At 40.2% G+C, this 72089-nt stretch overlaps 1 long non-coding RNA gene and 1 other non-coding gene across 2 annotated transcripts; both read right to left on the bottom strand.

Annotated features, from left to right (window-relative positions):
• Positions 1 to 12432: 12432 nt before the first annotated feature.
• Gm22418 lies at positions 12433 to 12539 on the bottom strand. Its single transcript, XR_003956651.1, has one exon. It is a non-coding gene; the product is annotated as a U6 spliceosomal RNA (small nuclear RNA).
• Positions 12540 to 19324: 6785 nt separating this feature from the next.
• Positions 19325 to 41725, bottom strand: Gm34873. Its single transcript, XR_377948.1, has 3 exons — positions 41668 to 41725; positions 29713 to 29798; positions 19325 to 19361 (listed from the first exon to the last, which is right to left on the bottom strand). It is a non-coding gene; the product is annotated as a predicted gene, 34873 (long non-coding RNA).
• Positions 41726 to 72089: the final 30364 nt, after the last annotated feature.

Raw genomic sequence — 72089 nt, 5'->3', positions numbered from 1 at the left:
AATTATATGTGCTGGCTCCCAAGGGTCCTGTATTTACAACCTTACCATTATGAGCTCAATCCACAAATATCAAAAAAATCCTAGAAATTCTAATAATATCCTGTTGAGCCATTGAGCCTTTATGGATCAGTCTTTACGGTGTAAAGAATGAGATTCTGGGTTGCCCAAATGACAGCATCATTAATTGTCCTCTAGATGAAGATGGACCCCCAACCAGAAGCACAAGCTCTGGAAGTTACACTGGACTTGTTTGCTTCCAAACAACAATGACAGCACCTTCCCCCGACCCCCAACCCCGAAGCTCTTCTGGGTAGAAGGGGAGTAGATTCTCTGTAAAAGAAAACAAATGTCCACTACACCAGCCAAATAGAAACGGATGCAGTAGCTTTCCTCTGAGACACGCCTGTCTTGCTGTAGCTCTAACAGCGAACTTTGTTTTGTTTTCTTAATTTATCATGTTACCACCCATGCGCAAAAGTCTCTCTTCACACGTCCTTGTGCCCGATGCCAATCTGTTTTGCCTATTAGCACTGAAAGGTCCTTAAGACTGTTGTGCACTCAGGCAGTGGAAAAGAGCAGTGGTCTGCCCCAAGTTGATTTCTAGGGAAGTGGCTTAATCTAAACACAATATGCCATCGTGATGAGGCTCCTGCGGGCTTTAAACGCCTGGAATGGAAAGCAAGGGAAGATGGTTAGTTTAGGATCATGTTTCTGAAAAAGGCCTGGTGTTATCCATCCTGAAACTCAATGAAAATGAATTGATGAGCAGACAATAGCCAGTGTGCACAGCTGATTGATCTGTGCAGCGGGGACATCCCCAAGCTGTTTGGCAGCAAGCCGTCTTTCTTCTGTTCTTTCCTTATTAATGCAGGCGATGATAAATGGCCATGCTGACAGCCCACTACAATGAAAATAAAATCCTTGTCAGGGAGTCTTCCATCTTCTTAGGAGCAAAGAAAAACTTGCCCTGTAACCCTCCTGCAGGATTTTCTCACACAGTCTTGGCAGCGACATGTGTGTGACTGTGTGTGTGTGTGTGTGTGTGTGTGTGTGTGTGTGTGTGTGTGTGTGTGTGTGAGTGTGTGTGACCCTGTGTGTGTGTTCTCCTGAACACTGTGAGGTCACTTCAAAGAAAAGAAACTAAAAAGAGTATTAAGAAATAACCTTTGTGAACAGAAAACACCAGGCTACTTTGAGTGAGTTTATAAGGAAGCCTGAGAAAATTTAACTCTCAGAAACACGTTCAGTTTAGATAACTCAGGGAGGAGAAGGAGACTTGTATATTTTCCAAATTTTGCTTTATAAAAGATGCAGGTTGTAGAAATGGATTTAATTGTTTATGATCTAATAAAATTATATTGTGACTTATCATTCCGTCATGTCTCAAAACCCTTTCCCCATCTAAACAGTACTGTGTTTCTTCACTCAGTGCAGTCAGAAAGCAGGTATATATCTGATGATGCCCGTTATCAGCAAAGGCATGCATGTTCTAATGTTGTTGAAAACATGATGGCCTATGAGGAAAGCTAAGCTGAGAAGCTTCAGAGGGTCCCCGCAAGTTGTTAGGTCTGGATAGTAAGGCAAACTCTATGGCAGGTGCTGTTTGCTGACAATCACCACACAGACATATTAACCCACATTTCCAAGAGAAAGAATGTTTCTGCTGAATAGCTTCGGATAGCAAAAACCCAGAAGCAAGTGGCTAGCAGTGGGTAGCGTAAATAAGATATCTCTATTCAGTAAAATGACTGTTAGAACAAGGAACAGCAACATTTGTCAAAAGTAACAACAACTTCAGGGGCTGGAGAGACAGCTCAATCCTTAGACCAATTACTGTTCTTGCAGAGGCCCTGAATTCGGTTCCCTGTACTTATCTTTAACTCCAGTGCTGGGACATGATGAAATTTCAGGTTAGGCTGCCTGTCTATAAACTGCATGTTTATATGAAAAGAAAAGAAAAAGAAAAAGAAAAAAAAATGAACATAGTATGTGTACTGATTCCAGATGGTTGTACTGATGATAGAAAACCTTGCTTGGTATTGAAAACCTCCTTCTTTGTTTATACTCAACTTTCACAAAGGTTAGCTATTCATTTTTTATTTGTTTGTTAAATTTGTTTTTTTAACATCAATGTCTGTTAACTCCATTATGTGTGAAATGATGACTGTGATCCTTTATATATGCTTGGCCCAAGGAGTGACACTATTAGGACATGTGGCCTTGTTGGGGACACTGCCATGCTCCCCTTCATGATAATAGACTGATCCTGTAAACCAACCCCAGTTAAATGTTTTCCTTATAAGAGTTGCCTTGGTCATGATGTCAGTTCACAGCAGTAAAACCCTAAGACTCTTGGGCTGGCAAGATTGCTCATAAGGTACAGATGTTTGCTTACCAATCTGCTGAGTCAAGTTCAAAGGTTGGAATGGAATGTCCATAAAGATAGAAGAAGGATAGGGTTGGCTCCAGAATGTTGTCCTCTGGCCTCCATGTACATACTTTACAGTCGCACACACACATACATCACATGAAAATAATAATAATAATAATAATAATAATAATAATAATAATAATAATAAATAAAAAACTTAGAAGCACTCTCCTATGTTAAGTGACTCACAAAGGTCAAGTAGGATAGTGACTCAAAACCTAAGTATTGAGATCAAAGTCAGTTATATCTCACCAAAATGCTGCTGATCCGTTTGGATGACCCTCTCAAAGCCTCAGGTCCATCCCTCTGATATGAGAACTGCGCAGAGTTATCTCAGTAGGTTGCTATGAGGATCAAAGTTGAACTTATTTCAAACATGTAGCATTACAGCTAAAATAGAGTAATTGCAAACAAAAACAAAACAAGAAAGGAGCAAGCCAACAAAAACTAGTGGTTTGCATTGTCTGACTTGAAACTGATGCAAAGAGACAGAACCAGAGCTGAAGGGCAGATACATGGGGTACTGAAAGGGCTTCCGGGTCCTGAGTAATAGACCCACTGGGATTCAGACAGGGCTGGTTGTAGTTAATGTGGCCCATCTGCTCGGCTGCAGTAAGCCCCTAAATTGTTTCCCGTGAGTATTCATTTGAGCTGATTAAAGCTTTTTTTAATGTGCCACTAGCATCTGGTACATCCTGTACTATTTATATTGGTTCGCTATTATGCTGTTTACCTTAAACAGCTTTGTTCTTTTCAAAAGAAAACATGTAACTCTCCCATGGAGGTCTAGGACACATTTGAATGATTACTGCTCTGTGTTCTCAGCCACAGTGTGACAAGACAAATGTAGACAGGTGAGTGGAAAGAACAGGGAACCAGGAGTATGCTCCTTAATATGTGAATTTCTGATACCTCGAGTGCCTCTATGATAATTGTGTTCCTTTTAGAGTATTTCTCTGTATGTACATATGTGTGCATGTGTGTGTGCATGTATGAGAGACAGAGAGAAACAGAGAGACTGAACTTAAAAGCCAGAAAAGGGAATGCCTGGCTTATTTTGTGAGTGTTGGGATTCCTAACTCTGGTCCTTCTTATTATATTGCAAGTGTTCTTAACTGCTGAGCCATCTCTCCTGCCCTAGTTGCCTATTAAGTTTTTAAAAGGACAGGGTCTAGATAGGACCACTGTTTTGCTCCCATATACCACTACAATGCTAAAATGTGTTTGGCACACACAACATGTTGACTGAAAGTGTGTGAATGAATATATATAGTGGGCATACCATGCCTATCCACTTTTAGACTGTATTGTATTGACAGCTATTTTGAATAATGGCATACAGTCCTTGTCTTAGTTAGGGTTTGCCTACTGTGAACAGACACCATGACCAAGGCAACATTTAATTGGGACTGGCTTACAGGATCAGAGACTCAGCCCATTATCACCAAGGAGGAAGCAACTTCTGTTTTAGGGTTTTACTGCTGTGAATAGACACCATGACCAAGGCAACTCTTATAAGGATAACATTTTAATTGGGGCTGGCTTACAGGTTCAGGGGTTCAGTCCATTATCATCAAGGTGGAAGCAGTCATGGTGCAAGAAGGAGCTGAGAATTCTACATCTTCATCTGCAGGCCTCTAGGAGAAGACTGGCTTCCAGGCAGCTAGGATGAGTGTATTAAAACCCATGCCCACAGAAACACACTTACTGCAACAAGGCTACATCTCCTAATAGTGCCACTCCCTGGGCCAATCATAAAAAAAAATCATACCAAGGATTATTAAAAACATAGATTTTAATCTGGTAAATCTGGACACAAACATATAATTAATTTACTTTTAAAGAAATATAGTTGTGCTTTTCAAGCCAGTGATCTAAAAGAGTACAATGCATACCTAACATTCATGTACAAGAACAGCAAAATGACCCACAGATAAAATTAAGAGCTGATTTTCAGTGCAAAATTTCCCAACTGATCAGTTGGGCCACTTCTTATTGAACGCATATAGGATTTATTAAGCATGTGCTATGTGATAAGTATAGTATTAAGTCTTCATATGTATTGTCTTGTGTAGTTGTTAGGTTTGCAGCAGCTTTTTTCTTCCAGCTACTGTAGAGGAAATGGCAAGCTCTCTAACTAAAGCCTGTCTATGAATGTCTAACCTCCTAACATACTCATCGGGCTTCCCAGATTCCAAGAGTGGTCTGGACCAGCAGGATCAGTGACAGGATCCTTAGTGGGACAGCTAGGATATAAGAAGGTAAAGAAGAGAGGAAGGTGGAGTCAGGAGGTCTTATACAAACTAGGCAGTATGCTAAGCAAATCTATGAGGCAATATAGCAACTTATATACAGGGTTTCCTGAAAGAGAGTGAAGTTAGTGGGAAGATAATCTAACAATGGTACCCAGTGCTTCTTAAGAAGATCACAGAGTAAGTACATAGAAGCCTTGGGATGATAACCATAGTCCTGTACAATGGGAAGAGTTGGGCTCTCAGAATCTGAAGCCAGTGCTGCCCCATGGGCCTGACCCCAGGCCATTAATGGCTCTGCCATACATCAGGGCCTCAGATAAATTTCTGCATCATCCCAGCCCTCAACACAATAGAATGCCTGTCTCACTTCCCCAAGAAGTTTCTAGACCTCAAGCTTCCAAACTATAGGACATTAGAAGGATACAGAGGCATGGCCACACATCCCTGCACATATACTGGGCATACTTTAATTAAAAAAGAAGCTTGTCTTTTACATCCTCATAGTGGTGCCCTCCTTCTCTATAATTCCCTTACCTCTCATTGCTATCCAGGAATAAGACAGAAACCTTCTCAATTCTCTAAGACCTTTAAGAAGAGCCCCTACTCTACCTCCTGGGCATGAACTATCCTCAGGGCTGCTGTCTGTCTCTATGACAGTAACATCTCTTCTAATGAATCTCTTACCCAAGAGAACAGTATGTCTCAGTGTACCCTGTGAACTCTGAACCCATAAAATTTTAATTTCATCACAGAAACTCTTCCAGAAATCTCTCTTTTAATACCATCTCAAAGATGAGAAAACAGAAGCTCAGCACATTGTATTTTCATACATTAAAGTTTATAGATAATAATGACTCTGTCTGAATTCAAACCTATTGATTTTGTAGCTATTGGCTTGATGAGTTACTACCTGCTTTCCCTCAGTCTATCAAATATAAATACTAGCCCCTTTAAGAGAATTACTCTTAATGTACATTAGACCGATAGACCTTTCAGATCGATTGTATCTAGGCCACGTCAATAATCTACTTTTCATTTTCATTTTTAAAGTAATATTCCTCAGAATTTGGAATTTGTTTCTAGAGGAAAAAATTGATTTTTCTTTTGTATTCTTCAAAGTTAACTGAAAAAAAAAGTCATAAAAGCAGGCATTTTGGGTTTGATCTCAGGATTATCCAAGAAGGCCCACAGAATCACACTAACAAGTGTGCAAAAGCACTTGGTGTAACAGGGGGATGCTGAGGATGCAGAGACAGCTTAGGATAACAAGTTCATTCTGTTATGTGCCCAGTCTCGCAGCTCAGCTGTTAGGATGGTTTTATTCTCCCCTCTGTAGGGCAGGCTAGGAACTGAAGGTCTTGGGATGGCTGACTTCCTATACCCAATTGCATACTAATCACACATCTTTGCTTGGTGTATATTTAGCAGTGAAATCCAAGTGTCCTAATTCACACCTCCACACTTGAAAGGCAAGGGATTGCTCTGTGAGGAAGGAGATAGTCCTTTAGCTTGCAGGAAATGGTTGCCTGCTCCTGAGTGGTTTGGTCTCATTACAAAGAAAGGTGAGAAATTCCATGTTGTTTACCTTGAGGCTTTGGGGGACAGTGTTTGCAGAGTTTGAGAGTGGAAAGTGAAGTATTCAGCTTGCAGTGACATAAGCAGAATTTGGCCCTTCCACTTTTCACATAGGACACATTGCCTCTTTCAATAAGACTACATTTTTTACATGCTGCCTTTCTCTCCATCCCAGTCAATTAATTTGTTCTTACTAATGCCAATTTCTAGCCCTGCAGAAAGAGTACTGAAGGTGCTTGTTGTCTAGCTAGCAAAGAGAAACAGAGACTTGTAACCAAGGAAAAGGCACACTATTAAAATGCTTCAGAGGAGCTGATCTTCCAAAGGTTATTAATGCCTGGGAATCTGCACAGCATTTATCATTGCTTTACCTCTTTGAGTTACAGAATCAACTTCTGGTTACTGCTACATCCGGGACATAGGAATTGCTATGTGAAAAGTGGCCTTGTGGAACTGAATCTGTGGCTTGTGTCTGAATAATGGTCCTTGCAAAAATGAAGGAATTCTAAAGAGATGCTTAGGTCTCTCAGTCTGTCAGATGAAGGAAACAATGAACTCTAGAGATAAAGGGTATTTTGCCAGGAAGCTCTTGATGGGAGAAGAAAAATGCCTAACTGGCAGGGAACCTTGTTTCCGCTGAAAGAGATTTCACACAATTTTAACAACTTATCAGATCACCTTACCCTATGAGACTAAGATAGGGTAAAGATAAAGATAGATCTATAGTAGGGAGAACCACACCTAGACTGTGACAGCTAAAATGGACAGTGCAAATTCTTGGCCCTCTATTTAAATTTTAATCTCACTTCAGAACTCACAAACAGACTTGGGAGATTCAGTGGATCTCTTTGGCCGTGTTACTAACGTGGCCCTTTTGAATAAGTCTGTTCCCTGCTTTCCATTTTTAATGTGGCGTCTTTAATTGGAATATTGATGATAGATGTCTAGGCCTAGCTTGGGTAAAGATTGGTATCCTTAAATTCCATGACAGTCACAGAGGCCTTTCCCAACCACTCTCTAACTGATCCCTGACAGGGCACGTATGACAGATACTATGTGTGGCAGACACTAGAATCTGTGTACAATTCGTGTGTGTGTGTGTGTGTGTGTGTGTGTGTGTGTGTGTGTAGTGGTCAGATGTCAGCCTCAAGTGTTATTTCCCAGGCCTCTGTCAGCTCATATGTGTAGCTCTTCCCAGACAGCAAAACAATCCCAAAGCTGTGGCTTATGATGTCAGCTCTCTGTTTCTTCTAGAATTCGTCCTCCTCCACTTCCTGCTTTCTTTTGCTCTGCACAGGGATTACATGGATTCTCTTTTGAGCCTTCAAAACACAAAGCCTCCAGCCTACATCTGTTTTTGTTGTTGTTGTTGTTTGTTTGTTTGTTTTCTGGTAAAGAACATCAGCTCTTTTCTATTTGAAATTCAGAACATATCTGCTTGTGTAAGTCACTTTTGACTTTCTGAGAGAAGTTGTCATTGACTCAAGAGTGAGATTGATATTAGTGTTGTCCATGATTCCTGTTCTTTCCTAATAATGTGACAAGGGAAAACAGAAAACCAAAGAGTGTCCTCTGGAAGCCAGGTTCTAGGCAGGCTCCTGGAAACAGAGAAGAAAAAGGAAGGGAGGGGAGAGGGCTAGTCTCAGTCATGATCCACACCTCATTGTCTCAGAAACGAATACAAGGTAGCCCATTATCCTGAGACTCAGTTTCCTGATCTAAGAAACAAGGCTAAAATAGCAATCCCCATCTGCTAAAGCAATAATACAGGAGTGGAATGCCATTAATTATTGTGCATCTTCCCCAACTCCATTTTCTATTTTAAGACTTGGAATACAGGTGGGAAAGAGAGGATGGGGGGAGATTACTTCTTAATTCAGTTAAGGAAGGCATTGATGTAAGGGCAGAATTAAGGATCTCTGTTGCTATGGATGAGCAGAATGCTCAAGTATCCCTAGATATCTGTCTGTCCTCCTAAACTGAGGTTCACTTGTTTTTCCAGGCGAGTATCAGCCTCCTACAAGGAAGCACTGTCTGCTAGGAGCAACCGTTTCTAGGGTGCTAAAGCATTTCATGAACTGACAGGAGCAATGATAATGTTGGCACTGGCAATACTAACAGTAAAGGCTTCAATAATTAATAATGATAAAGCAAGAACTTCTCACTACCAGCCACTCTCTAACTGATCCCTGACATGGCATGTGTGACAGATACTATATGTGGCAGACACTAGAATCTGTGTACAATTCGTGTGTGTGTGTGTGTGTGTGTGTGTGTGTGTGTGTGTGTGTGTGTGTGTATGTGTGTGTGTGTGTGTGTAGTGGTCAGATGTCAGCCTCAAGTGTTATTTCTTAGCTTCTTTTCACCTATCTCTGCCTCTTCTCCCACCACCACTGCTATTTAAAGTGTGCACTGTAAGACGGAAGAGCCTATGTCCAGGATGTCCCACTCACAGAAATACAGAGACGGAGATGGATGCAACAAGGAAGAGGTTTATTGATCCAGTGCACATGGATCATCCTGCAAACAGGGCAGAGGCGACCCAGAGTCTCCTAAACACACACTTTTTATACAGTTTAAGGGTAGGCCTTGATAACAACATAAAGTGATTTAAGCCCATTGTTGGCCTGATCTGACCTTTTCACACACCCCCCCTGCCCCCTTTTAGAAATGATAATTAGTCTCTCTCTTCAAGAGACCTACCTATGCAGCATTGATGGCCTGGGGTGAGGTGAGGTCTTAGTCTCCAGAAGAGGGAACTGAAACATTCCTGGTCATTATCTGCACCTGCCTTGCAGCCTGGGCTTTCTTGTAAAGCTTGGTTTGCTAGGTCATTCCAGGAAGGGAGTGTTCAGCACAACCTTCTAGCGGAAGACCCCAGCATGCTAATTCTAGCACTGTCTTTCAACTGCCAGTCTTATGTTCTCTAAGGTCACACATTCCCACATGCACCTCCACACTTAGCAGTTTTATATGGGTTATAGGTATCTGATCTCAGATCCTCCTGCATTCAGGACAAATGCTGTATTACTGAGGGATATCTGAGAAGACTAGGCTGACTCCGTGACAGGCTTCAAATTGGCAGTTCAAGACTGGGCAGGTCCAGGCAAGTCCTCCCTTCAGAAGTTGTCCCAACACCTGGCCTGTGGCCAGGACAATGGGTCAGCAGCAGTTTCCAGACTTCTTCAGCTACTTCCTCATTAACAATTCCCAGACCTTCCCAGCAAAAGTTTCAAGCCCCCACAACCAGGTAATGGAATGTCTCTAGAGAGAGAGAACGATAAAGGTCATCTACCCCGGAATCCCTGGATGTGCTTTTTTCTCTATTTTGGTAATGGGAGACACTAGCATGCTAGACTTCTACAGAATAAAACATCTTTTGCATTTGCATACTAATGAGTCTGGGGTATCATTCTTCCATGAATCATGGACCCTTACATATCAACAACCCCTGTGTGCAATATTCTACTTACTTGGAACCACTACAAGATAAATATTACCACAGCATATTTCTTAAGACACACTTTAATAATTCCTTCTCTTTCTCTTCCTCTTCCTCTGCCTCTTCCTCTTCCTCTTCCTCCTCCTTCTCTTCCTTCTCTCCTCCTTCTACTCCTTCATATTCCAGTATTACCACAATACTCCCCAAGGCATATTCTAGTAATTCTACATTCATGTCCATTGATGGTCATCTTTTATGGTACATCAGAGTTGCCATCTGTAATCCCTAGAAAATGAAAGAAATGATGCTGTATGATGCTGAAGATTATAAAAGACTGCTATGGCAGGAGGATATGCAACAGATCCCTTGAGAAGTTCACATGCTGAGGAACTGAGGCAGTGTGAGACAGCCACCAGGAGAAAAAACTCCCCCAAAGTCACCCCAACCATGGCTGCTAACCCAGTCTGCAGAGCCTGGAACTGGAAATATCTAGCTGAGCTGACACAGGCTCCTTGCTCTCTGCTTCTGTGTGGGATAATGGATGGTGCTTATTTAAGCTAAGTTGGGGATCATTTGTTATTCAGCAACAAATACCCACAATGGAAATACAGCAGAGAATTGAAGTGCATTGCTTAAAACTACTGTTTCAGGGACTGACAAGTCAAAACACAAACTCGGAATCTGACTCAGAGACCAGTCTCACAGTCCATATACTGTGACCAGTGACTTCATCTGTTTTATGTAGCAACAACAGAATATCATATCCTAGGTAAATTAGAAACAACAGAGGCTGGTTTAGGTCAGAATTCTAGAAGCTGGGATGTCCAAGATTAAGGGGCTGCATTTGATGAAGGATTTAGGGTTTTTGGTTTTGTTTTGTTTTGTTTTTTGTTTGTTTGTTTGTTTGTTTGTTTTTATTATATCCTAACATGACTGAAGATACCACGAAGAGAAAGAGGAAGATGAGGGGAAGAGGAAGGAACAGTAACAAGTAACTATTTTCAACCCAACAGGATCCAGGATCACCTAGGAGACAATTGCCGGATACTCCTCTAAAGAATTATTGAGATTAGATTAATCTATGGGCATGCCCATGAGAGATTATCTTTATTAGTTTAATTGAGATAGGAAGACATATCCTGAAAGGAGTGACCCCAGTTTCTAGACATGGCTTCCAGATTTTCTAAAGAGATGGAGCTAGCTGATCACCAGCATCTATTTCCCCCCGTGCATCCGATCATCCATGCAATGTGGCCAGCAGCCTCAAGCTGTGAGACACTTTATGGGTCCCTTAATCCACAACAGTGGTACGTTCTGACTTGAGTTGTGGAGATTATATTTAAAACAAAGAACCATTTAATTCCTAGAGTATCCTTGACCAATTTCACCATATTGAGTGATTGGACCTGGAAAAAGCAATTAACTCTATAGTCATTAATATGATGGCAATAGTAACATCCCTGTCCTTCATAGTCAGCCAGAGCACAAATCATGGACATGCACATAACTATATGGAGACTCTATGGCCCATGGACATCCACACGGTCTCAGGAATCAGCTCATGCCCTGACCATGACCATGGTCTCAAGTGGCAGTACAGATAATGGACATCAACAAGGTATTCTGCTTCAGTAGGATCACAGACCCAGATATGACCTCTGGCAACAGTGTGACATAGACGTCACCATGGCCTCAGGTAGTAGTGCAGGTCACACATATCAATATAGACCCCAGCAGCATCATGGTCCACTAATATCAACATAGCGTCAGGCTGTCACACGGACCACAGACATCTGTGCAGCCTTCAGTGGTAACATGTAGAGGGAGGAGCTGATAAGTCGGGCTCCCTAATTGTTTCTTGATTATGTCAATAAAGATTGCAGAAGCTAATCACTGGAGGAAGGTAAAGAGGTTGGAGTTCCAGGTCCCAGGAGGAAGAGGTGGGAAAGAGATAGAGCATGAAGGAACGCCTACCTTGTCATGTAGGTGAATTATAACCATCGGGGTTCAGACCTCAGCTCGACTGGAGACCAGCCTGCAATTCTCCACAGATATCCCCATGACCTTAGGTGCCAGTGCAGACCATCACATCAGTATGACCCTTAGCAGCAGCACACACCAGGACATCAGCATGGCCTCGGGTGGCAGCTTAGACCAAGGATATCAATATGGCTTTCTGTGGTACCTTGGGCCAGGGTCATCAGCACAGCTCCCATATACAACCACCTGAACCAGTGAGTTGTTGACTGGTTCAAATTTCATAGTTTCTGAAGCACCATAAATACTGAACCATCTCAGAAACTCATTTCAGTAATCTTGCTCTTTCCAGTCATGGTTATCCTGCAGCTCTGGTTCTGCAGGCCTGGCTCCTTAACATGCTTCAGCAACTTATACATGGGGTAGATGTTGAGATGAACTGGCTCAAGGTGTTGTATCTTAGCCCAGATAGTAGCTGAGTTGGTTAGTCAGCATCAGCGCTCCTGCCCAGCTTCCACAATGTACCCTGCCCCCAACTCCCTCACCATGCCCTATCTCAGTCTTTTTTTTTTTTTTTAGATAACATATTTTATTTTATTTATTTATTTTTAATTAGGTATTTTCCTCGTTTACATTTCAATGCTATCCCAAAAGTCCCCCATACCCACCCCCCCCCATCCCCTACCCACCCACTCCCACTCTTTGGCCCTGGGGTTCCCCTGTACTGGGGCATATAAAGTTTGCAAGTCCAAAAAAATATGGAACGTTTCACGAGTTTGCGTGTCATCCTTGCGCAGGGGCCATGCTAATCTTCTCTGTATCGTTCCAATTTTAGTATATGTGCTGCCGAAGCGAGCACCCTATCTCAGTCTTAAAGTGAGGTGTAGATGGATAAATTTGATTGAAAAAAAAGAGAGAGAGAGAGAGATAGGGCCATTTAGAGACAAAGGCCATTTCTTGAGCACAGTGGAAATCCCAGTTCTAAAAAAACCACTTGAGAATCTGGGACGTAGGTCAAGAAAGAAGTGACTAGGAGAACCCACATGACACATGTCAGGCCATCTGGGAGAAGACAGCATACTTTGCATGTGCTTCTTTTGAGTTCTTTTCAAGTGGATATAATTTACCTTTATACGAAGGAGGGATGAGGGTTTCAGTAAACTTACACTATTTGTTTTTGCTCAAGTTGGTAGTTATTAAAGGGTAAGGCCAGGATTTGAATTGGGGTCTCTGAGTCTATAACTCATGTTCCAACTACCATACCCTTGGGGTGAGAGGAAAGCCAGGCAGGACACTGCTTTCTCAGTCTTGCCACCTCTGGCCCTGAGGTAGAAATAGTCACCTGTTTATTACTAATACTTATTACTATTATCTTATATGTATGAGTGTTTTGTTGAACTTACATTTACACACCTGAGTGCCTGATGCCCTGCCACGGTACTCCGGTCTAGTTAGCCTGTCAGGCAGGGATGCCTAAAAGCTGCTCATGAGGCAAAAAGAGTTTCAAGGAAGCTCTCCTCCTGGAGTCTGGCGTTCTCTTAATTCTCCATTCCCGCGTTAGTCTAGTGTATGGATCCACGTGCTCTCTTTCAGTATCATCCTATTATAAGTGCCTTTTGAGATTGAATTCTGACATAGCTAAAGCCTCAGTGTTCCAACAGTCCTAGATCATCCTTGAGCAAGACCTTGGGCTTGGAATTCAGTACTGCCCCTGGTATTACACTATCTCTTTGAGTAAAAGTTAGGTCACTGCCCTTCACAGGAATCTACCATCACCAAGGAAGAAAGAAGTTTCTGACGGTAGGAGAAACCAGAATAGATACTTAGAATTATAGCTGAGTTACACCTATATACAGGAATTTACAATGGTTTAGGAAGTAGATTGGGCTGTGGTTTTAGAGTATTGCATTATTCATGAGATGGTTAGCTAGAACGGAACTCCCTAGTTAGAACCATGACTTGGGTGTGAAAGCCCTTGCCCTAGGAGTGAAAAGTTCTCACACCTGGCTTCTAAGACTATAGCTGACCTTAGATAGGGCTGACTCTGTCTCAGTTATTTTATTGCCCAGTTCCTGCCAGTCTTTGCGGTTTCATTCCTCTGTTCTGTGTAAGAGTCATTAAGTATCCGGTTACCTCATTTTGTACCTTGCAGGTATGTCACCCAACTACCTTGTTGTCTTCCGTATAAAAAGTCTGATGCTCGAGTTGTAAAAATACATGCAGATTCCACACGACTTCTCCTGTGTGCGTCTGTCTGTCAAATTCATCCGACGCTTTGCCCACCCACAACTAGAGACCTGTTCCACGCAGACAAAGGGGCCCAGAGGGTCTGTGGCAATGTCCAACAGATGGCATCGGATCCCCTGGCACTACAGTTATACACAGTCATTGTTTTACAGTTGCAAGTCATTGTGTGGGTGCCTGGAGCTGAACCCTTTATAAGAGTAGATAGTTCTCTTAAACACTTAGCCCTCTCTCCAACCCAGACTTTACCTCTTCTTGGAATCACAATGTCAAAGCAAGTTTTCACTCTGACATTCTCACCATCCTTTCAGAAAGTCTAGTTTGAAAGGTGAGGAAGAAAGAGAGATTGCTGCATTTTGTCTCAGCAGAACAGTACTCCAACAGAATAATCCCAGGTCTTTCACAGAACACTGGGTGTTTTGCCCACAATATTTGACTTTTTCCCATCAGAAGTCCTTGACTCTGTTTAGAGGATGAACATTTTTGTTTGCTTGTTTGTTTGTTTGTTTGTTTTTCTATTTGCAGTTATAGGAACCAAGTCTGGATCACAAATCTTTTCAGGGCTTTAGTTCATGCTTTCAGATCCAGACACAGATTCTCAAATTCTGAAAACATTGAAGAGATTTCCACTGACCCCATAGAATAGAGTAGCTGCAAAGCTGTAGATTTTTCTTTTATTAATCAAACTACTAAAATTAGGAACCAGAACAGGGCTTCTTGCTGAGCAACTGAATCTACTTGAGTAACAGTGACTCTTCTCATCTCTCAAGTTTACTGCTTGTGTCCTAGTGTAGAGCTTAGCATTCATCAGAACCTGCTTAGAACTCCATGGTGACTGCTAATATAATGTATATGGTCGTGTATCAATGTCACATGTCTTAATTGCAGCATAAACTTGTCTCTCTTCTGTACTATTATGGCAGCGGGAAGATTTAACCAGCTTGATACTCTGCAATTAGAAAGGGTTGGGTGTTTTTTAATAGTTTCATTAATATTGTCAATTTTAAGCCCCTACATGTGATATATAAATTGGTTGATGCATGACAGGACCAGGGGAGTTTTCTTGAGCTCAAACATTCTTTGTAGCATTTTTTAAAAACTGGTGTGTTATTCAGAACTATATTCTGTATCTAACAGGTAAGTTTGTATTTGAGATATATACCTAAACTCCCCCTTCCCGTAGAATATGAAGAAGGGGGAATATTTGCCATTGGCAGGTGTCAAGACTCCTAATGTCATCCTACAGCTCTGTGGGAGGCAACTTACTGGATGCTTATTATAACCTATACTTTCTTAACTCTAGCATTCACTGCTATAAATAGTTACATATGTGTAGTATGTATGTGTGTATGTACATGTATGTGTATTTACTACCTATGTGTGTATGCATATGCAAGTTTCTGTATATATCTGTATTGTGTATGTAGTATGTATAAAATTGTACATATATATGTGTATATATGTGTGTTTGCCTGTGAGTTTATGTGTGTGTATATATATGTGTGTGTGTGTTTGTGTGTGTGTAAAGATGTGTGTATGTCTCTGTATGTATGTGAATAGATGTGTGTTTATATATGTATTTGTGCTTATGTATATTAATGTTAAATGAACAGTGGCTTTAGCACACTTAGAATAAAAATGACCACATTTGTGGGATTTTTTTCAAGTCAGTTGATGGTGACAAAGTCATGTTGAAAGCTTGGCAGCTCTATCAAGTATAGTCTGAGGAGAATGATTGCCAGTTATAGTTATGGCTGCTGTTACTAATTTATAAATAACAGCAGCCATAATGGATGTTATTATTGATTGTAAACTTAATGTATTCTAAATAATGTGGTTTCACATTTATTACTTTACATTATAAAGAAACAAAACTTATGTCTAATAGATTAGGTGGTTGTCTGAAATTATATATATATATATATATATATATATATATATATATATATGACAGTGAGGAAGCAAAGAATGGTCTCAACTTCTGTATCTTTGTCTTGAGCTTTGGAGTCAAGGATCTTTTCATTGAAGACAGTTGAAACTATAATTCAAGCTGGTTTGTGCAAAACTAAGGACTTATTGATCTCTGTAGTTAAAAAGCACAGGTAATTAGACCTTTATATATGGCTGCACCAGGTCAGCTGATCTCCCCCTGGCTTCTGGGTCCTACTCTCTTGTCCCTACTTACTCTGTCTCTCTGCAAAAGGAAAGTCATCCCAGGAATCAACAAACTCCTAGCAGAGTCAAAGAATTGAATGTCAGAAGACAAAAGACAAAACCCACACAGACAATGACAATAACAGCTTTATCCTTTTGGGATGCAGGTGACCCTAAGGCTGGGAGTCTGTTAAACAGACAGTGCCTTCGGTATTTTGTAAGGTCCTTCACCTTTTCCCCATTGGTCCAGTTTAGATACCTACCCCTGTGCCTTCCCAAACTTCTACAGTGTTTTCACAGGTAGCATGCTTTCTCTTTTCTCATCTACCAGCTGTCCAGGCATAGATAGCTGTGGTACTGGGCTAGTCCTTCTAGCTTGGGAACAAGGCTTCTATGGACTTGGAGCCATTTGAGCTCAGAGCAAGGCCACTGCTGTCATTAAGCTAGATCATTATCTCATCAGAAGGTTACACTGCTGTGAAAAGTATACTTTAATAAAAGTATATTTAATATACTTCCTTCATCTCTAGCTTTCCTTCTGGCCCTATTTACTTCTCTGTCATCTTCAGTACCCAACAGCAGAAATAATCACCAGCAACTCTTTGAGTATATGTCAGTGGTACAAAACAGTGCAAACAGAACTGCATATGTTAACCTGCCTTATGTCACAGGTTCATCATTCAGCCAATCAGACTGGAGACGGAATGTTCTGATTGTCTAGACTGGGGACATTCAGTAGTGGTCCAAGAATAGAAAAAGAAACAACGTTGGCTTTATGAAACCGGGATGGGTACTAACAAAGAATTGGTGCCTATTATACAAGTTTAACATTTAGAACTATTTCTCTTAGACTCTAGGGATCAGGAATCAGCCCATTTATGAAATTTTGTGGCTCAGTCACAGGGGCCTGGAGTCTTCCCATTCAGTGAACTGGTTTACTCTTTGCAAAGGGTAGTGGACAGCTTCTTAAAAACACCTCTGTGGGAGCTGTCCAGGCATAGATAGCTGTGGTACTGGGCTAGTCTTTCTAGCTTGGGAACAAGGCTTCTATGGACTTGGAGCCATTTGAGCTCAGAGCAAGGCCACTGCTGTCATTAAGCTAGATCATTATCTCATCAGAAGGTTACACTGCTGTAAAAAATATAGTTTAATAGAAAGACAATAAACCATCTGGACTCAGATCCCTTGCAACTCATGACCTCTAACTGAGACAACCAATCCCTAAGAGAAACAAACACACAGATAAGACCTAAGCAACCATAGCATTGTGACATTAAGACACCCCCTAACTGCCACAGAGGATTTCCACCCATAAAAGCAAGCCTTCTCCATACGGTTTCTTTCTTCTGTTTGGTTCACTGTGGCTGAACCACAGTGAGTCTAATATACTCTTTACTTCAGATTATCTCTGTTTTGATGATCCTCATGTCACTGGCTTCTTGTGCTACTCTGGCCTAGCAGGAACAGCCAGAATGCATGCTAACTCAATAAACTGACCCCTTTCAGCAACTCTCAAAACCTCCAGAGTCAAGAAAAGCCAGGAGTGAGGACTGAAGACAAAGTTGTTCCTGAGGGTCAGTAAATCGGATTAGCATTGCAAGACATCTTTAGCCAGTCCTGAAACTGGATGGCCAAGATGCAAGTCATTCTAGTCTAACCCAGTTTAAAAGCAAGATTTATTTAAAGAGGTAGATTAGTCGTGGTGGTGATAAAATAACGTGAAAACGTTAAACAAAAGCTAATCTATTTGAACTCCATTTGGTTTTGGTATATTTATTCCTTCCACTCTCAAACTAGATCACTCCTGAAGCAGCTGCTTCTGGAGTTTGTAGCAGGGCATGCTTAAGAAGGGATTATAGCTGTAGCTAGCAAATGACAGAATAATGACTAAGTGGAAAAATAGGAGAGTGCTGTAATTTACAGATGATGTGACCACATCAAACCCAGGGAAATGAGTTGGTTCTCTCTCTCTCTCTCTCTCTCTCTCTCTCTCTCTCTCTCTCTCTCTCTCTCTCCCTCCCTCCCTCCCTCTCTCCCTCTTTCTCTTTTTCTTTATAGTCTCCAGTCAGCCATCTCTGTAGTCCATGCTCCTGACTTTGAAAGCCTACTTTGTTGTGTTTCACTCTACCTACCAAAAAATAAAAAAATAAAAAATAAAAATAAAAAATAAATGAGGAGAGGGGTAAGGCCCCTGTACTTTTTCATAAATAGTACAGGGTACTCTCAAGCTTCTCACCTGGAGAGCTAACTGGATGTTAATATGTCTACAGGGAGAATGGCTTTTCTGCCAACACTTTACAGCCAAAAGAACTATGAACAATTAATTGTCAATGATGTAATTGCTGGAGGAGTAAACATTAATATCCAAAGACTGGTGCCCTTTGGAAAACAGAGACATGGGATACGCCTTGTATATATGCAGGTGTAGTGAGTGTCACCCTGTGAGATGTACTTTGCTTCTCTCCATCACTTGCACAGTTGCTTCTGGCCACAGCACAGTTTTGGTATTTAATAGTGGGGAATGATTTGCTAGTTAGTACTTTGTTAAAGCTAACAAGCTTCCCCAAATTATACTTCCACTCACTCTCATTTGAGGAGTACTTTCTCTTTGTACTTGATAATAAGTTGCTAGTCAAGGGTAATTATGTCAGTTCCTGGTCATGTCAATATGAGAATAGCGATCCTAGAGGATGTTCTTTGGTGAGGCATGTATGTTGAGGGAGTTGTAGTTTGTGTTTGTCTTAAAGGACACGGCAGGTTTTCTTTACAAGTTTGGAAACATCATGGTAAAACCACAAATTTGTAATTTTGATTAAATTATTCCATTGTAGCCTCCCCTTAGCAGGTAAGCTCAATCTCAAAATTCTTGGGTGTTTTTGATGTACTTGTTATTTGGCAGTGTGTGTGTGTGTGTGTGTGTGTGTGTGTGTGTGTGTGTGTGTGTGTGTGTGTGTGAGACAAGGTCTCTGTAGCCTTGGTTGCTTGAGAATTTTCCATGTATAAGAGTGCCTTAGTTAGGGGTTTTACTGCTGTGAAGAGACACCAAGATGAAGGCAACTCTTATAAGGACAACATTTAATTGGTGCTGGCTTACAGGTTCAGAGGTTCAGTCCATTATCATCAAGGTAGAATCATGGCAGTATCCAGGCAGGCACGGTGCAGGAGGAGCTCAGAATTCTACATCTTCATCTGAAGGCTGCTAGCAGAATACTGATTTCTAGGCAGCTAAGATGAGGGTCTTAAAGCCCATATCCACAGTGACACACCCATTTCAAGGCCACACCTGCAAATAGTGACAATCACTGAGCAAAACGTTTTCAAACCACTACAACCAGGCTGGCCTCAAAATTGCATCCATCTCTCTGCATTGGCCTCCTGAGTGTTGGAATTACTGACTAGAACCACCTTGCCCAAGTCCCACCTGTTTTATTCAAATGACTGGGAGTGGGGGTGGGGAGTAAGGTTTCTGGGGGTTCAACAACCTCTGCTGCTGTTGTTGACAAATGAGTGAGGGTCAGTAGCTACAGTAGAGCTGGTTCATAGTTTGTTCCACTGGTGACAAAGCCTAGATCACTTCCTCTCTGCCTCTATTTTTACCCATTAATTCCCTGAATCCTCTCAAATTATTTCCATCTGTTCCTAAGTCAAACTTGTTCCCCACTGTGTCATACACATCAGGATGGCAATTACTACATAGTCCTTCAGTGGATACATTCCTTTCTAGATATATATTTTCATATTCCAGTATAGCAGATGTCTCTGCCAAGGGATCCCAGCACATTAGCATCACAGTTACTGGAGAGAGATCCCTGGGCTTCATTTTGGTAGAAGAGGTATGTCTCATCTTCATCAGTCTCCTGACTCAGAGAGCTAGAAGCAGCTCAGTTTTTAAAAGTCCAAAATTGATTCTGACCTCTAGCCAGGGTGAAGAATCAATCAGTGAAAAGTGACCAGCTTTCAGCAGTAGCATTCAAACCACAAAGAGTTTATTTCTTATAGTTCTGGAAGCCAGACAGTCAAAGATGAAGACTTGGCATCTGGTGAGGGTCCCGTCTCTCAGCTCATCAGTAGTACATTCTCCTTGTTATGTTTCACATGGTAGAAAAGGCAAACATCTATCTTAAGCCTCGTTTTGGAAGTTTTGAGGGGAACACATTGAGTTCCATTAGGATTGCTCAAAGGAACAAGTGCTCCCCTCTTCTCACATTAAGTATTTGTGTGTCTTCCCTTCTATGACACAGTGTTGATGGACCCATCTTTTAGAGCTCTTGTGCAGGTAATTGAAGCAAGCTGCATGTTCAGGAGTACAGTGGCTGTGTGGTACCCAGCATCCAGCTTTCCATGCCGCTTCTGGCACTTGCTCCAGTTCCTATATTCCCCTGTCTCTTCTTCCTCCATGCTCGGTGAGCCTCAGAGGGAGGGATATAGTTGCCTCATTGAGGGCTAGTCATTCTCTAGAGTCTCTGCTGACGACTGTAAACAGAGACTTTTCTGACCAAAGCTGCAGCAGCACTAGTTTATGGGCACCAAAGTAGTCATTTGGAAGGCAATTTGGCAGAAACACCATGCAAGTTTAGAAACACAACAGCAAGCCCTTAACCACTGGAGCTCATAGGCTCCCTGGCTACAGGCTTCTGACCAGGTTGCCTAAACCAGGCATGAATTCTCTCCTGTGGAAAAGACATTTTTAGATCTACCCAGAAAGCAGTTGGTTATCCATTAGACCTCTTTTGGAAAGAGTCTAAGTCTATTCCAAAGGGATTAATTTCTCCTTTTTTTTTTTTTTTTAAATCACAAAGGGGGAAATCATCTAAGTTTATTCAATAGATGAGTTTTCAGGAACTAATTGCTTTTGTTTTTTTACAGAGATGGGAGCAAAACCAGACCCTAGCACATGCTCAGCAAGCACTCCCACCACTGAGATGCATCCCCACCTTTTAGAAGATAATTTAAAGCAGCCAGAGCACACTGGTAGTATGAACACTAATATAGGACACACTGGGATAATCCAGGTTAACTATAAATTTAACTTTAGTTATTTATAACCTTAATCTCTTTAATTTCTTTTTGTCTTAAAAGGTCAGATCTATGTACGTTTCAATGATTGGGATAGAGATATTCTGGAGAAGGCTAGTCTTCTCCTTCCCACATCAGCATACAAACAAAGATAGACTCAAATCTCATGGGATGCAACTGTGGAGATGAAAGAAAAGCATAAGGCGAGGGCTAGGTGGGAGAGAGGGAACAAAGTTTACTGGGGAAGAACAGTTGCAGGAGAAACTGGAAACACAGGAGAGAGTGGATTTAGCAGCATGCTTATCACAGGCTACCCTGCCCAGGGCCACTTGGGTGGAGAATTTTGTTCACAGGGTTCTATGTGTCCAGCTCTGCTCACTTGTTAAGCTTCCCAAGCGCTCAAATGTTGTAAAGGTGTCTCTTCCCTATTACTAGGACTGTCTGTCTTTAAAACTGCTTTCTTCTTCATTCTGGTTTTTCTGTTTACTACTCAGTGAGACCTTCAGAGTATCATAACTGCCTTGTCTTCCTATCCTCTCTTGAAGCCTTTTCTATCAAACCTTTATTTTAGATGTTAATTTTTAGTTACGTGTGTGTGTGTGTGGGGGGGGGGGTGCACGTGTGTGTACCCTCCAGTAGAGAGTATCAGATCCTCTGAAGCTGGAGTTATAGATATTTGTGAGCTGCCAACTTTGGGTGCTGGGAACCGAACTGAGGTCCCTGTAAAAGAAGACCAAGCACACTTAACTGCCATAGCATCTGTCCGGTGCCTCCATGAAGCCTCTGTCTGCATTTCTACACCAAAACAAATGTGGGAAAGTGCAGTATTGTCAAGTGTTTCTGGGTGTCGTAAAACACTCTGCTGCACAGGAGAGAGTGCCTGTGTCCAAAGCAGAAGAGCCAAGGTGTAAGGCAAAGAAAGTGCTGCATCTTGGATGTGTCAGAGTGTAAACTTTATCCTGATATAGAGACTGAGAAGACAGTAATAATGAATCAGGCAGTGTTGGGATTTCTTAATGAGTTCCCTGCACTGTAGCCCATGTGACTTTTGTCTTGTTAAAGCTGAGAAAAGGGAAGGAAGCAGATATTCTGAGGACAGAAATATTCAAGAGGCACAAGCAGGGCTTCTGTGTGACTCAGGATTTTCTTACTGGAGTGTCTTAAGTTAGGGACTGCTAAGACAAAAGTAAGTGGAGGAGGGGGAGTGAGGGCTTTGATGCCAAGAGCTGAAGTCCTGATCCACTATAAACTGCAGGGAGTTTGCCATGTAGTGTGACACATGGTTTGCTTGGCTGCGCCTATTGATATTCAAAAATAGGTTTGAAATGCTCAGAGGGAAACAACAAAGTTCTTCAGTGGCCTTTCTTCTTCAAATGATATTTAAATTAGATGCTTGAGAGTATACCAAGAAATTTTCCATGAAAAAGAATTAGTTACTTAACTTTTAACCCCTGTGTTTCTAAGTTACTATAGGCAATACCTGGAATGAGCACGTTATACAACTGAAAGGTTGCTGGGTGTAGTGGTGTATGCTTATAATCCCAGCACTTAGGAGCAGAGGCAGGCAGATTTCTGAGTTCAAGGCCAGCCTGGTCCACAGAGCAAGTTCCAGAATAACCAAGGCTACATACATGTACAAACACACACACACACACACACACACACACACACACACACACACACACACACACACACACTTGTCTCAAAAAAGCAAAATAGAAAAAAATAAAATAAAACAAAACTGAAAGGTTTATGTTAGCCTATTGTTTTGAAAGATCTGGTCAATGATTAATTGGTTCTGTTGCTGTGGTCCTGAGGCATATTGGAGGAAATTATCTATCTATCCCATGGTCAAAGGAATGGGGAAGGAACGTGTACCCTTTAATACCAAGCTCCAATGACTTAAGGATGTCCTGTATGTCCAGGCTTCCAACACTTCCCAATAGGACCATCACAAAGAATAACAGTTTAACACTTGGGCCTTTGAGAACATATATGTTCTAAACTATAGTAACCCCTATTTAGAAGCAAGGAGATAAAGGCCTCAAATATTGTCACTGCTCAGTGACTGTCCTGAAGAGGTATACACTGCTGCCCTTGAAACTAAAAGTGAGAAGAGAGATGATGGTGGTCCCATTTTCTCTGTCAGCATTTGAAAGAAGATAACCAAAAAGAACTGGAGGCCTGCACGGGGACACATGCCTGGAATCCATAAGGCTGATTCTAGAGAAGGATCTGGAGGTTTCAGGCTACACTGAAAGACACTAGAGAGAGGAAAAGAGAGACAAGAGGAAGAAAAGAGTAAAATGATTAGATGTCACTCATTAATATCATTCCATCTAAGGCTCCTGGGGCATTCAGACGGTGGGAAAGAAGTAATAACCTGGATGAAAGGAAATGCGCCATTACACACTTGTCCTTCTGGGCCTGACACCGCCAATACAACCATGATCTCAGGCAGCTACAGATGTCTACAGTGGGCCTGCACAAGATCAGACGTCATCAGCACTCAGTCATGTATCTGGGCAGCTCATTCCACTCTACCCTCCCTGGGATACTGTCGGCTATTGATGGATATTTCAGGAAGGGGAGACCTTGTCTTCAGTTTGGTAGTGGGGATGGGGAGTGTACCAGGCTCCAATGGCACCAGGCACCACATCCATGGCCATGCAGATAGCCCTGCTTTATAAAAGCTCAGTGCATAACAGACAAGCAAAAGAAAGGCAAGTGGGAAATGGGCTTGGAGAGGTGAGGGTGAGTTGGCAGGGGTGAGAGGGAGGGAAAGTCAGTTCAGATTGCTGACCTCCAGGCAAACTGGAAAGTTGTAGATTTGGGAGAATTTTTGGTTATTGTTAAGTTTTTTCTTTGTTTGTTTGTTTTGCTTCTCTGTTGAGATAATGCTACAAAAATAAACTAAAATAAAATTTCCTAACTAAATAAAAATACATGCTGAGAGAATATATTTGTAATACACACACACACACACACACACACACACACACACACACACAGTGATGAACTTGAATCTAGGCTATCTGATGGACTGGTAATCTAAATAAGAAAGAAAACTGAAAACTAAAAAGTATTAGAAATTGTAGCGGCAATTCCTGGTTGTCAACTTGACTATATCTGGAATGAACAACAATCCAGAATTGGAAGGATCACCAGTGATCCTAATCTGGAGGCTGGAAGATAGAAGCTTCTGACCTGGATCTTGGCATGGAGATCTTGAGGCATAGTGGCTATAAATTCCAGAAGATTAAGACAAGAAGATCTCTTAGTTCAAGATCATCTGGGATTAAAGGAGTGGTGACACACATCTTTAATCTGGGCTACGCCTTCTGCTGGAGACCAAATAAGGACATTGGAAGAAGGAAGTTTTACTCTCTCTCTCCTTAGCCTGCTTGGCTTGTGGGACCGAGCAACTGCTAGATCCTTGGACTTCCATTCACAGCTGCTGCTGACCATTGTTGGGAGTTGGACTACAGACTGTAAGTCATCAACAAATTCCCTTACTATATAGAGACTACCCATAAATTCCATGACTTTAGAGAACCTTGTCTAATACAGAAGTATTTGAATCACTGTTCAAAGGAGATGAAGGGATTCTAGACAAAACCATGTCAAGGAATACATCCTCAGTCAGAGCCACACTGAAAAGACACCATGTGAAGTATGAAGTGAATGACAGATAGGGTGAGAAAGACTTTTTCCATACACATATACATCACATAAAAATTATACGTATACATTAAGTTATACCTAGCTTCAGAAAAACACCTTGGCCGTTTCTGATGAAGAACAACATATATGTCACATGAAGAGTACTTCCACTCCTGGGCATTTACAGACTTGAAATGAAAATATATGTTGAAGAGATAACCTCTAGAAATATATTTAGAAGCTATAATTCCTTGTGCTAGCTAACATTTGTGAAAAAACTGTACTCTAAGTTTGGGGTACATCTACACAAAGAGAATATGACCCAACAAAGAAAAAGAAGAAGCTGCTAATGTGAGCAACAATATTTGCAACAGTCAAATGTTTAGCAACAAAATAAAAGTTATAAGCATACCCAAAAACTGAAGGCATTGTAGGGGTGGAAGCAAATAACTATAAAGAGACCAGGGAGTATATGGGAGTGAAAGACATACATAATCTATATCTCAATCATAGTGGTAGTTATATAACTATGCTAAAAGTCACCTAGCTATATACATTATATTACACTGAATTTCACTCCAACACAAATTATATTTGAATATACTTGACTCATAGCAGAAGGAAGACTAATTTAAAGTAAAGAAACATTAGGCCTAGGAGACAAAAATAGAGTTCTAATTAAGAGAAATTAAAGGGAGTGAGTCATTTATTAAGACAACTCCCAAATGTCCTTTCATGCATCAGGAATTTGTCTTTTTTTAAAGCTCAGAACAATATTGTCTCAGATACTATATGAGTGAATGTTTTTTAATTATTTGAAAACATCCAGGAAACAGGAGCCCTTTCACAAAGTGATGCTGGCATTTGCTTTGTATAGAAGTGTTGGAATGATCTTGTCACCCTGGAATAGCTTCCCAGGATGGAACAGCATGGATGACTTGAGGATCTCGGGACCTGATCTTTCTCTGTCTCTTTCCAGAAGGCCTCTCTCTGTTTTTCTCTTTAATTTGCCACCCTACCCAAAATATAATAGCTTCAGCAGTTATGGCTAAAATACTGAGCCTTTTCACATCCAGGGCCTTCTATTTGTGTGTGTGTGTGTCTGAGTGTCTGTCTGTCTGTCTGCACGTGGTGTACATTTATTTGGGATGGTGGTGGTATACATGCACATTTTAAACCTGGAGGTTGACATCAGTTCATCCGCTATTGTTCCCACCTCTTTTCTGAGACAAGGTCTTTCAGTAAACTTGAGGCTAGACTGGAGGGCCAATGAGACCCAGAGATTCTCCTATCTCGGTCCTTCTAGTACTAGGGTTACAGTGCATGTAAGTTCTCAGGTTTACACAGTAAGCTCTTTCCTGCTGGGTTGTTTCCCCAGGTCTCCTTTTAAGTTTCTGGCGTTTACTTCATTTAAACACTTTTCAGTGGTGTTTAGGTAGTCCTTATTTGAAACATATTTTTTCAATGGTGTCTTTGGGCCAATGAAGACCACTCAATGTCAATGCTGGTATTTTAAGAATTACATTTTCAAATATCACTTATCACTGTCAAAAGTAATTCTAGTAGGAAGTAAGGACTCATCCATTAATCCACTTACCACAGTAACTCTAAGCCAGTGGTCAAAGATTCTCAGTCTGGGCACAACATTTAGTGAAACACTTTAACTGTAATTGCAGAGGTAAAGGGCTCTAGCTGCAGATCACTGGCAATCCCTCGGATAGTAGGCCCTCATCACCATTAATAGTAGCAGCAACAACAGCTGAAAAAAACGTGATTTAATACTACAGCACTGTGTGCCAATTTTTCTTGTGTTACCTCTATAGCCGCTATAGTAAAAACAATCTCCTTTGTGGCTGGAACATCACTTTACAGCCTGGGTGTTTGCATAAGAACTGATGTAAATGGCAGTAGTGGTAGCTAGCCCAGACTGGTGAACCTGAGGTGCCCTATAGAAATTACTAGTCTCTGGTTTTATGTGGAGTTCCGGGATCCACTTAGATTTGACCTTAGTACAAGGAGATAGGAATGGATCAATTCGCATTCTTCTACATGATAACCGCCAGTTGTGCCAGCATGATTTGTTGAAAATGCTGTCTTATGCCCCTCTACAGAGGAATGGATACAGAAAATGACACAATGGAATACTACTCAGCTATTAAAAAGAATGAATTTATGAAATTCCTAGGCAAATGGATGGACCTGGAGGGCATCATCCTGAGAGAGGTAACCCAATCACAAAAGAACTCACATGATAAGTACTCACTGATAAGTAGATATTAGCCCAAGATACAAGATACAATTTGCAAAACACATGAAACTCAAGAAGAACAAAGACCAAGAAGACCAAAGTGTGGACAGTTTGCCCCTTCTTAGAATTGGGCACAAAACACCCATGGAAGGAGTTACAGAGACAAAGTTAGGAGCTGAGACAAAAGGATGGACCATCTAGCGACTGCCATACCCGGGGATCCATCCCATAATCAGCCTCCAAGCGCTGACAACATTGCACACACTAGCAAGATTTTGCTGAAAGGACCCTGATATAGCTGTCTCTTGTGAGGCTATTCCGGGGCCTAGCAAACACAGAAGTGGATGCTCACAGTCAGCTATTGGATGGATCACAGGGTCCGCAATGGAGGAGCTAGAGAAAGTACCCAAGGAGCTAAAGGGGTCTGCAACCCTATAGGTGGAACAACAATATGAACTAACCAGTACCCCCTGGAGCTCGTATCTCTAGCTGCATATGTATCAGAAGTTGGCCTAGTTGGCCATCACTGCAAAGAGAGGCCCATTGGTCATGCAAACTTTATATGCTTCAGTACAGGGGAATGCCAGGGCCAAGAAGTGGGAGTGGGGCATAGGGGAGTTGGGGGGGAGGGTATGGGGGATGTTTGGGGTAGCATTAGAAATGTAAATGAAGAAAATACCTAATTAAAATAAAATTTAAAAAAAAAACTGAAAAAAAAAGAAAAGAAAAGAAAAAGAAATTGCCAGTCATGGGTGTAGTTTCTCTTGAAGATAAGTAAGGAGCAAACACCCCTTTCTCTGATCTTGTGTCTTCTTCATAGAATCTCCCTGAAGGCATAAAGTGTCAGCTGGGCACCTGTACTTTGCTTTGAGTCCAAGCTTGGTGTAGTAACAATTCTATCTCATAGTTCTATATCCTAGAGTGAGAGGACAGTGTCTCTACATAGAATGGACTCATAGTTCTATATCCCATAGTGAGAAGACAGTGTCTCTACATAGAACGGACAAATGTTTGGTGGTGAATAGATATTCATACCCTTTGTTATATCTGATTTTGAGTCCAGAGATTAATGTTAAGACTGATTTTATGGGGTTCAAGAGATTATTTCAGTTTGTAAACCCAACCTCATGTCTCTTAGCTTGAGCTGAATCATCAGATAAGCACAGGAGAGGTTTCCTGTCAGGAAATGCCTTCTGACAATGTAAATTATGCTTTCTCCTTTAAACCCCCAGCTCATCCCACAGAGCCTACACTCCCTGCGAGTAGCACTAAGTAGTGTTATTTTCAATAACTGAGTTATTTTCAATAGACAGACTCAGATGCTCATAATTCAGACTATCTGTTTTTTATTATCTCTATGACACAGCACCGAGTCTCCAGGCTTCACACAAAGATAAATGCTTATATGAGTCTTGCAATTATTCCTCCATCTACCAGCCCTATATTTATGCTGGTATACAGAGTGCAGTATAATTTAGCTCTGTCAAATGTTGCCAAGAGTCATTGTAAACCTATGAGGTAGATGGGAAGAGGAGGATTCTGAGATTTGTTGCTAAGCCTCCATCTGGTTCACAGAAGTCACTGGCCTTCTGAAGTGAGTGGCTAGAGAACCACCAACGCTAAGAGTGATGACTCATTTAAAAAGGTCAAATGACAAAGCTGTCCCCATGGAACCTGTTTGAGCAGTTTAATAAACGACTCAAAATGAGAGTTCAAGGGACTTCCTTCCAGAAGGAGAAAGGCTTAGGGATTGAAATGTCATTTAAAAGACAGAAAATCCCAGCAAATTAGTACCATGTCCCCAGAGAACATGTGTTTTGTGAGGGTCTGTTTCTGCTTTATTCACAGATGCACTTTGAATTCTGCAGGTAAAGAATTCAGACTAAGATGGTCATTCATTATGGCCTGTGATAAGAGATGGGGTAGAGCAATAACTCCCAATAGCCAGACTGTGAACTTAGTAGCCAGGAGACTATAGGTTTCTTTTAGTCTCTACATCAGCTGAGTCTTCCTCTTCTCTTTTTGTGTCACCTTGTTTGCCTTCTATGCTTTGACAGAGGACGTTGATTCCTTTGAAATACCTCACTCATTTTCTATAATCTAGAAGTTTCTATAGAGCTATTATGGTTATTTTGATGGCATTAATTATGTAGACATGTAGGTGCTGTTTCTGGTACTTCTGGGGAGGTTTACCTGGGAATAGAAGAGCTATCCTGCCTGTGGGTGGTATCATCCCGTGGGCTGGGTCACATTCTAAATAGAAAAATATAATGAAAAGCATAGGATTTTTAGAATTAGGTTTTCTACACTGGCCGAAAACAACTTGGGGTAGAAGGAGCTTATCAGCTTTCAACTCCCAGATTACCATCCATCACAGAGAGACTTCAGGGAAGGAGCATCAGGCAGGAGCCTGGAGGTTGAAACTGATACAGAGGCGATGCAGAGACACTACTTACTTTTACTTACTGCTGTGGTCCCCATGGCTTGCTCATCCTGCTCTCTGATAGCTCCTAGGGCTATCTCCCCAAAGGAGGCCCCACCCACATCAATCACCAACCAAGAAAATTCCCCACAGATGTCTAAAGCCCGTATAATGGAGATAATTTCCCACATAAGCCTTCCTCCTCCAGATGACTCCAACTGGGGTTGACAAAAGAGACAAAAAACAAAATTGAAAAATCAGAACCGAAAGTCCAAGCATACTCACTGAGCACTTGCAATCCCCTTTCTCTGCTTCCTGTGGTGTACCAGGCACCACCAGGTCTCGCTGACATCACCCCTGGGCTGGTAGTCCTTGGAGCGATGAGAAAACAGGCTTAGCAAGCAAACCATAAAAAGTAAAAAGTAAGTAAAAGCAATCCTTCCCAGTGCCTTGTGTGTACTGTCAAGCCTTCTCTGCCATGATGGACTGAATCTCCCTGAACTGTGAGCCAAAGTATGTACCAGTTAGGTTGTCTTTTGCCCAGGATTTGATCACAGTGGAAGGAAAAGTAACACACAATCTTGTTTAGGTCCCTGAGTCTGCCTGACAGCTTTTGTTCTGAACTTCAATGGCACCTTATTCCTTTATTTTTAATCAAGCTATATCACAATTGTGAGTTAATCTGGTTAGCTGCCTCTACTGTAATACTACAACTTCCTCAAAACAGGGACCCAGGCTGTGCTGGATAGTTATAGCAACTTGACCCAAGCTAAAGTCATCTGAGAGGAGGGAACCTCAATTGTGAAAATGCCTTCATTAATTCAGGCTGTAGACAAGCAGGTTGGGGCATTTTCTCAATTAGTGATTGATGGGGAAGGACCTAGCCCATTGTAGGTGGAGCCATCTGTGAGCCAGTGGCCCTGGGCTTTTTAAGAAAGTAGACTGAGCAAGCCATGAGTAGCAAGCCAGTAAGCAGCACTCCTCCATGGCCTCTGCATCAGCTCCTGCCCCCAGGTTCCTGCCCTGTTTGGATACCTACCTGATTTTCTTCAATTATGATCAGCAATGTGGAAGTGTAAGCCAAATAATTCCTTTCCTCCCTGAGTTGCTTTGGTTACGTGTGGTGCAGCAATAGAAACACAGATTAAGATGTAGATCAATTGACCTTGTAACTAGACCATGGTACAACACACCAAGTAGATGGCCTAGGGAACACAAGAACAAAGCACAGACAACAGAACAAAAGCTGCATTATTTCTGTTTCAGTCCTACACACAAAGATCTACCAAATGATACTAAATGGTCCCTTTTCTTTTAGCAACATCATTACGACTCAGCCACTTCCACATTGAGAACCTGATGCTACACTTACGTAAGAACAATTTGCCTAGCTTCATGTTCCCAATGGCAAAATTTAAATTCAAACACAAATGGGAACACCTCACAGGAGCTAGGTAGCTGCAGAGTGTATGTTTTGATGTTTGGAAAACATGGCGTGTAACTGCTCTGAAACTGTCATTTCCCACTACGCTGGGAACATAATTATATTCCTGAACAGTAGATCAATAGTGGTAGGATAAAAGCAAAGATGAAATTGTTTTTTCTGTCTTTATGCTCTTGGCATCCAGTCTAACAAGCCTGAGTACTACTAAGAAACACAAAGAGAAGCACGGACTCTGGAGCCTTTTAAGCTCATTGCCACCCAATTATCTAGGAGAAGGGATATGGAGGAAAGGGTCTTCTGATAGTCTTGTTCTTAGTCTGCTCCTAAGATGAAAGAGTCATTCACAATGGCCTGGAACACTATTAAATGTTAAACATGACTATACACTAGTGTGCTCTTAAATGAGTCATATACAAGTTTCAATTGGTCCACCAACAGTCAGGTGACCAATAATGAGAGATTGGTAGGTAAGATCGCATACAGTGGTGGTGTCAGCCACATGAATGATGAGAGATGAAGGACCTGAATTAATAAGTAGGGGAGATTTCCCAGCTCTAAAGTAAAGTCAAATGTCTTACATAAGTTTTATTTAGTTGCAAAACTATATAATACGGTTTCAAATCATCCATTTTGCTCAGTGAGAAGTGACAGTCATCTTGTATCTTTTGTTTTGTTTTGTTTGTTTTCAAGACAGGGTTTCTCTGTAACAGAGCCATGGCTGTCCTGGAACTTACTTTATAAACCAGGATCTCTCAGAAAGATCCACTTGCCTCTGCATCCAGAGTGCCTGGGTTAAAGGCATGCACCACCACTTGCCATCATGTTTAATTTATAAGGTTAGGGAAGATGTTCATATCCTTGCTGAAGGGAATGTGGATTTACTTCCTGAATAACATTTAAATGCAACCTCGTCATTCAGCCATCCATTCATTCCTTTCAGACTGGCTCATTGGTTTCTGTATCATTCAGTCATGTATCTATTCATTCCAAGAATGATTCAATGGTTTCTGTACCAGTTATGCATTTTTTCTTATTATTTAATACCAAAGTAGTCTGATGTTTTCTATTATGCACTATCCAATGGTACTAAGTGAACATGAAGTAGTCGCTGTTTATGAGGAATCTAGTCTAACAACAGGAGCTGATATGAAATAGGATATATTTATGGAGATCCATATTTCTGATAATCAACTTTCATACATATTTATGTTAGTCTCTGTGGCAAAATACCTGGGAAGATAAGCTTACTCCTAAACAACCTCTCCTTTTGCAGTGTGTTAAAAATAAGATGTGGCATAGAAATATTTGTGCCTTGCATGGAATCTACAGAGAATTTCCTCTCATAATCCTTTGTCACTTCATGTGGTAGCCATGGATATTTTGTTTCCCTTTAGTATTATGGTAAAATACATGTAAATTAGACTGACTTAATAGTTTTTAAAATGTGTGTTCTAGTGGCATTAAATACATTCCTACTGTTCTGCAACCATTACCACCATCCATCCCCAGAAATCTCCACATTGTGAAACTGAAGCTAACTCCCTGCTTCCCCCTACTCCAGCACCTGGTAAACACCATTCTATTCTTCGCCTTTGTGACTTTGACCAAGTACCTCATAGATGAGGGAGTGTATTTTCATGACTGCATTGTGCTCATGTTTCATCTATGTTGTAGAATATGTCACAATTTCCTTCCTCTATGGTGCTAGGAATAATCCATACAGTTTGATACCACACTTTGCTTATCAGTTCAGTTGGTCTGTGGTCAAAGTTGCTTCTATGGTTAATGTCATTTCCTTTTTAGCTGACTTTTAACTACACACCCCCATTCATCTGCCAATAGATACTTTCTAAACAGTCACTATGTGAAAGTCTATAATACAAATAAACTATCAACTGTTCTTGTTTGTTTGTTTGTTTGTTCAAGGCATGGTTTCTCTGAGTAGCCCTAGCTGTCCTGGCACTCACTCTGTAGACCAGGCAGGCTCAACTGATTTTAAAGTTAGTGACTTTTTTTTTTTTACCGGGCATGGTGGCGCACGCCTTTAATCCCAGCACTTGGGAGGCAGAGGCAGGCGGATTTCTGAGTTCGAGGCCAGCCTGGTCTACAGAGTGAGTTCCAGGACAGCCAGGGCTACACAGAGAAACCCTGTCTCGAAAAATCAAAAAAAAAAAAAAAACAACCAAAAACAAAAACAAAAAACAAACAAACAAACAAATAAAGTTAGTGACTTTTTAACATTGTGTTATACTATTCTATAGCAAGTCAAAACTCCCAAGTTGTGCATTGTCTGAGCTGGTTTTATTTTGCATTTTATTTGAGTTGTTCAGAAACACTACAATGTTTGTGGAATTGAATTAGATAACACTACTTATCAAGCAATTTCTCAGCATGAAAGTCAAATTCTGCTTCCCTTGGCGTGCTTTTATAAAACGGCCGAGGCAATGCAAATATAATTTTAAAAACATACACATGTATAGTGCATTTCACATTTGCGTGACTCACTTATGTTTTTCCTTCCTTTTTATGGAAAGAGGAGGTGGAAAGAATGTGTTTAATAAGCAAGTTTTCTCCCACTGAAATAATTCCATTACCCAACAAATAAAATTTACGGCAAAATTATACATGAGAAATTGTCAGGCAAGTGTTCACAATGGAAGCTTCACTGTGGGCATCTATCAGGAAGAAACGCTAGCTGCAAGCCCAATTTGCTTATACAATAACCACAAAAGCAGCATGCATTTCTAATAAGCAATGTCACAGGGCTGCCACAAGTCGTATTTTGGTTCATGAATGCAAATGCAGCCTATGTTTTCAAATGCAACAGCTACTCCAAGACAGAAAGAACACTGTTTTAAACAATGTACTGCATGAGAAGAGATTTTATTTTTGAGAGGAGAATATGAGTCTTGAAATAAGCAACCGTGAAAAGATAGTAAATCACTGTGGTGACTCCAGGGAATTTTATTTACTATGCAATTTTTCTTCTTTCTTGAAAATTCATATTTAAGGTATCTTTTGCTGAGACACTATTTCATACTCAAAAATCCATACTCATTCCTTTCTGAAGTGAATGAGCGTTTTCTAATGATATTTCTTTGAAAATGACTTTGAGTCAGAAGGACGTTACTCACACTTTTCTGCTTAGTCACAAGTCCTGGGCTAGTTAATTCCAGCCACAGAATCTAGGCTATGGAAATGAACTATGGCTTTATTTCTGAGTGACATCATCTTCCTGGTTTCCTCATATAGTTATAAATCCATTGTCTTTTCCCTACAAAGTCTTTAGGATGCTCTGATGGAAATGCGATATTACTCAGCTCTTCTCTCTTTGGATTTTCATCATAGTTTCAAATCAAGACACTGGCAAGACAGGTCAGTTGTATCAACTTGGTCTTTGCTTTTTCTTCCTTTCAAAGGATCAGTGGAATAAATCTCCTTGGCTAGCACTCACATTAAAAGCATTCCCAATATAGCAGCTAGAGTGAAAGGCAGATCTTAAATAATGAGTCACACTATTGATATCAATATGCATTCAAGTGAGAAAATTATTGTTTGTATAATGCTGTAGCAGTCATCAGTATATATGTCTGGCTTATTTAATGGAAATTTAAGGTCCCCAAGGTAGGGCTGAAGAGAAGGAATTATGATAGGGTACCCTCATGGTTTATCAAAGACTGTGGTCATCCTTACTTCTGTTGGTTTCTGGAGGTATTAGTCAATACCTCATTGCTTGAGAGGATGAGCCCTAAGGATCGGTAATGAGAGACAATTAATTGGAATTTTAAAAACTGGCATGTAGCACAATTTTCTGAGCATAGTGTGATGTCAGTGAACATATGCACAATATATAAAAGGCAAAGTGTAACATACAACTGTAGTGCTCTTAGTTCCTTAGTTCTGTCTCTATTTACTTAATTTTAAACAATAAAAATAAAAAGTCTTAGGAATCACAAATGAGGGCTGTTTCTTTCTGGGCAGGTGTAATTTCCACTGAAGCCCTGAAGGATGTGTTTTCTTCACCTTGGCAACTGTCATCCACTGCCTTTTCCCAAAACACTCAACAATTTCTCCAGTGCTTTCTCCACCTCTGATCCTTTTATTAAATCCTCCATCAACATGCAAAGCTTTACATATCTATGGCTTAAGGAGATTTTATTAAATGGAGCAACAAATGCCCACCCTGTACAATAGAAGAGTGGGGTTTCTATGGTTACTTCCAATGCCAGTCTCCTGCTTATGTAAATTGTCCTCTTGGCAAATGTGAAAAATAAACTGGCCCTAAGGACCAGCATCACCCAAAGACTTCATTCAGAGCCAAATTTGCAGCTCAATAAAACCTTCACTCCTTTCTCCTCTTCTCCAGTTATCTCTGTCACTTTGTTTATATTTAAACATTCTCTTCTTGCTCTCTTAGTCTCCCTTGTGAACTGGCAGAATGGGTGTGACTAAATAGTGACTACTGGAAGTCTGTTTTTATTTGATAGATTGTCACCAGAGTTTACTGACAGTTACTCTTTGTTGAGAAGTTGTAATAGGTAGGTGCTATGTATAGAATCAGCACCCAGGGAGCTGAGCATGTAAATAATGAAGAATAATATGGTCATCTAATAGGTGAATTAAGAGTATTAATTTCATTATTCGGGTGTCAGAGTCCTACACTTCAACTTGTTCACTCATATGAAATAAATTGCTTCAATGTGTTTTTTTAAGAAGTGTAGAAGTTAACCTGGGATTAGTGAGAGGAACTCTGTAAAAAAAAAAACATATGGAAAATTTGAAAGAAGACTTTATGAGGAAACTAGGCAAGCTAGATAAATAAGTAGGCTGACAAACTGACAATGAATCAACCAGGAATACTTAGAGTTCCTACAACTTAGTACCAAAGTAGGAAAAGTAAATTTAAACCAAGCACATTAAAGGGAGATGGTCAAGTGCACAACTTATATGGCAAGGTGCTAATCTCATTAGTCATTGGGGAAATAAAAAATAAGATCACGGCTGTATATATGCCAGTATGCTTTAAAGAAGAAGAAGGAGAAGAAGGAAGAGAAGCAGGAGGATGTTCTGTGACCCAGCAAACCTCTTTGTAAGTATATACCCTACATATTGGCTTGCAATGGCCACCAATACACATGTACAAGAATATCCAAAACAGTGTTAATTCTCACAGTCCCAAACTAGGACTTGCCCAACAGTCTATTAAATATTGAATGGAGAAATGAATGAAGATATACCTATACAATGTTATAGTATAGAGAAGTAAAAATAGATACATTATTGATGCATCCAAGATGTTCACTGTGTGTGTTTGTGTGTGTGTGTGTGTGTGTGTGTGTGTGTGTGTGTACACGTGTGAAGCCAGAAAATTGTATGAAGTGAGTTCTCTCTCATCATGTGTGTCCTAAGGATCAAACTTGGGATATCAAGCTTGGCAGCAATCATTACCCACTGAACAATTTCGCCCACTCACTGCTGATACTTTTATAAACACTTCTAACCTGTGCAATACTGCATGGGAGCTACCAAGCACAAGTGAAGATTGTAATTTGTAAAAATTTCCATCATAAGCAATGACTCAAATGAAGTTGAGACAGACAAACACTGCATATATTAACAGCCCCTGGGTAGGAGACATGGGAGCTTCTCTCAATTAAGAAGTGACATTTTTAAAAAATCAGAAATAGTTCTGTTTATTCCTATATAATCTTATATTATTACAAAATAATTGTGGACTCAGTTTTATCTGTTACACACATTCAATTCTGATATATTTGTAATTATATAGTACTTTATGTTCTCCCAGTCTTCAAAAAAAAAAAAAAAAAGATTGAAGTGTCTGGGAGTTCTAAGGCTTCTTCTGGGTACTATTGAGTTCAGTATTAAATACTTACCTTTAAATAGTCATTTTATCTTTGCACTAAAAAAGCCTTCCAGAGATCTTAGCACCTTCTAGTCTTCCTGGCAGATTATATTAGAGAGGCTTATCAGAGACCACCCTGTAAGTTAAAAGAACTGGCCAAGCATGTGACATTAAACAAGTGTCCAGAGCACCCAGAGACATTTGACAGAACTAGAGGTGTTCTCATTGTCCCATTCTCTTGGCTTTGAATATGCATATTGCAGAATACCCTTCTGTTGCTGTCCAATCCTTAAATTCTGCCTTAATTGTCAGAAGATTTTCTGATGGTACCTCAGATAGGAGCTGACATCTCTCCCTCCTCACCTTGATTCAAGGTCTCTGTCAGAAACAACTCCATTTGCCTACAATACAGCAGATTTGAAATTCAACAGTTCTCAGATACCTTTGCCAGCTTGTCTGTCCGGGGAGTAATGACTTTGCTAAGTGAATTTGGAAATAAAAATAATCTGATTGATGTGGGCTACTTTTCAACTTGTCTAAGATGCCAAAATAGATTTGCTTTAGTGGTAAAACAGGATCCATCAGTTTGGAAACAGATTGGCTGAGTCTATTAAAAGCTGGAGTCCGAAGTGGCACTAACTAGGAGATCAAATGAGAGGATGGAGAAAGAAGATGTCCTGAGACAAGGATATTCCACCACTAAGTGAGTGCTACTAAGTAAGACTGGCAGAAAATAGCTTTATATTTTTAGACACTGTTCTTTTAGGTCCCCTAAGTAAGTGATTCTCAACGGGAGGTCCCTGGCCCAAAGATCCATATGTCTTGTTCTAGAATACCATAGATAGAGATTTTAATAAATGATGGCTATGCATTTCTACAGCTTAAGAGTCTGAATAACCAAGACCAGGGATTAACACGGTTGAAGTGTAGCTTTGCGGTCCACAGACAGTATCTCTTATGGTGTCTACTTGGAGCAGAATGGACTGACATCTTTGGGACCTCTTTTTTAAAAAAAACAGTAATACTATTCATAAGGACTATGATCTTATAATTTGCCCAACTGTCTTAGGTCCTACTTCCTAATATCATCACATTTGGATTTGAGTTTCAGTTTGTAAGAATATCCATCCTCTGCTCTTAATTCTAGCATCAGACAACCAAGGTTCTAATGTTATAGCTCAGACCATAGAACACTTTATATGTCCTGATATAGTTACTTCTGTTTGGAATTGTTCCACAGTCTACCTGTGTTCAGCCTTCTAATCAGCTCCCTACCTAATCATTGTCTTTTAGTATGTGGTTTGACCCTTTTGAATCAGCTTCTTTTACAATACTTGTTGATCGCCATTACTGTTACCAGCATGAGATATAAAAATAAAGAACAGCAATTGCCTCCTACAGAGCTCATGTAGTTCTCTTCTCATCTGCTTCCTTAAACATCTAGTAATTTTTTCCCTGTGAGTAGATAAATAATTAGGACTCTGGAGTCAAAACATTATGATCTCAAATTACAGTCACAAAGTTCATGAACGAGGTCTTCTTGGCTAAGCAATTCAGCAGCTGGGTGCCTCTTGATTCCCTCAAGCAAAAACGAGACTATACTGCCAGCTGATACTAAGTAACTGTGGGGTTTAGATAAGGGTTCAGAGGAGGTGCTGAGTAGTACCCAAATCATGCTGGGCCCTCTCTATGTATCTTTCTTCAATTACCTTTTTGTTGTTATGAGTATATACCAGTGTGATGGTTTGTATATCCTTAGACCAGGGAGTGGCACCATCTGAAGGTGTGGCCTTGTTGGAATAGTTGTGACCTGGTTGGAATGGGTGTATCACTGTGGGTGTGGGTGTGGGTATAAAATCCTCACCCTAGTTGCCTGGAAGTCAGTCTTCCACTAGCAACCTTTGGATGAAGACATAGAACTCTCAGCTCCTCCTGTGCCATGCCTGCCTGGATACTGCCATGCTCTCACCTTGATGATAATGGACTGAACCTCTGAACCTGTAAGCCAGCCCCAATTAAATGTTGTTTTTTATAAGACTTGCCTTGGTCATGGTGTCTGTTCACAGCAGTAAAACCCTAACTAAGACAACCAGACAAGGAATAATGTATTGAAGAAGGGCTTATTTTGTCTTACACTTTGAGAGGATCCAGTCTGTCATGGAGTGCAAGCATGGCCGCTGCCCTCCCATGGTGATAGGAATATGCAGCAGAGAGTCCTCACTTCCTCACATCAAGACAAATCAGGAAGCAAATGCAAGTGGGCCTGGGCCATAAAACATTAAGACTTTCGCCTCCCAGAGACCTGAAGTGCCAGGGTAGAGGGATACCTAGGGGGTCCTCACCTATTGCTCAGAGGAGAAAGGGAGGGGAGATAAGGGAAGGATTGTAGGAAGGGTGATCAGGAAAGGGGTCACTAAACAGGATGTGTAATGTGAATAAGTAAAATTAATTGATTAATTAATTAATTAATTAAAACAAAAAATCATTAAGGCCTGTCCCCAGTCATTTATTTCATTTCCACAGTTTAAAAAAACAAAACAAAACAAAACAAAAAACCTGACATCATCAGCAAGGAACTGTCATCAAACACATGAGCTTATGAGAAACATTTCACATTCAAACTAATACAAGGGCTGATGCCTTTGCCATGACCTGAACATCTGTACTTATGATTTCAACACTAGCAAACTCATCCCTTAGTTACACACTTATTAGCTGCCTGAGCTTCTGCACTGCAGAAAGACTTTAAAATGACCCCTGATTGTAAGATTCTCACTTGATATAAGAATTCGATGACATAAGCCCTGGATATCAGTATTAGAGATTCCTGAGGTTTGAACCCCACATATTAGGCCTTACATTAAGGCAATAGTTGAGTTGTAATTAGGGTACAGATAAAAGTTGAATTAGTGAAATATTAATTTAAAAGTAAGTGTGTGTCCAGAGGACAATGATATCAAGGCAACAATGTTTCCTTGCCTCTTGCCCATTTCTCCAGCCTTCTCTGATGACTCTGGCTTTATGTCACTGTGACCAAATACTAAAGAAAAACAACTTGAAAGGAGGAAAGATTTATTTAGCTTATGGTTTCAGAGTGTATTAGTCGGGGTTCCCTAGAGTCACAGAGCCTATGGTATGTATATTTAAATGTATTAAATTTATTGAACTGACTTACAGGTTGCAGTCCAACTAATCAAGCAATGGCTCTCAGTAAATGGAAAGTCCAAGAATATAGTAGTTGCTCAGTCCCATGAGGCTGGAAGACTCTGAAGCTGGGTGTATCTCTGCTGGTTTTCTATATTACCTGGAATCCTGAAGAAGTAGACTCCTGTACCAGTGAAAGAATAAATGTGCTGGCAAAATGAGGGCAAGCAGGGGAAGAATGAAAGAACACTTTCTTCCCTGTTGTCCTTACATTGGCCTCCTCTAGAAAGTATGGCCCAGATTAAAGGTGTACCTAGATTAAAGGTGTGTGCCATCCTGTCTCAAGATCCAGATCAAGATCTCACAAGATCAAAAGCCTGTGTCCTCCAGCCTCAAGATTCAGGTGAAAAGTATGTTGTTTTCCTGCATCAAGGTCTGGATTACAGATGTGCCCTATTTTTGGATTGTAGTTCATTCCAGATATAGTCAACTTGACAACCTAGAATCGGCATCAAACAGAGAATAGATTGTCTCTTTATTTCTGAACATGACAGTTGGAGCATGTAGCAGAGGCTGCTGATTTCATGGTGGTCAGGAAGCAGAGAATGATGAGGGGGCTGAGGACCCAAAGGCTTCTGTTTTAGTCTCTTGTTACAGTATCAAAATCCCTGACAAGAGGAAGTTAAGGAAGAAAGGGCTTAGCTTGGTCTACAGTTCAACAAGATATGTTCCATCATGGCAAGGAAGGTACAGAAGCAGAAACAGAGGGGTCTAGGTCATGTTTTGTACAGAATCAGGAAGCAGAGAATAACAAATGCTTGTTTTCAGCTTTCATTGTCTAATTCATTCAGTCCTAAACCTTAAGCCAGGCAATGGTACCACTCACATTTAAGATGTGTATTCCTCCTTCAATTATCCTAAGCTAGACAACCCTTTTCAGACATTCCCAGAGATCTGTTTTAAATTGTCCTTATTAGTTTGTTGTTGTTGTTCTTGTAGTTAACTTGACACAAGCTAGTGTAACCTGAGAAGTGGCAATCTCAAGAGAGAAAAATGCCCCTAACAGATTGGCCTCTACGCATCCCTGTGTTGTACTTTTCTTTCTTTTTTTTTTTTTTTTTGGACTAATGATTGATATGGTAGGGCCCAACCCACTATGAATGTTAACATTTCTGGGATGGTGTTTCTGGGTAGTCTAAGACAGAAGGCTTGAGTAAGCTATGAGGAACAAGCCAGTAAGTGGAGCTCTTCCATGGTTTCTGCTTCAGTTCTAGCCTCGAGATTCCTGCTCTGACTTTCCTTGATGATGGATTGTTATGTGCATGTATGAGTCAAATCAACTCTTCCACCTCACTTCCACCCCAAATTGTATTTGGTCATGATGTTTATCACAGTAATAGAAAACAACGTAAGCCACATGGTGACTCTCAATCAAGTTGGCAATCAAAGAAAAATCATCACAGCATGTCTCGGGTGGCTTACTTCCTTCAGTTAGTCTTTACTTTCTAAAATTTCCAGACCTTCCAAAAATAGTACCACCAACTGGATACCAAATCATCGTCACAGTGAGCCTGCAGGAGGCATTTTGCATTAAAAACATAGCACCAGTTTTTCTCTGCATCCTCTCACCCTACTTTCCCCTTAAGGACCCTCCTGCTTTTCATCACACACATTGCTCTCAATAGCTGAAGCCAGGAAGGAGGGTTGACATTGAACAACATGTGTCCCTCCTTCAGCCCAAGACAAACTTGACCCATTGTCTGATACCAATCTCCTTTCCTTCTCTTACCTGAAACGAAATCCTCCTGACTGATGTTCAGAAAATACAGCACTTTCCTTCAAACATGGTTAAACTCTAGCAAACCCTTTAAAACCTCACCCTCCCAAATGTCTTCTAATCCGAGAACCAATAGCAGTCATTCTTCTGTCTCCAGTGCTTGGAAACCAAATTATCCTTTAAGCCCGACTGTGAAACAACCAATTTAATTAAATTTTGAGATAAGTGCTCGTGAGGCATAATTGTGGGAAAAAAAAAACAATGATCAGGGAAAACTTGCTTTAGTAAATACTAAAGGATTCTCAGTGGCAGTAGGACCATACATATTGTGATTCCATCGACTCCCAATGGGCCTGATATTCATGAGTCCCACTGTGTTATGCCAGCCTGATTTTCTTGTATCTATGTTAGATATCTAATGGGTAGTTCACATGTTTGATGGCTGAAGAAGTACTAAGGTGAGAATTAAAAGGATTATCGTAAATGCATCCATTCTAAATATTTGAATGCTGGTTAAGGTCTTGTGTGTGACTCAAACAAAAACCAACATTTTTCTTGCTTTTCAACCTCTCTAGAAATATATTCTGAAACATTTTACATTGCTGAACTAGTGTATAGCAATGTATGTGTTGTTAACACCCTTACTAGGCCTCCTAGGTAAGTTAGTTGTATTTTCTACATAGGAAGGAGTTTTGAAGGTCATACAGACCAGCTCTTGGTTAAAGCATGAGTTCACACATAGTACCTTCTTCCACAGTGACTATTAGGACCATTTTGGAAAGCAGCTTTTATCAATTCTATATGAAGTAATATTAAGTAGCCTGAATTTATTCTTACAGATGAAATGTAGTGGTTCTCCAACATTTAACATTTGGTCTTGATATAACCCATGGTTTTGCCTTGCTCTCTTTGGCTACACTCCAGCTCCAACTCTCACTGTGACTCATCTATATGAAAAATCTCTGGATGTTGTGATTTCATCCTTTGTTTTCCATGGATTATTAATTAACTGCCTCTGGCTATACACAGGTTCTCATCCTTGATATTGCCAGCCAGTTCAAACTACCTAAATCTGTTTGCTAGTCTGTAAAGTAGAAATTCAAAGTGGGAAATCTTTGGTAGAGGTGTGGATACAGTTGAGGATGTCGATGAAGAAGAGCTAAGGCACACACTGACTGGTACACATGTTGTATTTGTGTTGCTGCTGTTATTCTTCCTATTCATCTTCTCTTGCTCATGGGACTTTTATATGAGTCCAATCTTCTAAACAACTGAATTTTATTGAACTCTATTTTCATATTCTCCTTAATGATTTTTTTCCTTTAAAAATGAAAACAAAGACATAAGACCCAACTACACCAAGTATTTATTTTGGGAGATGGATTTGAATCTCTCCCACTTAGGAATAGAACCAAAGCAGGGGTTTTAGTCTTTGATGAGTGGGTTCAAATATAATCTACACTTAGTAGCTATAAAATTAAAAATATCACCCATTACCGCCCCTGGTGAAGATTGCCTAACTTGAGGTATATTTTGTTGTGATAATTGGATTATATTATTAATATTTCTCATGCTCAATACATCATCGAAAAGTCACACCTTATAAGGCCAGAGAGATGGCTCAGGAGTTTATAATACTTGTATTGCTCTTGAAGAGAACCAGGTTCAGTTTTCAGACTCTGTGGCTGTTCACAACCATTTATCACTTCAGTTCTGAGACCCTTGTCTAGCCTCTAAAGGAACCAGGCATCCATGTGGTATACTTCCACAAATGCAGACAAGCATGCATACAAATCAAATAAAAAGAAATAAACCTTTAAACAGAGACATTTTAAAGTACATTCAACATCATTTTCATGGGAATATAAGACAGAAGAAAAAAGGAAGAAGGAATAATGTTTGGAGAAATAATTTTAGCCTGGCACCCCATATGGGGGATGGAGAAGAGGAAAGGGGGAAAGGCAATGGAGGTAGGGGACAAAAGATCCAGAAAGACAGTATTGTCTGCCCAATGTGCAGCCCAAGGCCTGCCTTACTAAGGGTCTTCAGGTCCCTCAGCTTCTTAGACAGGAGATACACTGGTGTAGTCAGGACAGATCCCTTTTCCCAGGCTGGACCCATGGAAGGCCATTATCTTGTGCTTATGAGTTGCACAGTTGGACTACAGTCGATTCCTAGAAGTCTCTGTCTCAGAATAAGACAAGATCCATTGAATGCCGGCATAAAAGAAAGTTCATAGAGTTTGAACTTTAACTGCTGATTACCTAACCAATAGATGAGACCAGAAAACAACAACAAAAACAAACAACCCTGAGGACAATAAAGCCAAGGGGACACAGGAAAATGCTTTCTTGCAAGCACTTTTAGACCCGAGTTCAATCCAAGGATCTATGTTTAAAATAAGTTTGCCTGTGGTGATGTACCTTTGCAATCCTAGTGCTATGGACGAACAGATAGACATGTGTCTGGGGCTCACAAGCCAGCCAGCCTATCCTTATTTCATGAACTGCAGGACAATGAAAGGCCTTGTCTGAATTAAGAAGATAGACGGCTCTTAAGGAAAAAACCCTGTTTTTCGAGACAGGGTTTCTCTGTGTAGCCCTGGCTGTCCTGGAACTCACTCTGTAGACCAGGTTGGCCTTGAACTTAGAAATCTGCCTGCCTCTGCCTCCCAAGTGCTGGCATTTGCCACTACTGCCCGACATAAATAAATCTTTTTTAAAAATTGTTAAAAAAAAAAGATCCTATTTTTTTCACTGGTTTAGACTGACCTTAAACTCTTGATCCTCCTGCTTCAGCCTCCTAAGTGGTTCTGAAACTACAGGCACGTGACACCAATACTAGCTTAAAGTTCAAACAATATTCTCACTCCTAAGAACATAATCCATTCACATCTCCCCCAAACAAATAATAATCAAATTATTTGTTTTGATAATCAAAACAAATCTCATTAAATGAAAGACACTTGCCATATCTGAGAGTTATTCTAGGCTGCTGAGGGGAAAGAGCCATAGAAATACAAGGTCATCTGTCAATATGACCTCTCTGCTCAACTCTTATTCCTAGTGGATCCTCAGTAAATATTTAACAGCAGGGTGTGTAGGGGGAAAGCACTAAGTTGTAACTGGCACCTATGCCAATGTTTTCTTAGTTCTTTGAGATTTTAGGAAAAAGTGTTTTGATTGTATTTACACCCTTTCATCCAACTCCTCACAGATCCACTCCATTTCCTTACCCACTTATCTTTGTGTTCTTTCTCTATTTTTTTAAACATGTCAAATCCAATTTATGTTGTTTATATATATTCTCAGATATGTGGCCTTCCACTGGAGTGTGGTCCATTTACCAGAGGCTATACTGTGAGAGCGAACCGACTCTCTTTTTCTTTCTCTCCTAACAGCTATCAATTGCTACTAGGTTCTTAGTGAGGTGTGAGACTGCATACCTGTCTCCCCCTTTTATACTAGGATTCAGTCTAGCTTGAACTTGCATAGGTTTTATGTAAGCTGTCACTACTGCTATGAGTTCATATGTGCAGCTGCCCAGCTGTGTCTGGAAGCCATTGTTTCCTTGTCGTCATCCAATGCCTCTGGTTCTTACACTCTTTCTATGTCCTCTTACACAATGATTCTTGAATCCTGGAAGTAGGAGCTGGGATATAGATACACTCTACAATCTTTTTTTTATCTGTACCTTGACCAGTGTGGGTCTCTGTGCCACTGATTATAAAATATTATGCAAATAAATGTTTGTCTAATGAAGGTTGAAAGATCCATGGATCTATGTCCATAAAAATAGTATTTGGAATTAATTAATATTATGTTCATTTAGCAGAATAATAGTAGTAGATTCTATCTAGGGCCTTTGACCTGTCTAGACACATATTCTTGGGCAAACAATAGTGCTAGTTATGGGCTTCAGTCTTTTGGAACAGAACTCCAATCAGAAAGTGTTTGGCTACTCCAATGATGTTCATGCTATTATTTTATCAGCACATATATCTTATCCAGCTGGTCATTATTGTAGCTCTCAGGGTTCACAATTGGATAAGATCAATGCTTGCTTAGTTTTCCTCCTCCAGTAGCTGTAACTCACCTGATCTAACTTATGCACATTTTAGTGATGAAACATTCCCAACACTTAATTACTAGTTCATGCAGCTCTTGAAATTTTCACAGTTGATTCTCACAAGCTGAAACAGGCAGGAACTGAAACACCACTGTATCCAAAAGTGTAAAACAATTTTAACCACTGTCCGTATTTTATTATCATCTCAAATTTCATGAACTCAAAGCTGAGCCCGTGATACTCTCAACACAGCAGCAAGTAAACTGTTACATGCCAAGCCAAGCACAAATCAGATTCTACACTATTTTCTTCCAAACTTCCCAGTGGCTTCCTTACTTACACAAAATAAAACAAAACAGGATTCACACAAATGTTAGGAAGACCTGCCTCCTGTTCGTTCTGTGGCCTTTCTTCTCACTACTCATCCTACACTCATTTACAACCTAACTATATTGCTCGACCTGCTGTTGTTTGCATGCTGGCCATGCTATGGTCTATGTGCTGTGGCCCCTTACTCTTCCCATTGTTGGACCCTGTTCACCCATATCTCTATCTGAAAAATGCCCTCTCCTTTCTATAAGTAGTTCTTAACTGTCACCTTTTCTTGGCCATCTATTTAAAATATTAATGTTCTTTCCCAGCCCCCTTCACCTGTGCTGCCTTGTTTATCCTCTTCATAGCTTTGTTTTTCTACACAGCATTTAGCACTATCTAATTCACATACAGTTACCCATTGTTTTATTTTTGACTTCTAGTAGAATGTAAAGGAGTCTGTTGTACTTTATTCAATTTTTCTCTGAACTTATATTTGTGCCTACACATAACAGGTATTCAAGAAATTCTTGTGAAGCAACTGAATAAATGGTGAGTAAAATTAAGGGCTTTTTTTTCTTACTTTGTGATTTCTTTGGACATTATTAAGTGTTCAAGGAGTGTGCTTTATCAAATGCTTCACAAATGAAGACAGATGATGTAATTTAAACTAATAATAATATAGTGCCAGGCACTAGTCCAAATTTCTGCCCTTAGATTATGTGATTAAATCCTCACAAAATCTTAATAACATTGGTATTAGTATTTTCTTACCTTCTGTAGCGAGAAAAAGGGATCCATCCTAGGTTATGTATCTATGAAGTCTGACCAAAGAATAAAGAAAACCAGTTTTCAATCTCAAATTGTTCTTGAGAATAGAAGTTCACTTTGTAATTTATTTACATTTTAATAATTGTAAATTTGTGTGTGTGTGTGTGTGTGTGTGTGTGTGTGTGTGAGAGAGAGAGAGAGAGAGAGAGAGAGAGATGGGGGGAACATGAAGAGATAAAGAAGGAGGAAGGACAGGCAGCTCTCAAGAATCAGTTCCCTTCTGATACAGGATCCAGAAATCAAACTCAAAGCATTTGAGGCATAGGCTTCTACACAAGTGACCCTTTTCCCCAAACCATCTGATTGATCCAAGCTTGACTTAAAAGAGAATATGTTCCACCAGCAATGAGCTACAGAACCTTGACCACAATTGAGCCCTATTGGGTCCTATTGTTTTCATCTGCAGATGTGGTATTAATAGTAGGTTTAGAAATTGCTTCTGCCTTAAAAACTGGTGAACAAAAAAACCTTGCCTGGGTTCAAAGAAGAACTAATTAGAAGAGACATCCCTCCAAGCATCATCTCCTCCTATCAGTGGCTTCTTCTCCTGTACTCGACATGATTGGTCATGAGGAATGTCTGAGATAAGCAAAGGGATAGGATTGCTAAGTAGCACTATGAATATATGAGGAGTAAATTGAAAGACTGGCAAATATGAGTGCAAAATGACTTTTAACAGCCTGACCACAGTCTTTGATATTGTGTAGATGATACTAGGATGAGAGCTTCTCACCTCCAGCAGGCTATAAAGGTCAGCATGTCAGACCTTTATAGACTAGAGCCTCTATTAAGACACTCTGCTGAGAATTAGACAAGAACAAAATGCACTGCCTTACATAGAGACCTTACATATCTCAAGTTACTAGCCTTTTGTCTGAGTGTAAAGACACATACAAACTTTCAGATGGCAGAAGCCAGAGATGGCAAAGTGGTTGATCACATGCCAAACTTTAAGGAAACAGGATGAGGAAAGTTCCTAATATTTACAAACCTCACAGGACCTGAATTTTCAAAAAACCCACTCTATAACAGAATATTGAAGAAACAGAAAATGAAGTGTTTTGCCTGTACTCATCAGTGGAACCAAAATTTGAATAACTCTGATGCTTTTACTACATCCCACCACATGGTCCTAGTAGGATTACGTCCACTTGGGGTGAGATGGAAAAAGAATAATGAAAGAAAATGATGGTATTGAATGGGGTTATGGTGTGTGCTTCTTCACATAGCAATGTCAACTGTTGCTTTACTTCTTAGACACTCTCAAACTGACTCTGTTTTAAAACAGTTCAGGAACCAAGGGGACTAGATAACCAAAAGAAAAATATCAAACAACAAAAACAAAGGTCCGGGGTGATATCTGACATCTTGCAAACAAAGCCAAACATACTCATTAAATTTTGGTGTTTTTAAAATAATTCCATTTTGCAGATATTAAGCATATTATTGCAGAAAACTAAGATATGGGTAAATGTGAATTATAGCGCCTATATGAAATCACGGAGTTTTTTCATTTGGAACTATTTTTACAGCTGACCATACACACTCAAATTCATCTCTTTCTATGTATTCCTAATACCAGGTTTGCAGATATGTATTCAGATGTGAGACACTGAGCTCCTGGGGAAGGGAGCACCAGAATATTTTCTAGTATTATCCTGGAATGATTACTCTGAGTAGGACATTAATTTGTAGGACAATTGATAAATATTACATGAATTCCTTTTTAAGGTGATTTTTTTATTGATTATTTTATTTGCTTACATTTCAAATGATGTCCCCCTCCCTGGTTTCCCCTCCGCAACTCCTCTATCCCATCCCTCCCCTTGCCTCAATGAGGGTGCTCCTCTACCCACTGAGACACTCCTGTCTCCCTGCTCTTAGCATCTTCCTATGCTGGGGCATCAAGCCTCCATAGGACTAGGGCCTCTCCTCCCATTGATGCCAGATAAGGCTATCCTCTGCTACATATGTAGTTGGAGCCATGGATCCCTTCATGTATACTCTTTGGTTGGTGGTTTATTCCCTGGGAGCTCTGTGGGGGGTCTGGTTAGTTGATATTGTTGTTCTTCCTATGGTGTTGCAATCACTTTCAGCTCCTTTAGTACTTCCATTGGGGTCCTTGGGCTTAGTCAGATAGTTGGCTGTATCTATGTCTGTATTAGTCAGATGCTGACAGAGCCTCTCAGGGGACAGCTTTCCCAGGCTCCTGTTAGCAAGTGCTTCTTGGTGTCAGCAATAGTGCGGGGTTTGGTGTCTGCAGATGGGATGGATCCTTAGGTAGGGTGGTCTTTGGATGGCCTTTCCTTCAGGCTCTGCTCCATTTTTTTGTCCCTGCATTTCCTTTATACAGGAACAATTCTGGGTTAAAAATTTTGAGATGGGTGGGTGGCCACATCCTCAACTGGGGCCTGTACCCATCTACTGGAAGTGGTTTCTACTGGTTCTATCTCCCCTTTGTTGGGTATTTTGGCTAATGCCATCTCTGTTGGGTCCTGGGAACCTCTGACTTTCCTGGCATCTGGGACATTCTAGTGGCTAACCTCAATCCCCTACCCCCACTGCTACTTATTTCTATTCATTTTCCTGACCATCTGTTCTCCTCTCTTGCCTTTTCCCATACCTGCTCCTACTCCACCCTTTTCCCTCCCTCCCTCTACAACCGGTAATTATTTTGTTCCCCCTTCTAAGCATGAATTCTTAAGTGGATAGATATATTGTAGTAGATTAATAAATGGTTGTGTTAATAGATGGATGAATTAATAGGAAAGATAGATGGATCTATGAATGGACATATGAGTTAATAAATATATGGATGGGTAGATGGATCAGTGAATGAGTCGCTAATGTGAATTAGTCACATTAACAGAAGAATATATAGGTGGATAAGACATGGATTATAATGAATAGTAGAAATCTAGACAACCAGTTCTAATGCAATGCCTCTTATTAGCATGCCTTTGTTATCACAGTGATTCTCATCTCTAGACTCCAATTTCTCATTTTAAGATGCTCATGATGCTGTTGGATTTAAAACACAAAAATATTGAGCTGCAGTTATTGAAAACAGGCAACCAAATAGCATTAAAGGTGTTTTAAAATTAGTATTACCTTGTGGTTGACCACCAGAGGTCTCCTGGTAAAAAGATGGCGTCTTTGCTTTCTGTTGCAGAAGCACTTGACACTTCATTGTTTCAGTGTTATGGGTTCACTTCCAAGAAGTAGGAAAAAACAGAGTTGAAGGAAGAGGGCACATTTGACTATTAGGATAGATGTCTTTGGCTGTCACTCGAGGACAGTAGAGTGACATCAAAGATCTGTGTTCAGAACTGTAAGTACTCAAACTCTGCCTCAGGTACTAGTTAAAGTTTCTGGGGCAGTGAGTACAGAAGGGGGATAACCATCTAACCTCCCTCTTGAATGGAACAATCTATGGAACAACCTGAGCATGGTACCTGGCTGTAAGTGTGATTCTGTGAGCACAATTGCCATCATCATTTGTCATCAGACATCTGGAAGAGTATGTGCTATAGTTTGGATGTAGGATAGTGTCTAAAGTTCTGTGTATTAAAGGACTGGCTTCATGGGGATGGTGATGGTGGTAGTGATGATGATAGTGGTGATGAGGATATATGTAAATAGATATATGTGTGTGTGTGCCTGTGTGTTTGTGCATGTGTGTGTGTGCATGTGTGTACATGTGCATGTGTGTTTGTGTGTCTCTTTTATTTCCCCAGATGAAGAAATGAAGTGGGAGCTGTACGTAAACTGTGCAAATTTATAGCTTGGGATAAGCCCAGAGCACTTCTTTCTCTGATATAACTATTCCTAGGCCTAGACCTGGAAGCTTCTCTGTACATTATAATCTTCCAAGCTGACTTAGTCAATCTGGCTTGTCTTGGCTTTTGACTGAATTGCTCTGCTTGGCCTTATACTTACATTTGGCATATATTCTAATCTTCTGGCTCCTTCTCATTCTCTGACTCATTCTGTCTTTACCTCTGTCTAGCTTGTTCTCTCTACAGCCTGTTTCTATAAAACTACCCAACACATAAACATCACCCTTTTCTCTCTCATGCTAATCATTCATAGCCTCTCTTTCCTGTCCTGCTCTTACGAGAATTGGGCATATCCCATCTCTAAGTCACTTTTTCCAATCTTCCTATGATTCATCACTTTGACTGCCCTTCAATTAGATTTTACGTTCAAACAAGGCTTCCTTCTACAAACTAAGCATACCTCCATTGTTAGTTTTATATATATAAATATATGGAATGTTTGTATTCCAGTCAGATCATACTGCAATCCAGGGTATGTCTACATTCAAACGGGAACACATAGACCTAGAAGTTCTTTGGATATGATCCCTGGCCAGAGCAGCCATATTTCTGGATTAAAGTTCCTTTACACACACACAAACACACAGACAGACAGACACTAGCAGACAGACAGACAGACAGACAGACATGGATTGATGGATGGATTTAGTAGAAAGTTCAAGATGGGCCTAGTAAAAAGACTGGGTTCTTGAATGCATACCCATTAAGAGAGGTATCTTTCCATGTCTTTCACATTTTAGCTAGAGATGAATGGTTCTGTATGCTCCTAATACATGCTCCTAGACTTACACTGCCAAAATAAATAAATCAGAACTTTTCTTTTTATATGTTAATTGTCACAGGTATTTGTTGTATCATTATTACAACTAAAACTATGCATTATCTCCTAGCACTATCATCACAGGTTATTACAGACTAGGTAGTTTAAAAAGCAACAGAAATGTATTTACCCAGAACTCTGTGCCTTGAAGAAAAAAAAAATCGAGTATTATTATCAGGGCCAGACTTCCTTGGCAAGCTGCAGGGAAGGTTTCTTACATGGTTTTTATGGGTTACTGTAAATCTTTGACATTCCATAGCTTGTGCCAGTGTCACTCCAATTTCTGCCTCTGATTTTATCCAGTATTGTCTCACTGTTTCTATCTGTCTTTCCTCCTGGCTTTCCTGTAAAGGAAACAGTCATTGGAAGATGATGGGTTATATTCGAAAGAATTGCTTCCAGATAAGGAAATGAGTCATATCCTCACATTCTAGGTAGACTTGACATTAAATATTTGTACGCCATTTCATTTAGAATAGGGTATTCCAGTTCTTGCTGGGAACTCTTTGTCTCCTCCCACCCTTCTACCCATGCTCATGGCCCATGGCTTTCATAGTATGTCACTTCCCCTAGAAACTTCCTGAACTCTTGAAAGTTTAAGTATCCACCGTCAGTCTTCTAACTATAAAGGTTTTGTATTTTAGAACAAGGGATTTAAAACTAACCTCAAGTTCTGTTTCAATGAGTTGACTCTACAGTGATCTTTCTATACCCCAAGATCCTGTAAGTGTTCATCGGGACATTCATTTGAGAAGTGTTGATAGCATATGAAAGAAACAAGATTGCAAATACTTGGTAAGCATTTTCAGGGGGTTGATAAATGTGTGAAACTGTGATGGCAGGTGCAAGAGAAAGTGCCAATTAAAAATTAGCTGTCGTGCACATTTACAGCTTGTGTTGTTGACTCCAGCATTTTGCTGTTGCTTATTAAGGCAGGAGTTGGCAGGTAAACATCCTCTTCTGGACTCATATACAGGTCAGAAAATAATTGTACACAGCTATTGGAATTCATCCAAGCTATTTAATGAGTTCCTTAGCTATGCAGATGCTGTAAGGCAACCTGTTGGGCTTGTGAGAAAATAAAAAATTAAATAAAAATAAAAACTCTTCATTTGAATTATGACTTCTGACAGTGGCCAAGAACCGTAGTAATGCAGTCTTTTTACTGAAAGAGGAGTTACAGTTTCCCTGGCCACTAGTTAATGCTAGTGTTTCCACAACCAGTATGTGCACCTCTGCAATGAGCGACTGCAGCTCATTTCTCGGGATGCCTCTGGTCATCAGCAGCATCTGCTCTCTACATTACAGGTAGAGAGCAGAGATTCTACCTGTGTTCATTGTTAGGCAGGGAAATGCATGATTTGAACCCATGAACATCAGGATAAGTTTTTGGACATTTGAGCATCATTAAAAGATAATCTTGGTCTTGTTTGACCCAGTTCTGAAGAAATAATCACATCACTTCTCTTCTCACAGAGGAGACATGCTGAGTTGCAACTTGACAGGGGTTTTACCTGTAGTGGGAATGCTTTATCCCCTTTCCTTACACCCTAAAGGGAGTCTCCATAGGATCTTGGTATAATATTTAACCTCACAGTAGATTGGATTGTGCTACTGACCTCTGGAAGCAGACTGTACATGCTCACTGCATACTCTGTTAGAGCTGAGATTCTCAGACCCCAAGGTGTGTAGGAATCATCTGGGAGCTTGTTAAACTGCAAATCTTGATTCTAAAGATTAGGCCACAAACTCTCCCTTTGTAACAAGCTTTCTCAAAGTGGTAATGTGTTTTGATGGTGAGTTTTATAGAACCTGGCACAATTTTAGTTTTAGCCTGAATAGAAACAGAAATCTGTAGTTGTATTTGTTTCTTACAACTTTTTCAGTTATAACACATTTGTTGGGTTGAAACAACAGAAAATGTTTTCTTATAGTGTTGCTTACCAGAAATCTGAAATCAATCTCACCCGGCCCAAATTTCCGTGTTCTCGGGGACATACTAGCCGCAGAGGCACTGGGGAAGAATTCCTTCCTGCCTATTTCAGCTTTGAGTGGCTGCCTGCATTCTTTGACTTACTGTCTCAACTCTCTGCTCTCTACCTGTAATGTCATATTGCCTCCCCGTCCCCACAACCCTCTCTGAAATCTGTTTGCTTCCCTCCTAAAATGACTCTCAAATATAGGTCAGAGGCAGCTTATCCAGGACAATGTAATGTCATCTGTAGTAGCCTTTTCCCATACAGACTCATCTTAGCAGGCTGTGGGGATTAAGACTGAAGCCTTAGGGAGCCATTTTTAACCTTATATGATATTCCTTATGGGACCTAGGTAACAGGGCCCTAAATTCAAATCCATTCGTGGTAGACCTTAAACAGTGCTTCTTTGTCAGTTATGCAGGGTTTTTGTCCCACTCATCATGTCTAGAGTTCATGTAGACAACTCTTTTAGTAAGCAGCATATTTATATGTGTTTATTTTGGGGGTCAGGTCTTTTGCATCATTTCTGTTGTTGTGTAGATGTGCTGCTCTTACTATCTAGCCTAGAGCTCACTAGATAGACAATAGCTATATCTATATCTCCCTATTTATCTCTGTCTATACATCTGTGTACATATCTGTTTTTAATTTCTATCTCTATCTCTAATATTTTTCTTTCTCCCTCTCCCTTTCCATATCAATATCTGTATCTATATCTATATATCATCCACAGAGAGAGACCATGCATAGGCTGGCCTCAAACTTGCATATATTCTTCTGCCTTTCCTTCATAGATGCCAAGGTTCCAGGCATGTACCACCACCATGATTAGCTTGGAACGGGGCTTTAAAAGTAAATGCTTTCTACCTGTCTTACCCTTTTCTACTCGATGAAAGAAGTATAAAAAGGCAATGCTAGTCAAATACATCTTGCCATGAAGCCAATGAGTGGTTCACCCCAAGAATAGTGTAGCTTCTGACCGGGCATTGCTAAGGATTGTTAACACAAATGTTCAGGGTGGAGGAAGGCCATTTCTAGATTGCATTTTGAGGCAGAATTGTTCAGAGACTGTGCTACCAGTCAACCTTATGTTGAATGGCATTCTGGTGAATTGATGCTGTTGCTTGGTATTCATGTATTGACTCAGTTGTGATACAAACTGTGGGGAAGTTAGTGAGAACTAGTAAAATGTCAAACTATAGCGCCAGGTGTGAAGGCCCACACACATGGCGGTAATCCTAACACAGGAAAGGGTGTGGCAGCTTCTAGGCCTGCCTGGGCTGCAAGGAGACTCGAGGCCCCAGGATATGGGGAGGTCTGGTGAGGTGGGGGTGGGGATATTCTCTTGGAGATGGGGCTAGTGGGAGGAGATATGGGATGTGGAACAGTCAGAGGCTGGACAGGGAGGAGGATAAAGTCGAGACTGTAAAAAATGAATAAAGAATAAATTATAAAAAAATAACTAAATAGCATGAAACACGGAAAGAATCATCTCACAGCTGACGCATGTCTGTGTATACAAGTCAACATCAGTTACACAGTGGGAAAGTGAACATTTAGGTACCTGGTTTTGGTGATTTGGTTTGCTTATGCTAGTGTTTAGGCAAATAAAATGGTGTTGCCAAAAACAAGCAAATTGGTTTATATATATATTTTGTATTCAATGTAAACTCATTAATTGTAAGGTTTCTAATGAATTCATTGATGATGAAGACTGATAATGGCCGATAGATTTGTGGATGGATGGATGGCTAAAGGAATCGATGGACAAACTTAGTTACTGTGTGCCAATCAGGTTGCCAAGTACATTAAATGTGTTAGTGTGATATAATCATTGTATCCTTACAAGAAAATTATGAAATAATTATTCTTACTTTATGGATTAAAAAAATAACATAGCTTAGATGGTATATTTTCCCAAAAAGTGAGTACTAAAGTGCTGGAACTTAGGTGTAATCTGTGAGGCTCCTAAAGCTAACTTTTATCATTTTTTTTCAACATTTATTTGCTTACTGTTTACTGGGTACTTACTATGTATTTGGAGTAGTGCTAGGCTGTGAAGGTAAACATTAAAGAAGGAAACAGACAAGGTCTTAGATGCCCTAGTACTTTGGAAAGGAAGGAACACGGACTGACACACAGCATGAAGGGACATGTGAATGTTGCGTATGTGGTGTGAGAAAGCTTCTCTGAGGAGGTTTTACTATAGCTGAGATCTAAAAAGCAGAAAGAATTAGCCACCGTGAAGAATACCCCAAGCAGAATGATGCTCTTTTACAGAACACCAGGACCCAGAGAAGCTTCGTGCAAAGATTGCTTAATGTAAGCAAGGAGATTATTATTTTTTTTTTTAAGATCGGCAGACAGTGAAAGATGAGGGCCACAAAGGTCTGTCTTCACTCTCTGCACGGTGCTTGAGTCTCTGCTGAGCCGAGTTCCTTATATAAGATCTCAAAGGAAGTGAGACCCATTTAATGTCCTGTAGTTGCACTGATTTTGTGCTTTTTTTTTTTTTTCTGTCTGTGGTCAAATGCAAAGAACCCCATTTAGAGCTTGAATCTAAAATTGTATCAGCACTACTGCAGTTCACTTTGCTAGCAGATGTAGGGGCTACAGTGACTAGCCTAAAGTAACTTCTATCATACAACCTAGGCATGGGACTAAGTAAGTTCAAGATGTGTGGAGATGAGAGGTCCCCAAGGAGCACTTTCAAAAATCAAATGAACAGTCCAAAAAGCAGCAAAGTAGGTAAAAATATGAGCAGACTAGAGCAAACTCAGGAACATATCCAGAATGCTGTCTTCCTTGAGAAAAAAATTGGCAGGTACTAATGAGTTAAGAAATAAAAAAAGATTCAAAAGCAGTTCATGGTGCTATACACGTTATGAAATTCACATTACAATGTCTGCCCATACTTCATTGGATCATAGCCATGCCCACAAGTGCTTTGGAGCAGTTGTAACATAGACAGTCTGTGGACAGCACAACCAGATTCATTTTCTGGTCTTAGTAGAAAATATTTGACCCTAGGTCAACTATCTGGGTGGGCCATGAAAGTGCCATCCAGGGTTATAAAGCTTATTTTCAAGAATCAGGGATGCTCTCCTGAATCCAAAAACCAGTGTCAGCTCTTTACTATGAAAAAAAAAATGAGCCAGATAAGAAAGCAGGTCTGGTGGCCTAGGTCTATGACACTAGGCACTCAGAAGCTGTGGCAAGAGGACAGCAAATTGTAGACATGCTATGTTGTGTGATGAATTCAAGTATATCTTGTTCAACATAGTGAGCCTTACCTCAAAAACAATAAGTAGTAAAAGGGGTTAGTAAACAAAAGTGTGCAGGGGAGAGAAACAAATGCACGATACAAAAATAAGGTGAAAAATACAAAGGAAGAAAGAAAGGGGAGAAATAAGAGAACATTTCAGAACATTTCTGTTGCTTACCAGAGTATAGAAAATGAGCCGAATACTATATACACGACTGTCCTCACAACCCAATTTTAACCACCGTTCTTACACACTACACATGGTATTGGTGGCATCCCATTGACAGCCTTGGTTCATTGCCAAGTCAGGGATAAAGAACAAGGGCTATGGTTGAACTGGGAGCTGGTAAATTCTAGGAAGGTGCCATGGGGAAAGAGGAAGGAATGAGAAAAGGAAAGAAAAGAGGGAGGCAGGGAGGAGAGGAAGTTGAAAGGAGCAAGAGAGGTTCTTCCCAGACAGAGAAATGTTATGCAGTAGGAGAACCTTCTATGCCATCAGAATTATTGGAACAGACTGGTACAGCTTGTTACCAAATTACCCACCATCTATGTTTTCTGGTGATACTTTATGCAACCATATGGATTCAGTTGAAAAAAAAATCTCTAAGGACTTACAGACATTCTAAATGTTCTCTAGTTTGTGCTGAAATTGTGCTTTTCTGTGTGTGAGTTGGAATATAGGCAGCCTTCAAGAAAAATTAAACGTAGCCCCAGCATTTTCTCATTAAATACCTGGGCATCCCAGTCCCACAGATCTACCTAAGTGCCTACCACAGGAGAGGAAACAGGTGATTAGCAGTTTGGGAACCATTAAAAAGTTTCTCCCAACCCATGTCTTTTAATTAATGACTTCCTAACATCTAGTCATTTATCTTAGGCATCTTGAAGAGGGGGAACATACTTAGTTCCACAAAGCTTTATTATCTCACAGGGAAGGATGGACAAAACTCACACAGGGTTCATTGTAAGGCTTCTAGACATTATTAAAAAGCCCTCTTCTTATTTCTTACAACTCAAACCTGAGACCTGAATAATAAAGTTGACTTGCAGAGATCACTTCTTTTATAAACAAGTATCCTAAAGAGACATGTACCCAACTACTCATATTTTATCAGGGAATAGAAATTGGAGTTTCATGGAGTCTTCCACATTGATATGTGTCTCAGTCATTGGCTAAGGGAGCTTCTCTCTGGCCTGTATGTCTTCCTCTTTGCCAGAGTCTGACAAATACAGAGGCAGATGCTTGTAGCCAACCACTGGACAGAGCACAGGGTCCCCAATGGTTTCTGCAATGGAGGAGTTAAGAGAAAGGACTGAAGGAACTGAAGGCTCTCATGGGACTAAACCACCAACCAAGGAGTACATGGAGCAACCCTTAAGAACACCCTCATAGAAGCAGGGGTGGGGGGATGGGATAGGTGGTTTTTGGGGGTGGGGAACCAGGAAAGGGGATAACGTTTGAAATGTAAATAAAGAAAATATCAATACAAAAGAAGAGAGAAAAAAGATAAAAAAAATTCAGAGGCTAGGGAAAAAAAGATTGCCTGCTTGCACACAATGCAATGGTAATGTGTGATGATTTTACATTGACCAACGAAGGCATACTAGACAATAAATTGCATCATAAGTAAGTTAATCCCTTGCATCTAATTCTTGAGTGGTCGGTTAAATGCTGGGATATCTGTAAGATTTACCAATCTCTATTTTAACAAAAGAGAAATAAAAAGCAGGCTTAGAATAAATTCTTTCTGCATCCTGTTGCTAACTTTAGCAAGTAAAAATATAGACTACCGAGTAGATTTTAATTTGTACAAACAACATATCATTTTATGGTATATTCCATGCTCTTTAGAAAATTGCTTCGTGGTCTGGTGGATGTCTCAGCAATTCTTGATGCCCTTGTAGAAAACTGAAATTCAGTTTCCAACACCTATGGCTAGTGGTTCATAACCACCTGTAACTCCAATCCTAGTGAATCTATCTTCCTATTCTGGCTTCCCAGTGTGAGTATTCATATACACATCATATAAATACACATAAAAATGATGATGAATATTTTAAATTGATTCTTATCTAAAATTAGAATTTAAGCATCCTATACATTATATCTGAAGGTAATAATAGCTGAATACGATTATAATCATCTTATTCATTCATTCATTCATTTTTATTTTATGACTCTGAGGGTTGTATCTCCATGTATGGCTGGGCACTATACATTGCAGTGTCTGTAGAGGCTGGAAAAAGCATTAGATCTCCTGGAACTGGGGTAAGAGACAGTTGTGGGCAACCATGTGGGTACTGGGAATTAAACCCAGGTCCTCTGGAAGAGTTGTTTTAACTTCTGAACCATTTCTTCAGGCCCAACTACTACACTATTAAGAACTATATTTTAATTTTATTATGTTGATTATCCCTTGAAAAATCATTTATTTGTTTATTGGTATAGAGGAGGTGTTTCCAGGTGAAAGAACACCTATGAGAGTCAGTTTTCTTCCTCTACACTGTGGGTCCCCAGATCTTGAATTCAGGTCTTCAGGTTTGCACATAAGTATTTTTGTTGTTTTGTTTTGAGGTTTTTTGTTTGTTTTGTGTGAGCTGAGTGGGCCTAAGACAGTCTTCTAAGTGCATGTAGTTGCTTGAGGTTTTGTTGTTGATGCTATTGTCTGTTTTAATCTCTTCTAAAATTGGGAAACTCCCAAGGCTAGGTTATCTGAAAAACAGGGAGGAAATTTCTCAAAGGGTAGCAGCCTATTGCTAGATAACACACACACACACACACACACACACACACACACACACACACACACACACACACACACACAGTCTGTTTTAATGTGACTGGCAAGACTTGAACATCTCCTTTCCCAGTGACTGACAAAGCTATGATCACAAATGAGAAAAGATGGATTTCTATTGAATCAAACATCAAACTATCCGTAGCATATAGGTCTGCCCATCTTTGCAGATGGCACAACATATGGGGCTTTGGATTTTTCTCTTAGTCCTGTAATATCCTCTGGTGCTTGTCTTTGCAGATGATGGTGGGAGTTTTCCAGTGGCATCACAGAAAATGGTGAGGTCAGGAGTAGTTCCCACTCCACAGGCATTAACCAGACCCCTCACGTTGTCCTTCCCCTCTTCCGACTCTTAAGCACACCACATTCACAGTGGTACACATTTAAAGCTAGAGTTCCCAGACACTTTTAGAGGCTTCATGTGCAGCTCAGAGAACTTGGTATCCTTAGCTCCTCTACGTCTTTCATAGTTGACATTCTGGGAAATGAATCATTTCTGTCATCTAAATTTCTGTCATCTAGGGGGAACTGAGGTGATGGGGCTCCTGCTCAAGGAAAGGAAAAGTCCTTGTTGACAAATTATCAGAGTGTAGACCATGACCATTCAGTGCTAGAAATACTATCCAAGGAAATAGCAGCTCTTTATCCTTACCCTGGAACTGTGAACGGTAACTGTCACAGTAAATACAGAAGAAATCTTCCAAAACCAGCATGAGCAACAAATAGAGATTAGCAAAACTGAAAGCTGGTTCTGAGATAATGATTAAGAGTTAGGAAGGATGGCTCAATTAAAGGTGTTAAAAGCACTTGATGGTCTTGTAAAGGATCTAGATTTGATTCCTAGCACCCATGTGGTAGCTTATAAACATATGTAACTCTAGTTTCTGAGGGTCCAATACTTGCTTCTGACATCCAGGTGTACCAGGAATGTATATCGTTTACTTACATACATGCAGGAAAAACACTCATTCACATAGGAATAAAAATAAATAAATATGTTTTAACCAAGGAAAAGAAAACGGCAATGAGGGACCAGAAAGGTGATTCAGAGGTTAAAGGTACTTGCTGCAAAAACCTGATACCCGAGTTTAATCCCTGAAGCTCACATAAAGGAAGAAGAAAGTTCCTCTGGGTTATGTCATTGAGGACCCCCACTGGGCCATGATCCAGCAGAAACAGTAGCAAAATAGAGAGTATGAAGCAGCAAGATCAATGCAACAGCTTTGCACATACATTAAAAATATGTGCACACAGAGCAAAGCATGTTTGGAAATAATTTATAAAGACGATGCATTAACATTAACATTTGAAGAGAGCAAGGCATTGGGGGTAAAGCTTTCATGGACTTAATGAATCAATGAATCAAGCTGACAGCCAAGGGAAGTTACTATCCTTTACCAGGAACTGAAGAGCGTGATTAACCCAACCCGTGCTGTGGGCCTTATGGAACCCTGGTCTTTTCCTGAAGTTTACTCTGAGCCTGAGATAATCCTCTCCCTTTGCTCTAAGATCAGGCACTTTGTTTAATATTTGACATGACTTGTTTTGTACAAGCACAGATTTACCCATTGCTCAAAATTAGGATTTTCAGACTCAAGGATTTTTTTTTCTGTTTAAAAGTACGATTTTTAATAACATTTTATTTTAACTTGAATACCAACAGAATTAGCTAGCATTTAATTTACTTAAGAAAAGAATATCTCAAAATGACGTTCATCCCTCAAAGTCCTGTTAGCAAAATCAAAACCTATCTGTCTGTACTAAAAGACACATGTGTGCACTTGCTTCCTAACATATATAATCATTTTCCTTTGGGATAGGGAACATGTTATATGCAAATGGTTACCAGACCCTTTCCCATCAAAGAATTATTATAGGTATTTTTTCCTGATCACATCCACTCATGATATGTTAATGCCACAGATAGACTGTACCTCTGTTTATGTATTATGGCCCTACAAAAGACCACAGCATTGTACTGAGATTTTTTTTTTCATCAGTCTTTTACAGTAACTGTTGTTTAACCTCTTGAGTACACTATCATTTCCTTTATGATTGAACAGCACATGACAGCCAGGCTGTGAACCAAGACCCCAAACTTTATTCATCCAGTAAGATGACAAGACATGAATCTTTCACCTTAGCATCCTTCAATCACTCATCCTTGTGGAGATGGTTTTTGTTCTTTTCATTTCTCTTGAAAAAAAAAAAAACAAAGATTTTTAAAGATATAACACATTAAGAGTATAAAATACCATTTTAAAGGTTAAATAGGTAGATTCTTGAGAGATTCTCTTAACGGATAAGCTGCAAGCATGGGAAATAGAGGTCAGATCCCCAGAAACTGCTTAAGTTCCAAGTGGACATGGTGGCCCAGTTACAATTCTAGTGAGTTGAAGGCAGAGACAGAGGATTCCTAAAGCAAGCTGGTAGTAAGACTAGACCATATCATCATTCTGTGTTCAACTGAGAAACTCTACCTCAATAAATAAGGGGAAAAGCATCTAACCAAGCAAGATTTCTAACACCAACCTCAGGCCTCAATACAAGTACAGCCATATATACATATAAGCATTCATGTATGCACACATAAACACACACAAACAAACACATACACACATATGGACACACATGTACACAAGCACATGCATACTCACTTGTGCATGCACATGCACACTACAGAATACTCATATAAAAAAATAACAACACAGATACCTGATAAGAATAAAATGTCTCATTGAGCAGTAAGAAGGATTGAAAGTTGACTCAGACACAGAATCATGCCTCACAGGGCCCTGACAGTCCTGATGAAATAGAGAACTTGACAGATTGTAAATGTGGGATGTAGATGGTGGTTTATGAAGGCTAGAGGTATACAGACCCATCCAACGTGATTCTTGACTATAATAGATTGACAATGGTTGTTCAGTCTGTCTTCTGGCAAGTGGGACATGAAATACTTGATGAGACTGGGTAGGGGAGAGGTGTTCATTCTTTCACTGACTGACCCATTCTGCAAGCATTTACTGAGATTTTTCTGTGTGCCAATTATGGTGTTAATGGCTGATGTAAGAGGGTCAGGGTAGTTGATCCTTACCCTCAAGCCCACACTTCACCCAGGGAGATTGACCACATCCAGAAGCAGCTAACATGCATCAATAGAAGATCACCTGCACTTTGACAGTCACTGTCTCCCTGTCCTCTGCTTCTTTACTCCAGCACCAAGCTTTATTTCCTTTTTTGCTGCTGAGGCTGTCAGCCACACAGTAATGAGATAGGTATGCTGTGTAACAACCCATCTCCCTTGCGACTCTCTGACAGTACTGAGTACCATTTGTCACACAGCTGAACAATGAGCTTGCAGCCACAGCAAGACGGCAATTAAGAAAATCCAAGCATATCTTTATTTACCCCACTGGAGCTCTTCGTTCCTGACAGTTCTTGAAATTACCGTGTTAAGTAAAGTCATCACCAGAATGTTCTTAGCTTATTTGAAAACTCATTAAGTAGGAAATAATGAACTCAGCATACACACCTAAATGATGTTCATAATTACAGGCAGGATTTGGGGGATCACATTTTTCTTTTTTATCTCTTTCTGTTTGGATCACTCTTTTTTTTTTTTGCATGATACCCACTAAATAAATTTTGTATTTCTTTTTGGTTTATTTTACTTTTTGATGTAAACAACATGATAGGTTTACAGCCATGTAAGATAAGGCATAATTCCTGTTGGTGAAAAATATAAGTTGAAGAAAAGTCTGAATGCTTATGCTAGGTTTTACTGAGAAACTCTATTTTTATTTAACCCAGACTTCAACTGATCCCTGTTATGAGTGATGCACAAGTCATATCTGAGTCTGGATTCTTAAATTAAGTAAAAGTACATGGAAATTCTTCTACTGAGAAGATTCACTATTTTTTTGTCTGTTTGTTTGTTTGTTTCTTTGTTTGTTTGTTTGTTTTTCGAGACAAGGTTTCTCTGTATAGCCCTGGCTGTCCTGGAACTCACTTTATAGACCAGGCTGGCCTCAACTCAGAAATACACCTACCTCTGCCTGCTGAGTGCTGGGATTAAAGGCGTGTGCCACCACGCCCGGCAACCCCGAGAAGATTCACTACTGTCTCTGGGACAAATATATAGGATAGGAAGTTGTTCTGGACAATATGTCACAACTTCTATGTCCCAGGAGGTAAACTAGTATCAGTGGTTCCTTGATTCTGAGAAAAAGCTTCACACAGTTGTTTAATGAGCTGAGAAAAATGACATGAGTTTTACAATATTAAAATTTTCCATGCCAAACCTGCCCCAAAGAACAGAGATTCCCAAGGTTCTCTTTCTCTTTTTCTGTCTCTCCATATTTGTCTGTCTCTCTCTCTATTCTCTCTATTCCCCCCCATCTCCCTACACCCCCCCCCCCCATGTGTGTGTTGTGTATGAATGTGAGGATGCAGGAACCCTTGAGTGTGTATGCAGAGACTAGAATAGGAACTCTTGCCTTGTTACCCTGAGTCAGGTCTTGGCTAGCCTGCCTCACATATAACATATTCCCAGGTGCCCAGCCACCAGTGTCAGGGTTACAGGCATGTCTAACCATTCCTGCTTTTGACAGAACTACTGGAGATTCCAATTCAGGTCCTTATGCTTCCAAAGCAAGTACTCTTACACACTGAACCATCACCCCATCATAAGACACTCCTTTCTACCTCTTTAGAGAGCCCCATATTGTGAGCTATGGGACAATTCATTTCTAATGTTAAATTAACAAGAGAGGAAGTCTCTCTGTGTATAGTGGAGGTTGTGTTTGGTTTTATTGACTGGTATCATGGTGGGTTCTGTAAGAATATTCCCCCATAGGTTCATATATTTGAATACTTAGTCACTAGGGAGTAGACTGTTTGAAAGGTGGCAAACCACAATCCTGCTAAGCACCCAACTTGTGAAAAGGAATTAAAGAAAAGATTAAGCACTGAAGGAAAGCACCCCCACCAACTGAAGATTAGCAGGTATGACCTTGTTGGAGTGGATGTGTCCTTATTAGAGGAAGTGTGTCATTGGGGGGTAGACTTTGAAGTTTCAAAACCCCATCCTAGGCCCAACCTCAATCAGACTGACTCTCTCTCTCTATCTCTCTCTCTCTCTCTCTCTCTCTCTCTCTCTCTCTCTCTCTTTCTCTCTGCCTACAAACCAGGATATATCTCTCAGCTAGTCCATGCCTGCCACAATTAGAGCCATGCTACCCATCATGATGATAATAGACTCCAAAACTGTAAACAAGTCCCCAAATAACTGCTCTCTCTATGAGAATTGCCTTGGTCAATTCTTGTAATAGAATTACAAGTCTCTTCACAGCAATAGATCACTAAGATGGTTATCTTTTAGACTTTTTAAAATTCTTTAAATACATACATACACATCAATGAAATATAATCATATATCCATACACTATTTCTTCACTCTAACACCTACATATCCACCTCCCATCAACACACTCTCTTTTTTTTTTAAACAGTTCACTTAGTGCTGTCTATCTGTTTAGTTGGACCACTCACTGAAGCATGGGAATCCTACCAGTGGCCACACCCTAAAAGAAGAACGATTTCCCTCCCTCAGTAGTTTACTGCCAATAGCTCCTCTGGGCTGGACTCCACAGAGGTTGGAATTTTGACTGGCTTGATATTGTATGAATAAAGACAGCTCAAGCTCTTACATTCTTTGTACCTGGTCTTCATAAACATTTCCTGAGCTGTGATGGGTAGGAAGAGGGTCAATAAAGATATCCCATTCAGGAGACAGTATTAGCTGCACCTTCAAGGATTATCTTTGGGCCTCTAGATCATAACCACTCCCAGTCTTCATCAGAAAGCACTTTATTCCAGTAGATAGTGATGAATGTATGCATTCACAACTGGGAAAATGTGAAAAACAGGCAGCTGTGGAAGATTTGGCCCCAAATGAAATATCTGTATTTTACTCAATGCCCACAAGACCCAGAGATTGGAAGAAGAAACAGGGTTCTAAGCCAATTTAGAGGGATGGAAGATTTCTGCACTGTATAGTTTTCTGGACATGACATGGATGCTATACAGATGAACTCACATTGGCTGTGATTGCACACAGCCAGGCCAGCCAAAACCCAGAATGGACAAGGAAGGGACTAAGCACAGGGATGGTGGAAGGAGAATTTTAGTGTACTGTCAGCAGAAGTGTAAACTAATGCAGCCATTTTGGTTGTTCAGAATTTTGAGACAGACTCGATATGTGTGCTTGGATAGTCTAGAGCAATGCTTCTCAACATGTGAGTCATGAACAACCCTTTCACATATGAGGTATCCCACCTATCAGAGATTTACCATTAGTAGCAGAAGCAAAATTACAGTTATGAAGTAGCAATGAAGTAAGTTTATGGTTGGGAGTGACCACAACATGAAGGACTATTATATTAAGGGGTCACAGCATTAGGAAGGTTGAGAACCACTTCTCTAGATCTTGCTATGTAGCCTAGTTAGCTCTGAACTCTTGATTTTTCTGCCTAAGCATCACCAGTGCAGGGATAACATGTGCGAGGCAGCATGCCTGGCCCCGAGTCTGTGCTGCTAAAGCAATGAGCACAGAGAAAATAGGGAAAATTTGCAGAGATTTACAGGGAAATTGACCCCTGAGACACAGTGGGATCTCCTGTTGGCCTTTGAGTGCAACAGGGCTTTAGGGCAGTAGCAAACTGGTGAGATTAGGGCAGTAAAGAAAAGGAATGTTCATTGCAAATTGAAGCCTGATAATGTGTACACATAAGCTGATTTGGATAATGTACATTCTAAGTTGACCTTTTTCTATTATAATAAAAATAGAGTTTTCTACCATTGTGAAATGTGACCAGATATTTACTAGAGATGGAAGCAATGTAGCCTAAGAGAGCTAACACTATTTCCAGGTTTTGTGCACCAGATGATGGATTTGGGAGGAAGTTTGACTTTTGTTTGTGCTGCAGAATAGTCACCATATTCCTTGAACAAAATAAAGTAAATTATTGCTGGCATAAACAAGCAATATTTAGACATGGAAATCAGATATTTTTATACATTGCTTCAGTGATCTCATGCATTCTTATACACCTGTACATTTCACCACCTGGAAGTTGGCTCAGTAAATATTTGCAATTACCAAGGCCAAGGTACATCCAAGCAGCATAAGTGACAAGAGCCAGATTAAATTTCTCGTTTGGTCATCTTTTTGTTCAGCTTTGTCTGGAGCAGTTCTTTCTTTGAGACATGAAGCTGTCCATTTTATACAGGGGTGTGTTAGAGGCAGCAGACAGGTGGCTGTGATAGATGCCCCAGTATTGGAGAACAGAAGAGCAGGAAGAAAAATGAAAGTATTCGCCAAGCCCATTGTGGAGAATAGAGACCTCAAGCAAAGGAAGGAGGGTGAGCCATTCATCTTGAACCTCTTCTTGCTGCTCCTTTCCTGAGTGCTCTAATGACCTGCATTTTGAGCTCTGTCCAGGACAGTTTATGAACCTAAATCGGAATCAGGCCTTGGGGCCAGGATTTCTCAACCTTATCACTATTTACATTTAGGGTTAGATCATTCTGTCCTAGGGGCTAGGTCTTATTCTGCGTGTGAACTTGTATTTCTGGTTTTCACTTACCAGATGCTAATGGCAACCACCCACTAAGATTACACAACCTAAGAGTGTTTGCTATCATTGCCATGGTCCCCTGGGGACCAAGTCACATTCAGCTGAGAAGCACTGATCTAGAAAATGTGATTTTAGAGACACCTGAGCTAGTCAATAGTCAGCTGTAGGAAGCAGGCATGCAGCCTTCCAGTGATGAATGTGGACATACTTCATGTTTAAAAGTCTGTGAGAATGATCAAAAGTCTGCCTCTCCCAGGTTAGTAATTACCTCTGTTGTTATTAATTTTCCAAAGCAGTGCATTGGAATGAATTACTCCTATTCCAATCCCTCTGCTGTGGCTGATTGATTTTGCTCCCCTATTGTGCCTAATTTCATGTAATGTCTGATTACATAGGGAAGTGTTCAATGTGATCCCCAAGTAAGAGCCCTTACAAACAGGCTTATGCCTCAGCTGTAAGGAGGAACAGACGAGGGCTTTTGCCTTTGTTAACTGAAATAAGTGTGTCACTAGAAGTAAAACATGGGAATAACACAGAAACTAGGGACAGAAACAACAAGTCAATACTGGACTAAATGAGTTTTAAATATGGTAAAGATATATATTTGTAAACTTATCCATTTCTGTCATATGGACTAGAACATCTATTCCATTAAAAAAAAAGTATATGTTTAGGTAGTGTATATGTTTTTTCCTCTGGAATTCTTTGGGTGTATCTTGTAGTTTAGACGGCATTTGCTCTTTGCTGAAGGTGAATCAAGAACTTCATGCCCATCTTGGTACAAATTTTGATACATGCCTATTGTAAAAGGGCCTTAGTGAATTTTTAGTGAATTGACAAGACTGCTAGTCAATTCTTTTTTTAATTAATTATTTTACTTATTTACATCCCAGATGTTGCTCCCCCTCCAAGTCCCCACTCCAAGAGTTCCCCACCCCTGTATCCCCTCCCCTTCGCATCTGAGAGGGTGCCTACCCCTGGCATCCCCTTCTCCCGAACATCAAGTTTCTACAGGACTAGGCCACATCCTCTCCCTCTGGGGCCAGACATGGCAGTCAATCATCTGCTACATATGTGCCTGTGACCTAGGAGCAGCCCATGTATGCTCTTGGGTTGGTGGCTCAGTCTCTGGGAGCTCCCAGGGGTCCAGGTTAATTGATACTGTTGGTCTTTCTATGAGGTTGCCATCCCTCTCAGTTCCTTCAATCCTTCCCCTAACTCTTCCATAGGGGCCCCCGGTCTCTGTCCAGTGTTGTCTATAAGTATCTGCATCTGTCTTGGTCAGCTGCAGGTAAAGCCTCTCAGAGGACAGCCATGCTAGGCTTCTGTCTGCAAGCACAACATAGCATCAGTAATAGTGTCAGGGATTGGTACCTGCCCATGGGATGGATCCCAAGTTGGAATGGTCACTGGTCAATCATTCTTTCAGTCTTTATTCCATTTCTGTTCCTGCATTTCTTTTAGACAGGAACAATTCTTGGTCAACAATTTTGAAGGTGGGTTGGTATGCTTATCCCTCCACTGAAGCTCTGTGTAACTACTAGAGATGGACTGTTCAGCGTCCATCTCCCAACTGTTGGGCATTTTGGCTATAGCCACCTACATTGAGTCCTGGGTACCTCTCACATACATCCTTTAAGTAGGTGAATGTCATAGGATAGACTTCTCACTCCAAGATGAATGGTGATGGTCAGCAAGATGGCTTTGTTAGGACTTGTTGCTATTACCTGAGTTCAGTCAAACCCACAGGAGAGAACTGGTTCTACCAAGTTGTCCTTTAATCTCCACACACATGTTGTACATGCTCTGACACATAATAAACAAACAGACAAACAAACAAACAAACAAACATTAAGATGAATGTTTTGTGGAACTGTGTGTTTGGTTCTATGAATTTGGCCAACAGTTAAATAATGACATTCGTTGTTACTTTTATCTGCATTCATGATTTTAAGGCATCCTTGGTAGCTTGTTTTGTTTTGTTTTGTTTTATATCACTATGAAAACAGACCTCTCCTATCACAATGATATACTAGTTCAGTATACCAATTGATTCTGCATCTAGACTGCCCTGATTCAAATCCTGCCTCTGTGTTACAAATTAGTAGCTTGTCATCATGGGTAAATATTTTCTCTGCCTCTCAGTTTACCTACTATATAGATTTACATGTACTCAATGAGCCAAAATACACAAAGTGCCTAGAATAGAGCCCAATACATAATGGGTATGATTGGGAATGTCTTTAACAGTTTAATCTTGTTTAGTTTAAAGTAGTTTTAGATTGAGGTCCTTCTTCATAGAGTTTCCATGTTTACTAAATGGGAAAAATGTGTGTGCAAATTTATATGCACATCAGTGCATGCACAGATGTGTTTTGTGTTGACGAGGGGATACAGAGAGCGCAATATAACCTTGTATGTTAGCCTTAGGATGCTGTTCACCTTTGAGGAATGATCACCCACTGACCTGCAGCTCACCAATATGGCTAGACTGGCTAGCCAAGTGAGATCCAGGGATCAACCTGCCTCCATCTCCCCAGTGCTGGGATTACAGGCACATTTATCAGATTCAGCATCATTATATGTGTTTGGTAAACTAAATGTTGGTCCTCAAGCTTGTACAACAAGCCTTTTTAACAACGGAGCTATGCCTACAATCTTGCCATCTTACAATTTTTGATTTCTACTCTTCTACATTAGAAATACTGTTTTCTATAAATATGTCCCATTTAATACTGGGGGAATGCTTTTAGTTAAAATACCTTACAGCTGATACTTTGGTTACTATTGAATATTACTTCTTCAGAGATACCTGTGTCTTCTACTTTGTTGACATTTTGTCCAATACCTCCGTGTGATGTACACTCCCTTCCCTTTTACTATTATCATGCTATTATGCTTGTCCCTTTAATTAGCAAATATTTAAGTATTTTCATGAAAATGTTTTCTTGATATCTTTTCATGGATTGCCATGTGAGTAGCTCTATAACATGATTCATACACTAAGCTTTATGTTTTTATGTAGGGTCTGCTTCTCAACTCTGCACTTCATAAATGTTTGAACCTGTTTTGACTAAAGGGATTCCCATGATTATTTGTTCATGTTGCAGCTATGTTCGGCTGAAGGGCTTTCTGAGGTGGCAGAAAATAGATCAACTGTTGGATTGTAGGACATTAAGGAGGAACATCTTAGATGTGTTTTGTTAGCATTTGTGACCCACATAAACTTATCTTTCTCAGAGTCAGGTTTGCTTAGGGAAAACATGATGACATCTCTAGTTGATGGCTTAACTCTTGGGCACATTATTCTTGCTGATGCCCCGGGTTTATGATAAAATGACAGCATTATTTCTCTAGAGAAGCTAGCAATAAAATAAAGTAAGCAGGTCTGGTAAAAGTGCTTCAGTATGGTGTACACTTATTACCAATAAGACATTGGGACATCTGAGAGTACTTTCTCTTTTTTTCCCATTGCTTCTTTTTAGTTGCTCTCAAAGTGTTTGAAGTGACCTAGAGTGTCCTTTCCCAGACTTTCCTTGCCAACAGATGGTAATATTCAAAGTCAATATGCTGTGTTACAAATCCCTGTGGCTAAGATTATAATTATTTTTCATTATGTCTCCCATCATCATTAAATATAGGATCTGAAACTTCTGCCTCACCTCCAGTGTCTATTGTAACACCTAAATCTGACACTCTGAGAGGTGATGTAATGTCCCAGGGTCATATACTTTGAGAATATGTGTGTATCTCTCTCCTTTACCCAAGCAAGATATAGACAAAAGAAATGCAGGTGACATTTGGCGGATTCCTTGTGAGAAAAATGACATAGAAATGGAAGAATTCCAGATAATAGTATTTTATCTGCTGTCTTGGCAATAGTGTGTGGACTCAGAATTCACAATCGTTTTTATGTGGTATTGTGGGTGGTTCCAACTGCCTTTGAATTGGGTGTTTATAGAAAAATAACACAGTCCATCAAAACTTTTCAGAGGCCAGTCTCATGACGACATGTAACATTGCTCTCAGCATCCTCAATGACAAACTCCAGTTGAGACTAGTTTAAACACAAATAGCAAATGATATGTTCTTCTGAGAAGAAATTCCTACTGTTAGATTCAGGCACACCTGTCCATTCTACTCCACCTCCTTGGATATGGATTCAATATTATTTTAAGAGAGGCCTTATCAGAAGACAAGGCAGCCAGCAGTGTCCTTAAGTTTATGTGGTTGTCACAATTACAGAGAGATGTTTCCTGACAAAACAAGAAGAGTTGCTAGAGGAGATTGTCATTAGCCTATAGTGACACAATTATATATTCTTGACCAATCCTTAGTGAGAGGAGGAGAGTAATATGATTGGCCAAGAGTGAATCATGTAAACATCATGGACCTAGAATGATGAGGAATTTTCCACTAGGGCTCTACTTTATATCAACTATGTTTTGTTTGATATACAAAACCAAATATGTATTTGTTTTATAGTTTATTCATTTGTTCACATCTGTACCCATGATTCTTATCTCTCAGTATCACTTAATCTCGTCTTTTATTTATATTAACCAAATAGTAAAGAAAATTGAAACTTTCACTCTACTCGTTTTCATATATATCTCTAACTTTTTCCTAATTCTGATACGTGTATATGGTACACTTGGTCTCATACTGTGAGTAGGGTATCCACAATGGCAAGAAGGATTGTAAAATGGTGGGAACTGGTCACTGACCCTCAGAGTGTCACAACACTCTAAGCCTGAGATACTAGCAGGATAATATGAATTTTAAGAGAATCTTATATGATCCTTAGGTATGTGTGTATATGTGTAGATAGCAGATGTGGGGGTTTGGTGGTAAACATGGCAGAAAATGTAGTTGTTGTGTTGCA

This window comes from Mus musculus, chromosome 6 (assembly GCF_000001635.26).
Source record: "Mus musculus strain C57BL/6J chromosome 6, GRCm38.p6 C57BL/6J".
Taxonomy (NCBI): domain Eukaryota; kingdom Metazoa; phylum Chordata; class Mammalia; order Rodentia; family Muridae; genus Mus; species Mus musculus.
Note: the sequence above shows the minus strand (reverse complement) of the source record. Positions and strands in the feature narration are given on the sequence as shown.